The sequence below is a fragment of the Ascidiella aspersa genome, chromosome 1 (assembly GCF_963924565.1).
Source record: "Ascidiella aspersa chromosome 1, kaAscAspe10.2, whole genome shotgun sequence".
NCBI lineage: Eukaryota > Metazoa > Chordata > Ascidiacea > Phlebobranchia > Ascidiidae > Ascidiella > Ascidiella aspersa.
The window spans coordinates 31,689,845-31,761,220 of record NC_139447.1 but is presented as its reverse complement, the minus strand read 5'-3'; the positions used below and the strand labels follow the sequence as shown (position 1 = coordinate 31,761,220).

At 37.4% G+C, this 71,376-nt stretch overlaps 6 protein-coding genes and 1 non-coding gene across 7 annotated transcripts in view; 5 read left to right on the top strand and 2 right to left on the bottom strand.

The window, feature by feature from the left end:
- Window positions 1-235, bottom strand: part of LOC146169800 (protein phosphatase PTC7 homolog) — a 7,198-nt gene extending 6,963 nt beyond the window's left edge. Inside the window, exon 1 of the mRNA XM_083383077.1 lies at window positions 1-235. This exon is cut by the window's left edge and continues 17 nt beyond it. Within this exon, the coding sequence (XP_083239203.1) occupies window positions 1-194 (194 nt within the window). The 5' untranslated portion in view covers window positions 195-235.
- Window positions 236-5,011: 4,776 nt separating this feature from the next.
- On the top strand, window positions 5,012-10,599 carry LOC146169799 (lysosomal phospholipase A and acyltransferase-like). The gene is made up of 8 exons (XM_083389131.1): window positions 5,012-5,478; window positions 5,849-6,000; window positions 6,612-6,816; window positions 7,166-7,262; window positions 7,745-7,868; window positions 8,503-8,650; window positions 9,087-9,278; window positions 10,097-10,599. The coding sequence occupies exons 1-8, from the start codon at window positions 5,379-5,381 to the stop codon at window positions 10,357-10,359; spliced, it is 1,281 nt and encodes a 426-aa protein (XP_083245257.1). The 5' UTR covers window positions 5,012-5,378; the 3' UTR covers window positions 10,360-10,599.
- A 5,428-nt stretch (window positions 10,600-16,027) lies between these two features.
- Window positions 16,028-43,111, top strand: LOC146169798 (uncharacterized). Its single transcript, XM_083387366.1, has 30 exons — window positions 16,028-16,179; window positions 16,815-16,864; window positions 17,875-18,216; window positions 19,768-19,896; window positions 20,682-20,722; window positions 21,944-22,076; window positions 24,288-24,388; window positions 25,499-25,567; window positions 26,478-26,610; window positions 27,067-27,142; window positions 27,547-27,745; window positions 28,286-28,433; window positions 29,677-29,978; window positions 30,630-30,756; window positions 31,445-31,614; window positions 32,977-33,517; window positions 35,238-35,678; window positions 36,706-36,745; window positions 37,238-37,372; window positions 37,810-37,941; window positions 38,341-38,447; window positions 39,212-39,324; window positions 39,442-39,516; window positions 39,959-40,027; window positions 40,127-40,223; window positions 40,476-40,546; window positions 40,880-40,982; window positions 41,333-41,421; window positions 41,700-41,839; window positions 42,463-43,111. The coding sequence occupies exons 1-30, from the start codon at window positions 16,055-16,057 to the stop codon at window positions 42,596-42,598; spliced, it is 4,434 nt and encodes a 1,477-aa protein (XP_083243492.1). The 5' UTR covers window positions 16,028-16,054; the 3' UTR covers window positions 42,599-43,111.
- A 62-nt stretch (window positions 43,112-43,173) lies between these two features.
- LOC146169797 (tyrosine-protein kinase SYK-like) lies at window positions 43,174-45,599 on the bottom strand. The gene has a single exon (XM_083383004.1). It carries the CDS (start codon window positions 45,597-45,599, stop codon window positions 43,779-43,781), a length of 1,821 nt encoding a protein of 606 aa, XP_083239130.1. The 3' UTR covers window positions 43,174-43,778.
- Window positions 45,600-46,722: 1,123 nt separating this feature from the next.
- LOC146169796 (group XIIA secretory phospholipase A2-like) lies at window positions 46,723-47,884 on the top strand (the record flags this gene model as incomplete). Its single annotated transcript, XM_083387354.1, has 3 exons — window positions 46,723-46,818; window positions 46,888-47,068; window positions 47,404-47,884. Coding segments are annotated over 3 exons (399 nt in total), but the record flags the coding sequence as incomplete, so codon positions are not given.
- A 453-nt stretch (window positions 47,885-48,337) lies between these two features.
- LOC146169795 (uncharacterized) lies at window positions 48,338-56,258 on the top strand. The gene is made up of 15 exons (XM_083387341.1): window positions 48,338-48,455; window positions 48,646-48,772; window positions 49,197-49,393; window positions 49,950-50,041; window positions 50,201-50,248; window positions 50,325-50,396; window positions 50,732-50,884; window positions 51,312-51,482; window positions 52,071-52,242; window positions 52,677-52,821; window positions 53,271-53,394; window positions 54,154-54,220; window positions 54,451-54,566; window positions 55,085-55,286; window positions 55,865-56,258. Exons 1-15 carry the CDS (start codon window positions 48,338-48,340, stop codon window positions 56,194-56,196), a joined length of 2,136 nt encoding a protein of 711 aa, XP_083243467.1. The 3' UTR covers window positions 56,197-56,258.
- A 607-nt stretch (window positions 56,259-56,865) lies between these two features.
- On the top strand, window positions 56,866-56,940 carry Trnav-gac (transfer RNA valine (anticodon GAC)). The gene has a single exon. It is a non-coding gene; the product is annotated as a tRNA-Val (tRNA).
- Window positions 56,941-71,376: the final 14,436 nt, after the last annotated feature.

Sequence of the window (71,376 nt, the reverse complement as noted above, 5' to 3'; positions counted from 1 at the left end):
TGTCTCTGTATTGCTCTTCTTGGCAGCACAGACACAATGGGGATGTGCTCAAGGTCACCAGGATAAACAGAGTTCACAAGTGCTCTTGCAACGACTCGCCCATAGGTTACAACGGAGAACATCCTCGACAATAGCACCGGAGGGTGCCAAGTCGACAAAATTCGACCAAGCTTATTTTGAAAGTTGACAGACATAAACCCTAAGATGGCACCAAGACTACACCATTATGAAAACTTAGTCTGAAAAAGACTAGGTTTTTAACAAAACAATCACTAGTTTCACACATAAGTTAAAATACTTTTATTTGCGACATTAAGGAGACATAAAAAGGCCTTCATAATGTTATACTTACAATAGTAAAAAACTTCGTAGTTTACTGTACATACTCTCATCTTAAATAGTGTGTGGGTTTGACTTCTGTCTAACAAAAGTTGACACTATTCCGCTCAGAAAGCCACTAGGCAAGTTTACTATTTCTTGCGGCTTTGTTACTGTTGATGGTGATATGTGCTATTTTGTAAGAAACCTTAATAAGCGCCTAGTTATTAGGTTTGTGGAGCCAGATTGGAAACTTTGGATATTGCATGGGGGATACATTAATGCAGCTTAAATATGAACCACTTTGGAAAGTATGTCAAGCGCACCCGCGAGATGTTTTCAATCTTTTAAAAGTGCACCCCAAAAAAATCTGAACTGCACCCAAAATATGTAAAACGCTTGTGCGCAATACGTTTACAGTGCAATGTATGCAATACAGAATGCATCCTAAAATTATACCCGAGGTGCACTTTTTTGCCCTTTGTTGCACCCGGTCACACAAATTTTTCGGCTGTGCACCCGCAAGATCTTGCCGAGATCTGTCATACTTTCCAGCAGTGAATATGAGTAGCTGGAATAAAAATTTCGCTGAAATAACATTATTTCTAAAGTTTGCACAGCTGAAAATTAGGTACCACACTAAAAACAGTTATATTCAAGTTTTCACTGGTGTCAGGTTTGCCAGCAAGATTTTATAGAAAACCATAGATCACAAATATCAAGAACTCTGGATTTCGCAGAATAAACCCGAAACACATATTTAATATTTTATCCTGTTTTTTTTTTTAAATAGGTGAATAACTCACCATATCAGTATTTTTTAAATACTGACAAGCTTATAAAAAGTGCAAACTTTATAAAAACCCTTAGCTAAAAAAATAAAGAGTTTTTGTGAAGAACCTCAAACGGCCAGCCTAAATTACCTTAAAAAATATAAATGTAGAGTGCCAGGCTACATTGAAGTTTAGAACAAGTTTTGGCGCTGGTCTAGAATCCTACCACAGTTATGAAATCAAGACACAAAATTTGAGTTAGGGTGCGAGTTAGCGTTTGGGTGTGGGTGGGTGAAACTTGACCCACCCTAACCCAAATAATGTTTGTTGTGGTAGGATTCTAGACCAGCGCCCAAGTTTTTTCAGACAAATGCAATTTAAATTTAACAAAAAACAAATGCTGGGCGCTGGTCTACAATCCCATATCACTTTCGTTTATATTGCTAACATTATTTGTGTTAGGGTGCGAGTCAGCGTTTGGGTTGGTCAAGTATTACTACTACATTTATTCTCCCATATTTTTTACTTCCGAGCTATTTAAATTTTGACAACTCATTACGTTACTGTTAAACAAATGTGGAAGGATTCTAGACCAGCGCCAAGTGTAGTCACTAGCTCAAAAATCCCAACTGTCTTTATTTTATTTTTGCTTTGTCTCTATTGTTGTTTTAAGGAAAAATAAATAAATTCAAATAACCAACGCTGGCAACCCTGCGAGTGGTGCAAATCTATCTGCAATTATCAGCTTATCTTACCACGCTTTCCAAACATCCAGGCGAAACAGCTTTCGCAAGCACAAAGCAAAACCAAAGTCACCTCTGTGGAGAGATAGAAATCATATGAACATGAATCAATACGTTTATTTGGCATGGGACATGAGCAAAACTGAAAGCCCGATTGATCTACTAATTGTTCATAAAGCCACTATTTTCAATATTAAGCGTTTTGATAGTCTCCATTTAGTTCTTTCAAGGCAATAGCTTTCTGGGATGTTGGTCTGGCAGTGGTTTGCACCAATTATCATTTCTTGTTTCTGCTAATTATTTTTTATCCAAATACTAATTATTTTAGAACCGCATACCATCGTTAAGCTACGAAATAATTCCAAACAACCATGTAACATCAAAACCAAAACGAAAACGTTTAAGGAATGCTCAAAGCTTATAACAACCTAAAAATATGTAAAATAAACTTTAAAAATGTACTTAATTCAAATAAATGCTTAATGGACTAAATTTAGATTCCCACAAGACATTTGTATGCAAATAAGTTACTTAATTTGTTCGTCAATGACAGAGTGAATAGCTAAATAAATTAGATTGTTAGTAAAACGCCTTTTCAGACCAAAGCGATTGTTAATAGGCCTGTAGTAGCCAACATATACGTTAACGTATTACAGTATTTTATATTACCGGTATCCCATGTAGTTCTATCATAAAACATACGTTCGTCAGAGCCTTTAAAAATATATAAAAAAATGTGTAAGATGACCTTCGGATAACCGAGGTGAAGTACCTGGGCCATTACTTGCGACATTTTAGTTTGTTCTCATAAATGAACTTGGTCGCAACCAATGCACATGTTGACAAAATATTATGATTCGGAAAAGTTTTTTATAGGCTAGTTTATAAATCGTTGTTTTGATTTGTGTAAAGTGTTTGTAATAAAATAGCCTATATTTCATATTGTGGTATGCAATATAAAAAAAAATAAAAAAGTATAAATGATTTTGCCGAGTAGGCCTCACTGTGTTTGCTTGGAATCGCGTGACATCGCTGGGTGCGTTGCAACACATTACAAAGACTTTGCGATGAAAAATGTTGAGAACCACTGGCGTAAGAAGTCAGCTTTGGCGCAGCACGCGAACAATTTTATCTCGACCTGCGGCCGACTACCATAAATATAAAAACGTTTTGTTTTCAACTCTGTACAGACACAGACAGGAGTTGAAAGATAACAACCGAGTGCGTCGCTGCTCTTATCGTCTTTATTTTGAACGTAGTTTAGCGCATTTTTATCACTTTTTTGTGTCGTTTTCTACTTTGCGTGGTGTGTTGCATTTCCTGATGAAGGCATCCTGGTTAGGTAGCCAAATTGTCGATAAACAAATTAATACCAGAAGAATTTATTTTCAGTATGCTTGCAATGACGTTCATCGTAATCGTCAAGTTGTTTTCTTATTGTTTTCAGGCCAAGTTTGCTTACTTACACCTTTCATACTCCCTCCATTCTTTAAGTCAAAAGTCATTCAACAAATACAGTGTTACAATGTAAACAAGAGAGCTAAAGTAAGCAAAGACTCATTTCAATATCTAGGAGACTTGTCAGCCTTATTTTTGTTTTTCACTTTTTCTTTTTTTTTGCTTTGTCAGGTTAGTTTTGCATTTTGTCTTCGCAATTTACATAAGAAAGTATAAAAACGTCTTTTTGGGCCGAGTAAATCATGTAACTAGCATTTACCAGGTCTCCAGAAAACAAGTAAAAATCTAACGACTCTAAGTGTTGAACGTTGAAACCGTTTAACTGACGGCAAATATAAAGGTCGAGCAAAACTGTGCAGGGGCAAAAAAGTGGACTTCTGAAAGACAATCTTGCAAAAAACGTAAAAAATCAAAAATCCGTTTTTAGGATGCGTCAAAAACTAATTTTCTCGGCGGCTCCTTACGACTTCAGATACGCCATGGCCTCTGATCCGGACTACTTTCGAAGGTGAACTTAATTTTCTACTTAAGTCTTTTTTGGGACAAATGACGTTTATTTTTTATTTTTTATGAAATTGGGTAATTTATCTCAAGTCTAAACAAAGAAACAATTCGATAAAAATGTATATAGATTATATTAAGTTTTTTAAGTTCACAACCTGTGGCGAAACTGTGGAACAGCACTTTTTGATTTATTTGGTTGAATTTTATGGATAACATTAAATTAGAGCCTGTTAAGTACATTCAGCTTTCTGTCTTACATCTTCTTATTTGCACACTTTGTTTGTGAAGGACCATATCACATACTTGAGCAGTCATGAATTTTCGCGTGCTGCGCCCAAAATCGATCTATACAGAACTATAGCCTATTCGGAATTTGGCCACTGATCTATGGGCCTTTAAAAGAATGACTTTGTTTTTTTTACAAATCAGTGTAAGAAACATTTGTTCTTTAAGGAAACAGTGTCAACAATATTCATATTTGGTTTTCAAATATTTACTTATAAAAATAAAAAAAAAATGTATAAAGTGATGATTTTACTGTGGTGGCATAATTTATGGAGACATTTCTTCTAGAAATAGTCACTAAGCTTGATAATAAATTGCAAAGCCAAAAAGGTCGAGTGAATCGACAGCATCTTCATTAAGACGTGGAACATTTAACTAAAGATGATACAAGCTCGTATCGAAACGTCTTAATCAAGATGCTGTCGATTTACTCGACCTTTTTGGCTTTGCAATTTATTATCAAGCTACATTTCAGATCCGTGCATAGTGTACCCAAGTATGTTGGTAGTCACTAAGCGTTTTAGACATTTGACGTTGCCTTGGTCTAACTAAAATATGGCGAGGTGTTAATGGAGAGGAACTTGTATTACGGTAACCTTACCTACCATATGAATCTAAAAGAAACGTGTTATCTTTAAATGGACGCCACACTGTGTTATTCCTTTCATTACAGTTTTACGACCAACGTATTACATTTTCTTAATATGTGTCAAACAGGAAAACAAAAAAGGCAAAGTTAGTTGGGTTTTGAAGTGTGTTTAGAAGATATAATCAATTTATGTGACAGTAGGATAGATCAGATTTTACTGAGACTGAGTTGAAATCTAGTTCGTAAATTGCATCTCCGTATATAGTTGTTGCTTCTCCTCAAACAGATTGGTAGGTTATACAGTAATGGTAATAAGTACTGTCCAGTATTTGTGTTTTCACTAGTTCGTTTGAGGCTCGCTGGTATTTGTTTTCGCAAGTGACTTTTTATTTTAACAAGTCTGCCAATTAGCCTACTAAATGAGTGTTTATCTTTGTTGCTTGCAAATCCAACATTCACGTGTATCGTGTAGCCTTTGTATTAATCAAAGCTATAACAGTTGTATTAGGGCTAGGCTATAGCCTAAAAAGTTTGCAACACAATGGTTTAAGTTAGGATAGAGAGAAAGCCTGTATCGCGTTTTTTCACCTGTTTCAGTTTGCGATAGAAATCTTTGGTTGTAAGGGTACGCACTGTTTTTTAATTTTATTGCATTTTACACTAAAATTAGGATGTGGTTATAATCCCAATTAAAGGCTAGCTTAAACCATGATGTACAGGGATTTGTTGTGTTTAAGTGTTGTTAGTTTAAGTTTGGTTTGTTTCCAATTTGAACCCGTCACTGGAAAACCTGGTCATGGACGAAAAGGTGTGTTCTGATTTATTTTACTAAAATTTAGTATAAAATACATTTCAGAGCTAATCTGTGCCAATCCCACCAAACGAGCTTGTCGAAATACCAATGCCGCTTGGTAAACTTAAAGTTTGCCTAAATACAAAGTAAAAATACACGTGCACTTGTAAAATACATGTGTGAACTAATATACCTAGTTGAAAGACCGTAGTGTTACAAAAATACCGTGTGAAGACGTTAAAATCGGCCTACCTAAGGTGTGATTTAAAAAAGAAAATTTTTGAAAGCTAGACAGATTTCTTTCGAAATTTGTGACATTTTAGTCACGAAAACCGAATCAACCTCTTTACAAACGCCCTTGAAATTCCAAAGCCTGTTGTTTTAGTTTCAGCTCGTCGCGAAATTGCAGGCCCACCTGTTATCATCATACCTGGTGTCGGTGCTAGTATAATCGATGTCAAAGTGGACCGTTCCGCCGACGATGGAAGCGGGTGTCCACGAACCCGCAGCTGGTTCCGCGCTTGGCTTAACGTAAAGGTTTGTGTTGTATTTCTAACTTTTGTGCTAAGTGCCAGGTGCCTTAATATTTGGAAACTTGGATTCAGGCCCGCACGAATAAAGAGTAAAAACAAACGAACAACTTGTTTGCCTTTCCTAGAGTGCTGTTTAGTACTTTAGTGTTTTAATTAAAGTATGCTGAATTCGACGGACGGGTGATAAAACGGCTAAAATAAAGTGTTTTTTTTAAATCAATAGGAATCTCCTTATATATAAACTGACTAAGCAATACTTTACTGATAGATCACCAAAAAAATATTTCGGGTCGTGAGAAATTTTTGCTTTTTAAACAAACCACTTGTCTTGAGAAATACAATTTATATAACCTAGGTGCTATTTTATGCCACGTGGCGAAAACGGTAAACTAGGGTTACCAGAACCTATAAATGACAATGGAGAAAAATCGTCCCAAAAACGAATTTTATTACTATCTGTATATAGCGTATACGATTACCATTATCAAGGGTCTGTAAAAAATGTTCTCATTTCTGTAACCTGAACAGCGAGGTTTAAGCTGCGCGACGAAGTCGAACTTCGTTTTTCGGCTAGAATTATCGCAAAATATTGGTTCTAAACAAATACACCGACAGGAAATGTTTCCGCACCGGCTTCCCTGTCTCATCAACGAGTTTCGCTTGAAGTTCGACCGCCGAACCAACCAAAGCACAGATGTCGAAGGTGTCCAGAGCAGAGTTGTCGGCTTTGGAAGCTCACGGTCGGTGGAGTACATGGACGACAGCTGGCTGGCCTATCTGTTCTTCAACATTGGGTCAAATGCCGAGCAGCTGATCAAGCGTAAGAATATTTGTCATTTGTACAAGTGGTTTGACATTCCTGTCTATGATTTCGCTGACTGTGGTTTTTGCTGACACTTGAGTGTTTATGGTTATATGAGTCACACGTAGTTCTTATTTTTTCACTTGTGTACTGATACCCTGACGCATATTAAACTTTGTTATAAGTATATGATCGAATAAAAAAACTTATTGAAGAGCAAAGCTGTGTTTGGATATTTTCAGTCCCGACGTGAGTTACGTAATATTTTTCTCTTAAAGTTGCATAATATGTGCACCGTGGGGGGTTTAAGGCAAGTGAGGAGAATGCGATCGTGTTTTGAATTGATCTGTTTTTCGTATACCCTTAGGTCTACTTTCGTTGGGCTATGAACGCGACGTTTCTATACGAGGAGCTCCTTACGACTTTAGATACGCCATGGCCTCCGATCCCGACTACTTTCGAAGGTGAAAACTTAATTCGCTACTCAAGCCTTTGGGACGAATAACGTTTTGGGACGAATAACGACGAATAACGTGCACATATAACAATTTTCTTGCTATAGATGTTTCATTTTGTATTAGTTTTTATTGAGTTATTGCTCATAATAGGACAAGTTTAGGAATTTTACTTTTAAATTTTTATGACAAGGACTTGATTTGGAATTGACTTGTTTTAATTATGATTTGTAGTGGGACGTATTTCAAAAGACTCTTTGGTATCTCAAAAGTAACCACAGGTGGACAATTTAAATAATGCACAAATATTACTTGACTTTTTGATCCTCCTGAATGTTTCTCAAAAACGATCGTTATTTATCGCGTACTGAAATTCTATCCTCCATATAGTTGCTCTCCTGAGTCCCGCGTTCGCTCCGAAGGGAATTGAACGCGAAGGTCCTCAGCGACCAGCAAGAAAAGTTGTGCCGAGTTCGCCGTTTGTTTTTCAGGTTAAAATCGCTGGTAGAAGACACGTACCGGATAAACGGAAATTCCAAGGTGGCTTTGATCTCGCACAGCCTTGGTGGTCTCTATTCCGTTTGGTTTCTCAACAGGCAAACTCAGGACTGGAAAGTGGGCATTTAAATATAACTGGTGTTTTCAAATTGTGCCTCCTTAGACTTTACTTATTGAGGCGCCGTGATTCTACCGTGCCATGATCACAAAAATTATCATAATAATGCCATGATTAAAAAAGTACCATAATATTGTTATGATTAAAAAAGTACCCTGATATTGCCATGATTAAAAAAGTACCATGATATTGCCATGATTAAAAAAGTACCTCAATAATAAAATATTTAAGACGAACAGGGTGCAGTATCGCATTTGCCAAATTTATATTCAATTCTTTATGTTTATGTCCTCTCCCCCTCATTTATACCCGTTTTTTAGTCTTAAATAATTCTAAACAAAGAAATAACAATTGAATTAAAACTATAATTTAGGAGTAAGATTCAGGAATTGATGCATAAACTGCCATGATGGACAGCAGTATTTCGTTAATGTAATTACTTGCTTTATTTTAGTTTCTTTTTTTGTTTTTACCCTGTTTTGTTAATTATGCTCAGTTGGTTTAACTTTGGTGTTTTCTTATGACTTTAATTTGCAATGTAATAATGGAAAATTATGCACTGCACTAAACTCAGGCGGTCTCCTACGCTTTTGTAGCAAAGTAAAACATTTTATTTTCGTCGTGCATTCGAAGGACAAGTACATTCACTCCTGTATTACGGTTTCTGCTCCTTGGGGAGGCTCAACCATGTCACTCAAGTCCCTTACGACTGGTTACGACCTCGGTAGCAGCTTCATCGACCCCCGAGTGGTTAAGAAGGCACAGGTCACGTTTGAATCAAGTACGAACTGCACTTGTTTATAAAGAAAGATACACGCATTATAGCGTTAGAAGGTTGCGTTATTTTTTCCAACGTTTGACTTGTTGCATTCAATTTAACATATTGCATTTAAAAACGCATATGTAAAAATTGAAAATGGTTTGCACAACATTGAATCATCGCCTTATTATTCCTTAATTGGTATTAAATCTAACCAATCGTAAAATTAAACTTATAATACGAGAGAAACAGGTGCAAGTCAACAATGATGTGAATCTTCATTCGAATTAAGAGACTGATGATGACAGATTGGAGAAATATATTTCTCTATTAATGACTAGAACTTATAAATGGCTGTTTTTGACTCAGACAAGAAAAAGAAGTAAAGTATATTGGTGTGTTATACGTTTTAATTGCGGCATTTTTTTTATAACTTTCGGCATTTTTGTGTATGCAGCCTACTTAATGCTACCCATGGAGCAGCTGTGGGGTCGAACCCCGCTGGTTTATGCTGACGAGAAAAACTACACTTCGAGTCCGTCCAGTATGAATGAGATGCTTCGCGACATCGGTGGCAACGTGGCACTTTACGAGAAAGTTCTGGAAGAAAACAAACTTTCCAGAGAATTGGTCATGCCGGCAAACACGGGTAAAACAACGTTTAAATAAACTGTAGTAAAACTAATATACTATTAGTAGAGCACCAAGCACCAAACTAATTCACTATATGAGCACTTCCTATAAATTTTAACGTCAAAAATTAATCACTTCCTACCAGCTTTACCTTGATTAGCTTAAGTTTAATTGATTTTCTTATCGACTTGTTCGTGATTGTGGGCAGAAAACTTAATGTATTTATTAGCAATAAACGAGACGTGAAAGTCATTGTCGTCATTAAAATGTGTATAAGGGCGAGGAGATTTCTTCATTTTTACATATTCAGTTTGCATTGTATTTAATAGTTTACCAGACCTCAAAACGAGTATATTTTGTAGGATAAATATTTTTTTATGAATATTCGCACTAAAATTAAGCGTTGGTTTCTTTGTGATCACGCCTGATGCTTGTACAAAAGACTATATTTAGTATATATGATAGTGTTATATGATATTTATTGTAACGGTGACACCAACTTGCGGCTAAAGTGCAATATAACCATTTAAATTTAGCGCAGAGACCAAAATAACTTCCGTTTACCGTAATATCAATGGATTATTCATTTTCAACTATGTATAGCGATTGTACAATTTGTTCTGAAAAAGGCACATGCACCATGCGAGATTCGCTCACTGTTTTGCCTGTTTTATTATGCTTAACATTTAACAAAAATGGACAAAGTTAGCGTGATAGCAAATACGATAGTACAATATCATGACTTAATAGCCGGACGCCATGTTGCTAAAACTCGCCATGTTGCTAAAAGTTGATCAATCCCGCAAAAATTAAACAACGTCTATATTGGCTCAGGGGTGCCATTTTTCTGCCTTCACGGCAGCGGGATTCCGACTGAACATCAGCTTCACCTTTCCGGCAGAAACTTAACAAGCCAGAGACCCAGGAAAACGTTTGTCGATGGCGACGGGACAGTAACCCTCGCTAGTCTATCGGCTTGTGCGGAATGGCGGGAAAACCTAAATCACGTGGTCGTACCCAACACTGGTCACGTGACCCTCTGGCAAAGCCAAGCGGGGACCGATCAGATATTAAGGGTGCTCTTCCGGGGTCGATAATGAATTGGGGCGAATGTACTGATTTTGACCAATGTGTGTGCTGTGCACTCCACGCATGATGTGCCTGTGTTTTTACTGGTTTTAAACTGTAGTCGACGTAACCTTTTTGGCGTTCTTCAAATATCGAATCAGGATCTCCTATGATTGGCACGATTGTCGTTATTTTTTCTTACCTCACTTTTCTAAAAAATGTCAAGCATACGTATACGGAATGTATTTCCTATTAAAAGTAGGCCAATTCTGTTGCAATTTTAAATATCTGTGGGTCTTCGCTGTAGTCATATTATTTTTTTGCATGTTTATTTTTACCATTTACACTTGTAAATCATATATGCCTTTCGTTGAAAAACGATACTTTCAGTAAAAATATTCATATCTTGCAGCAAATTGTTCTTCTTTTATTATTGGTTAATTTAGTTCTTACCGCTCGGTGGCGGTGTGGAGCTGTTTATTTACACTATTTTAGGCACATTTATCGCAGTTATATTAGACGCGATAGTGGTGTTTATTTTCTCTAGAAAGTGTAAGACTAAGTATAAAATTATTTTCTTGCTGGCCTTTTCCCAAACACAGTAGAATACCAAAATTATGAATTGTAATACGAAATTCTGCAGAACCTTTTTAGTTGCATTTAAAAAAAAGACGGAACCCAGAGAAAAAAACATAATAACGTGCACTTGTTTTGTCGGAATGGCAGCCAAATCAAAACTAGACTGCAGCAATATTAAGTGTAAGCACCGATATTCAAACAATTCACTGCGATAAAGTGCCTCTGAATGACTTTGCGTACAGTACATCCATATATAGACGGCAATTCGTTCGCGTCAGGTTAAAATTGCATTTCAATAGCCGATTCAAACCACGCTTAAAGTCTTTCTTTAACAAGACGAGTTGAATGGGAACCTTCGCCAAATCAGGATAACGGAAAAACGTCACACTGTTAAAGTTAAGGTGTCTTATTTGTGCACCGAAAGCAGCTAGGTGGGCTTTAAATCTTCCTGGGTCATGTGATACATCGAGGGTGTTATAGTAGTATTACAACTCGACGTGATTGAAACCGCTGTGGCGTAAAGCTATATTTGGACGTACTAAGCCTTTAAAACAACGTATCAGTAAATTTTTCATAGGACACAAAACAAATTTATTGCGCTGAAGTGCCTTATTAAATTGCCACTGGGTCTCCACTAATAATTTTTTTAGGAATCTAACCAGGAAGTCGAACCGTTTGACTTTTTCGGTTCGGGTTTGAGGATTTTCCGGAATCCGGTTCAGTTCCGGTTTCGGTTTGAATAAGTTTATTTTCCGAAACGGTTTATAAGTTCCGGTTCGGATACAAAATCAGTTAAGTTCAACATAAAATGTGTAACAATAATTGTAAAAAAATAGTAATTTAATTTCTAATTATATTTGAAATAGGTTTCGTGACGCAATAAAAACAAGCAGCTCTTTATTGAAATAACTGAAAAATTAATAGGCAGCTTTTGATTTAGTAAATATTTTTTTTTTCATAAAATTTCGAACATGGCATAACCTGACTCTATCAAATACAAGTTGTGACGTCAGGCTGGAGTGAACGGCATTTTGACAAGTTCTGGTTCTGGTTCGGGTTCAGGTTCTTTTTAAATATTAGGTCTAGTTCCGGTTTGGCTCCTAAAATCTTACAAAAAAAGGTTGATGTTCAGGAAAAAATGGCCTAAAACCAGTTAATAAGGTTTCGATTTGGGTTCGGTTCGTTTAGAATGGCCGTGATGACATCCCTAAATCTATACGTCCTAATGACTGAGGCTTCGCGTATTTCCCTGACACCATATTGTTTGCTACAGTTGACCCGCGTATTTTCTTTGTTCAGCCTGGAAATTAATGTTGTTTTGAAAGACCATTATTATGATTCATAATAAAAATTAACACGTTAAAAAAAATTACCTTAAATTGCCATGTCATTTGCTAATAATAAATGGAAGTTGTTTACTCGATGTTGTTTTAATAAGTTTACCACTATAAATTGAAAATGTTTAGTAATGTTATTAAATACTTAACCGTATTTTTTTGGGTAAAACATAATTACGACACAAACTTTCTTATCATGTATAACTATCAAATTTCAACACTGTTTGTTCGGTTAGCTATACGTTTTAATATCAAGGGGGTAAGCAGAGATTTTACGCGAACGAAAGTAATAACGATAACTTGTTTACCAGCAAAAAAGCACAACAACAACAACAACAACAACAACGGCCCCATAAAGCACCGAACAATATTGCGTGCCAGTCATGACTCGGCTATACAAAGCGCCAGCGCCAGGCATTTGTTTGCAGGAAGTGACGTAGCATGCGCATCGGCACAAGCAAATGACGACACGAAAAAAAATTGGGGCGCCCGCGTCCAGCAAAAAAACGTCCCGTTCAGAAAAACACACTTGTGAGAAAAACAGGGCGGCTCGGAGTCGGCGACAAGCGTCACAAATGCATCACACGGCGTGACAAGGCGACATGCAGCCTTGCTGTACAGTCTTTGGTGCCTCAAAGCATGTATTGGACGCGGTGCTGCTGTGTTGGTATAGGGGAGACTACTATGTGTCACTAATAGACAGTCCAGCACTGGCAACTGAAAGTCTGCAGTGGCTACACGTCGCCTTTGGAAAAGTAAAACCGCCGGTCGCCCCTTTTATTTTAGTGCTAACGTTTTTCACCCAAATAGAAAGGATATAGCTGTCCAATAGAAACGATACAGCTGCCTGGGTGAACAACACACAGCCCATTCGAAAGTTTCCCCCAGTAATCTTAGTTAGATAAACCGCATGATTCGTGTGCTTTCACTTTCAGTAGGGTTCGCGAGAAGATTTGGGCAGTCTGGTTAAGGAAGTAAGGGTTCGTTGTTTGAATGTTGTTTCGAATATACTTCAGTTTAATGGTACAAGCAAGTCGACTTCTTTTAATATAAATGAATACCACTGACGATTTTGTTTGTGAGTGTAAAGTTAGACGCGGAGGTAAAAATAAAGCATTTGTCTCACTACATAAAAACAAGCAATCATTAACTAGAAGGGAAAGAAGGTCCCTCATATTAAATCATTTGCATATTAACATTTAACATCACGAAGGATTATAAGCAGGACAAAGAATGGACAGAAACAAGCTGATAAGCTAAAATACGTTATTGATGTTAACAGCCACGTGAGTTTTACTTAACTGAAATGTGCTTGAGGCGCAACCAATTGTAACGGGCTCGATAATGTGGTCTTCAGATTGGCTTGCAGTTTTACCAAATGAAAGTTAAGACCAAAGTCACTTAATCGTGATTATAAAGATGCCTTTTTGCGAAAATTGTCACATAAGATAGGTCGAAAAAAAATAGCCAAGCACATTTAAGTATAATTGGCGTGATTACTATAGTTAAGTTTTCTATGAAAACTTTTTTCCTTCGGTTACGAAAGTTGGCCTTCTTCCGTGTGTGGATTGGCAAAGTGATAAATATTGGTGTGCTAAGAAAAAGTGGTCTTCCTAAAATATATGTGTTACTATGTTAGAATGATCAGCAACCAAATACAGTATTAGAAATTCAAACAACCGTAACGAGATTTCATTATTGTGTTTTTTCGTAAATATTGTAAGTTTTAGTAAATATTAACTTATAATAGTCGTATCGTTGAATGTTGATATATATTTGGGTATAACTACTTGTATAAGTAAAGTATCATTTAAATACAAAAAAGTGTAGTCGGTCAAAAAATATCTGCTTTACGTGTATTGTCTGACATTTGAGGTATACGTTGTAGCACCAAGGCTTTTATATAATCACGTAGATAGATTTATCATTATTTTACAAATCCATTATTTGCCAGTCGTATCCTCTTTGTTTTGTTCTTTGATTACTGTGGTTCAAATTCCATACAGTTCGCGATTGCCTTTTTTGTTCATTAGATACAACATAAAACGGACACAAGTCGATTTATAACAAACACATGAGTGTTTGGGTTTGTAGTTACGTGACGTCACTATTCAGCACAAGCTTTATTTCTTACAATTTATACAAAAATAACCTTCAACTTAAATACCCGCAATCTTTGTAAAATCGAGCATAGACTGATAAACAAACAAGTTTAAATGTTCTGTTTTTTTATAAATGTCTTGTTAATTTAACGCATTTTAAAGCTGTTCAAACCTACGTGTCTGCTGTTTTCCCCAGCTCTAACAAAGCACTGGAGCATATTTGGTGATCTTGATAACTCCATTATTTTTACAAGAATAAAAACGTTAACGAGTTTATTATGATGACGTATGTCGTAAACACGACGTCGCTGTACAGTGCACATCAAGGTTTATAAATTGCCACGAAATTAGAAAGTCTATGACAAATTTATACGTACGCTAATGTTTGTCGAGCGAAATAACCCGAAGAAGTCAAACTTTAAGCGTAGGAGTGAATTGGCTGGCTTAATTTTCTAGGATTTCCGCCCTTTCCTAAAAATAACAACAGAAGGGAACTTAGTCGTCAAAACAAAATACACCGGTCTACCGTCTCATACAGTGCGCAAATTAGGCCATGTGGTTCTTCAAAACAAAAGCCATGTGGTTCTTTAAAACAAAACTTGGATTTAGCTTGTAACGAATTTCTTTTTAATATTTCTTTAGCGAAACTTTTAATCGATTTGTTTTATTTTTCGGGCCAGTTTCGATTGTTATCCTAAAACGATTGTTACACTCTACCGAAAGTGCGAAGTAAGCAGCAATCTAAAAATAGAAAAGCGCCGCATAGGGTAGGGCCCGACTTTACTTTAGAGAGTAAACTTGTTTACGGTGCTTTGAAGTTGATTCCTGTAACTCACGGTCGCCGCCGTTCGTTGGTCTGAGCGAGCTCTAAAAATACCTCACCTGTTTACCGGTTACACGCAGTGTATTCGCTCCCGCGAACCCATTACAGCACGCCAGTGTGTGGCTGGCAGATCAGCAACAACAGCAACAGCATTAGAAGCTCGTCTCGCCTGGTATACGCTGTCAGTGGGCGGATGTGACGTAACTTGAAAGGTCCTTTTAAAATCGCCAGGGCGCTGTAGTGAATTTGTTGAGCGCAATACGCAGACGCTAGACAGGCAAGCGGACATGAAGGTCGCGGAGGCCACGTTTTTGCCTTTACAGGTGCGCCTCTTTAGATTTCAACCTTAAGGTGTTGTATGTCGTAGTTTATTGATAACAATTTCGCTTCGCGTACCTCTGTACAATGACTGCTGATTAATAGACGTATGTTAAAGACAAACGATTGTTCAGCCAGAACTGTCACAATATATTTTCAGCAGTGCGCAATTACTGACAATCGAATGCGTGGGTTATGATAGAGACTGTTTATTATGCCGTAACACGTGTGTACAAGCAGATGCACAAGTTTAGAGACTTAAATAAAGTAAAGACAGGATGTTTAAGTGACACTGCTAGATTTACTTCATATACCGAAGTTTAGTGGCTTACAGTAATGAAGTAAATAAGATAGATTCAGGCTAAACTGCAGTTGTGTTTTTCCTTGGCACAAGTGTATTCGATCTTACTAAATTTAAGTGCTGCCACTGTTAAACTAACTAACCATACATCTCCGTTTCAACAGGCTTGGAGTAATCGTGAGGACCAAAGGAAGTGGTTAAACAAGGTCTTGAAACAAAGTAGAACTCTGTGGAAGTTAGAGTAAGCGCTGCGACCTGGCAAAAATGTCGGTCCTGTGCGATTTGGATTACGTCTGTGACATCGTTGACAACTTTGTTTGCGACGACCGGGCGACTGCGCCCAGTCAGTTTTGGAAGCAAATTCACAACAACCCGGAAGCACAGCAAGTGTGAGTGTTGTTTATGTGCTACTAGGGCCTGTGCAGCCCCTTTGAATGACAGAGCTTTATTTGCAAGTTAAAGATACACTACAGGCGAATGCTTGATTGCCTTGGTTCGTTCTGATAGCCACTTGGCTTTGTCAATCTTTAAAATTCCTATCGAATCGAATACCTCTTGAGAATAAATAAATCTTACCGATAATGGCTTTAGTAAATCTATAATTTGAAGTTGTAAAGTCTATTATGTAATAACAACATTTAAGCAGATTTCACAACTTCAGGTAAACACCCGAAGATCATTTTGACAACCGATTTAAGCTAATTACGTCCGTTAAGATAGTGTAACAAAAAACGGGGTTTATGAACGATGAAGATACGGTAAGAATCAAAATTAAAATACTAATTACACCTCAAACTTTATTGTTACATTTTCTGTTTATGCTAAAAAATCAAAAGTGAGAATTTTATAATTCATTGTCAATTCGTTGTAAGTGACTATGCTGGTTCCGGTTATGTTTCGTGACACCATAAGGAGAATCAAAACATTTCGACGAAATAGTCAAATGGCATTTTGCCAAGCACGTAATTGTGGCGCATAACCACTGAGTGTGTGAAACGTTTCTAACTCCCTTTATATATTTTAGATACGTCCAATGTCTGGTGTTCAAGTACATTTCGTTTACGCTTGGATTCGGTAAGTTGAAACATCACTGATATAACCTTTACAGATTGTTAATGGGCTATTGAAATAAAACAATTAAATTTTTACTAATTTTCTGGAATATTTTCGAAAATATTTTGAACATCACAAAAAAATCAAAACAAATGATGTACAATTGCCAAGAACGCCCAGACAACTTTAGAATATGCTGAATCATAGCAAATCAATCGTATGCCATATATTTTTTACTGTCGCACTTTGGACCGGCCGTTTTTAGTCATGATAACAATGCAATGGAGCTTCTTGGGAATTTCTCTTTCGTCGTATTGGGCCACTTCCCGCTTTGTACTAGAACGCTTATTTGGGCAAGTTTTATTCAGACAACGGAAACGAGCAAATAGACCAAATATATTTGTATCGCGTGCAACAGGAAAAATAAATTACTGAAATATGATTTGTCACGATTCTATATCAAACCCATGTTGTTTGCATCACTTCTCGCCCCAAGATGCTACACTATTGCCGTACAGGTTGGACAGGGTTAACAGCGAAATTCGCCATCTGCTTTGTTCACGATGTTTTCACGAAAATTTAAAGTAAATTTTAAAACAACACAAGACAAAGTCAATAAAAACGCAAGACATAAGTAAACTAATTCGAATGCCTCTTATCCTATTGCTACTAGGTCTTCATTAAAAATCCAGCATTTGTTTGTTCATGCGAACCAAGTTTATAAGAAATCGCGGCAGTTCCATTGCAAATAAACCACAATACCTAAAAAGTAAGACAAGATCCAGCAAGCAAATTTCCCAGCAACCTATCTTACACCATTCAGTTTCCAATTTCTGACCGCGCTTTACGCAGGTCACCAGCCGCGAAAAGTAAACAAATTTTAATAACAAATTTTAATGGCAAAAGTCAACGCATTTTAATGGCTCTCATCGTATTGCTACAAAAAAAATCCGCCATGCAATTTCTGTAGACTTTGTTACACCATTCAGTTTCCAATTTCTGACCTCGCGCGGCGCCGCCGCTGTACGCAGGTCACAAGCCGCTTCGCGAGGCGATGCGCATGATCAAGAACGTGTCGAGCTTTCCGGGCCAAAACACCGCGCGTCAGTCGATCGACATTTCCGGGCAAGCTCCGGCGGGAAATCGAGGCCCGATTCCCCGCCATTCGTCGCTGCTAACTCTCGGGGTGTCGCCGCCGAAGCGCACGCGCTCCAACACGGTGCCGAACCGGCGGCCGAGCGTCGAAGCGAGCGGCAAGTCGTCGCCGCGCGGATCCCTCGACAAGCAGCCCGGGCACTCGCCGCACGACAAGAATAGAAGGAAGACCAGTGACACGCAAGCGGAGGCCGGCAGTCTGCTCATGCTGAATTCAGGTATTTTCGTGGTTTACGCGGAAATGCTGGATTAACTTTTTTCAACATGGGGAGGCGTCTAGGGATGCCCTATGATAATTTTAACTCGAAACTGTTAACCAATTTCAACCGAAGTGGTTGTATGGGTAATTGGGTGCTTCTCAGATATTGGTTGGCTTCGTTGGCGATCTGATACCGATTATTTTGTCTAAAATACCGGATAACTTAATCAGAATAAAAGGTTAAGTTTCGGATAATCCCTTTTCATGAATTTACACCTTTTACCAAACCATAAATCTTGAAGTTAAAACTCTTTAAAAAGTAAATTTGCTATTATCAAACTACTGCTTTGCGCTTCGGTTGACATTTCGGTTTTTTTAGTAATGCACAACAACCTTTCAACTGGCCAAACGACATTTATAAATTTAAAAGGAATTAATGAGGGTGACTGTAATATAGGTCCAGGTTTACATTCATTTTTATTTAAATGAAGATAGCTTTAGCACGAATGCTATTGCTGCAATCTATTATTGACTTTTTTGGTTCTGATTTGTTGACTGATAGTACGAAGCAATCGTAAATCGCTGCCAAATGGCCTTTATAAAGGAACAAAGCAGTTTGTCTGCACTGGTTACGACTGCTGCGTTTTAACGCTTCTAAATTTGTTAGATAAGGTTAATAGTTTCCTGAGGCGTGCGAAATAAGGGTGTGATAAGTTGCGCCAGTTGATGAGTTGATGTGTGTTGTTACGCTACTATTATTTACTATGGGCAACACGTGCTGATTAATGGGTTGTTGTCGATGACAATTCTATTATTGGGTCTACAATTTGCCACGCTCATTCGGCGTGCAACGTTTGAACAATAACAACAACAACAAACTCACAATAGCAAATGATGCCTTCATTAGTTGACCCTTAACTCTATTTGAAGAGGGATTATTGCTTAACTCGTGGTGAACATGTAACGCCATTTTTCTTTATATTCTTGGAACATTTGTTAGGGAACATTTTAATATCGTTTACCTTGACTTAAGTGCACTTGAGTCGCCGTTTTCAAGTGACTTGACTAGACCCAAGTTATTTTGGTTAAATTACTTGACTTTACTTTAGTCTTTTGGACAAATGATTTGACATGGTCACATGTCATTTTAGTCAATTGACGTGGGTTGAAGAGGGTTTTCATTTACCATTTATTATAAAATTTCATTTTGCCTCTTTTTTTGCAAAACAATTGGATAGCTATATGTATTTTTTTGCTTTTTGTAATTGAGTTATTGCTCATATCCGGACGAGTTTTCCAATTTAAATAGTTCAATGTTTTATTTTTTTGCTAGTGATTTGACTTGGAGTTGACTGGCTAGTTTTGTTAAGACTTGACTTGGACTTATTTCTGTTAAGACTTTGACTTTGAAATAGTATGTTTAACTTATAGGGTTGACAATAAGGCTATATTGATTAAAAGACAACAAAGTATTGATAAGACAAAAGTGTCGGTTTATATCTAAAAAAAAATAAATATTTATTGGGACTTTTGACTGCTTTTTTTAACGTACACATTTCCCGATTTTCAGCCGAAGATCGTCGTGTGATGCAAAAGCTTCGTGACCTGATGTACACAGTGTCCTTCATGCTTCACACCTGCGACATGAGAAGGTGGGACTTCAGCAACCTTCGAGAGGTCTTTCTCATCTGGAACAAAGGTAAGACTTATCCAAAAATAAAACACGGAAATTCCGAATGAACAAAGGTCCAATGAAATATAGTTGATGCGTTATGCAAAAAAATATCCTTATTTCCCCAATTTGTTTTATATAGAATTAATATGCGGGGAAAATTATACGGGGGAAATATCGCTTACATAAATGCAAAAGCGAAAATGTTGAAATAAAGCATTTTTCCATTTTTCGTTAATGTTTTGTTTCGGAGATTCGCTTGACTTAATAATAAGCTACATCAAAAACCCCTGTGATATAAGTGTAACTATAAATCAATAGATATTTCTTAATAAATCCTATTCACTCCGCTACTACCATTTACATCAAGCTAAACCTTTATTTAAAAATAAATTAAGAATGCCGTTATTCTAATCTAAAACAACGGATACACATCTCTAAATAGTGCAGCGACACTTATTTTTTCCGAATAAACAATTGTTAGGATTCAATTGAACCTTGCTCACTATAATTTTAGTAAAGCTTGTTTCAAGCTACCATAACATATTAAGAATACAACAATACACAGAAGGAATACACATCGCCAAAATGAAACCCCACTTATGTTTTTCAAGTAAACAATCGTGGGGATTTGCATCTTAATAGCGTGGCCAACTCTTAACCCGGTCCTTGCTTGAAATAGCACTTCGACTTTCTATTGGTATCGAATGCAAATTTTTCGTCTATAAATAGATTCAACCCGGCGGCCCAATTAGGCAAGCGCATGTAAGTTATAGTGAACTGAGATCTAATTAGGTTTTATTCTATTTCAGCGCGTGGATGGGACCAGGACCCGAAGCACTTCGAAGCTACGGTAAAAACAAGCATTCTGTGGTGCTTTGCATTAAGGCGCCAATAACTCATTAGGCCTATCTTATATGTGTTTCACCTGTGACAGCCTTTGCATACAGTGAAGCCTATGAAGCCTATATATATATATATATATATATATTGTGTTATGGTTACTGGTTAATATTTCCTGGTAATAGATTTTCGAACGAACGTCTGTATTGCTTACAAAATGTATGTGGTGGCCTAAAATCAACCAAAAAACGAACTAGTAAAGTCGTTGTAGTTGATTGTTCTGCTGATGATTTTTACCGCTAACTTTTGCATACAGTTTTGTGACTCCGTAATCAAAAATCAATAATAAAAAGGGTTTTGACTTTAAGCATTAGAAAACTTAGCGTCAAAAATAAGTTGACGCACATCGTGTCGAAGAATATGTGATGTACATCGGTTATATTTGCGATTATGACGGATTAGTAAACAATGTGCCTTGTCAAACTCTTAACGCATATGTAAATGTAAATCAGTATGATGACTATATTACGTAATTGTAATTAGATGCCTTAAAGTCTAATTGCCTACCTAATAGCCCAGTGGTCGGCAACCTTTTTCTAGTCGCGGGCCAATATCAAACTCCGCAAAATCTTGCGGCCCGTATTAAATTTCTACTAACAGTTTTGTTATAATAACGTGTGACTCTTGACAATTTTATTATAATAAGTGTCATTCGAAGTTAATTCAAAATTTTATTCCAAAAGGCGCACAAAATTCGTTTGTTTAGTTTAAGTTGGCAACACTTTCAGTTTAAAGGAGGCGTGGCGCATAAGACATATAAAAAAATTCACACAATGCTTGTATTTTTGTTGTATGTAGCCTATATCATAAACGATGGAATGCATCAGCGAAGAAAAGGCGAAAAAAATTGGGGAAACTTGTATTTAGAGAGTTTCGATGCGCACGGAGCTTTTGGGCTGAGAAGATTTACCCAAAATATACACTTCAAAAAAAAAAAGATTCGCGCGCAACATTGTTAAAATAAATAGGTGTTGGCCTAATTACCAATTTGCAAAGGAGGTCGCGGGCCGGATGAACTACATAGGCGGGCCGTGTAGAAACCATTGAATAACTGACATTTGTTGTGTGGATTTTTTGGAACCAATCTTTTCAAATAACCTACCAGATATTTTCGAATCCAAACTTCAAACATCTCGTTCGACGTTATATAAAATACTTTCTCCTGCTCTAGGTGATGAAGAAGTTCTCGTGTCCTCCGAAAGAGCGGGAGCCGGATCAGAAGTGGAAGCGGATGTTCAGTGAAAATCTCAATTACTACTTGGAAGCTTGCACCCAAAACAGAAAGACGTTAGACGACAAGAAAGGTTGGTTTGGCTTACTTCAGTGGTTCTCAACCGGGGTGCCCTTTCTAATCCTCAAGAGTGCCGCGACATATTTGGAAATTTTTAAGAATCTGATTTTTACTCAACTCTTACAACTTTTTATGTAAGATTAGAGTGGAATAAATCCAATTATAACTTCCTACGTTGTGTAGAGTTGTTGCGTGTTGTTCCAGTTCCATTTGTTGTGAAATTCTAATGAATTACCTACGGAAAAATCTTAAAGGGGTGCCGCAATCTATTTCCTATTTCTGAGGGGTGCCGCTAGGAAAGGCTGAGAAACACTGGCTTACTTGAACAAACTAGATTAAAATCGTTTAAATAGATTTTAAATTTGTAAACCAGCTTAAAATGATTTTTACTTTGAATAGCTGTATATTATGTGCCTTCTTACCAACCAAAAAAGTTGATGCTTACGCAAATTTTTTTCCTTAATTCGCCAATTGTTTTACATAGAATTATACCAGGAAATGTCGCTTATATAAAAGCAAAAGAGAAAATGTTTGAAATAAAACAGTATTAAATATAAGGGTAAATCCAGTTATTGTTTTATCCACGTTATACAATTCCGTGGTGTTTTCTATAGTACAAAATTATTACAACATAATATGCAAACAACAAAAAAGTCGCATCTAGTATTTGGTCACTACAGTTAAAATCAAGTATTTGGTCACTACAGTTATTGCTGAAATCGATTTTTTACCGATTCCAATGTTGACATTACACGCGTTTCAGCGTCGTACAGCATTGCATCACGACTGACGTGTTGAATGATGCCCATATGCTGTGGGCATTGCAACACATGTCGGAGTCAATTGAGTGGGCGTCTACTACTATGTATGACGTGGTTATGAGATAATTCTTTATTTTTTTAGCAAAATACTGTAGAAGCATGCGCAATGCCTCTCAAAGTAAAATGGATAATGCAAAGTGGCAATCTCGCGTAACTTTAGGTTGCCGGAATCTTGTTGATTGGATGTAAGGCTAAAACAACGCTTCGCGGTGCAGTGATTTGGCACTTTTGGCTGTCGGAAAACCTAGTTAGGATTAATTGGGGGAAATACTTGCAGGATACATAATTTTTGGTGGAAAAAATCATTAAACCGAATCAGTATTTTATTAATATATTTGATATATTCATTTTGGGCGATATCACTCACTTTTAAATTTGATATACCCTACAACTGATTCTTTTGCAACTTTTTTTAAGGAATCTGTTTTTTAACACATTCAAATGACGCTTTGCATTAACTATGGCACATTTACAGTCATAGGATGTTGATTTTGGCCACTGTCGTTTTTCGCATAATGATCGCACTATAAAAAACTGTGGGTTTTCCTTTTACATAATACGCGCAGAAACCGATTTTCGCTGTCGGGGGCAGTTTCTCCTTCGGGCGCAAAAGTGACAGCAAAAAGTGACTTTCGGGCGCAAAAGTGACAGCATTGGTGCCGGGCGAACTTTGCCGGATGCTTTTGGTGCATCTAAGCCCGGTGACCTAAAAACTTCTAGGCACAGCACCGGACGTGTACGCGTGACGTGGCGTGCGTCACTCTGGCCGATTACGCGGCGTCGAGGTTCCGCTTACGCAAAAAAGTGTGCTGACGTTTTCGTACCTTCGTACATCGACGGTGTTTGATATAGATCGACATGAACAGGCTGTTTACAAAGCAGCAGCTGTTTTTTTAATTTGCAGAAAAAATGCGTATCACACGTTTGTTTAAAATTTAAAGTAAAAGATATTTCGCCTACGCGATATTATACCAGGTTTTAAACCCACTATTTTTAACTTTTGAGTTTTACACCTTTATAGAGGCCTAAACGCGTCGACGGTACATGAAACATGCCGTTAATGGCTTCGCATTCCATAAGTATAGGCCCTTTTATTTCTCGAGCACCAAGTTGCGTAATTCAACTTTCATGGACGAAATGATGCAGCAAAACTGTTACTAAACGCGCATGTTATTTGAGCCCCTAAATAGCAATCGTGTAAACCGTTCTTTGAACCTCATTTAGTGGTCACATTCATTTCCGAGCAATCGTGCGTTTCACGTTCGTTTTTTTCCAAGTAGAGCAACTCCAATCCGCGAATCTTTCGTTTCTGAAAATAAAACTAATTTCGCAGACAAATTCGACGGCAACTATATGACGAAACACACGACTCTTCTTAATCGATATTTTCTTCTTCTTTCCAGTTGGCGAGAGCACAAAGTACTGGGTTCTGTGCCAGGAGATGTTCCAAAACAGCCGCCACGTTCGCCTGATTGCCGATGCGCTGTGCGAGCAAATCGACAAGGTAAGACTTCGAAAATCTTTTTATAGGTAAGGATTGCAGCAAGTCCCAAAATAGCCCCAATGGTGATGGTACTGTAAAAGTTGAACTAATACATATTGTATAGGGAAGGCAACCAAGGTAACTTGATTTTTTAGTGGCTCGTTTTGATGGTAAAGCTGTTTACAATAGCCTACCTTTTCTTGGCGTTACTCACTTCCGTCTCTTTCGTTCCAAAAAACAACTGTAAACATCCAATGTGGACCGGCTAAGAAATAGAAAACATTCTGTAGGCCATTTATAGAAAATTTCTAATTTCGACCCTGCAATGCGTCACAAGTTGACAACAACGCCTGGCTTATGCAACATCAGCAATTAAGCCCAGTCTTCAATCGATCGACGATGTGCCGGCCGGCGTGGTCACGTATTGACCCCAAAATCGAACATTCCGAAGCTTGTTTTTCGAGCGCGGTCCCTGGCTCCATTTGTGGTTTGCACGCGATCGTGTTGCCTAACGTTGTCACGACCGCTCCGAACCAGCCCAAAACAACATCGCGGCCAAATTTTAATTTGGATCTGGCCTCAGTTTTGTGAACTACGTCACTGTTGCGCCTGTTGCCTTTGCTGGCACTGCAATTTGTTATGCTTGCCTGTTTTACACACTTCCTCTCACGATTTGGACTGATGGTTGCATATATGTAGATACTTAGCCAAGGGCCACCATATGTTCACGTTTGTGTGGGTTTGTCACTTTTTTTAATAGGAAAATTATTGATCCTCCTAGAATACTGAAAAATACGCAAGTATACTCGTTTTTGCATTTTGCGTTTTTTTTTCTTGCCTTTTGAAGAATTTTTTTGTGTCTTCTAGGTAAAAGGCCTTAGTTAAGTCAAATAACTTTTTGGAGACAGTATAAGTTCTTCATTTTTTTATTGGAAAAGCACCACAGATTTAATGACTAAGTCTGCCAAATAAATTTGCCTTGTGATTGCTATTTTTTCCTTACTATATATGAATTATAGCCTAGTTATCCAAAAAGATCCGATACATTTACTGTTTCGAACGCGCAACAATGGTATAGGTGCTAAAGTAGTGGCTTTGTCTTTTAAAGAAATGTAATGTTTTTTGATACAGGTTTACGCGCTGGGAGAGGAAAGCAAGATATTGCCGTTACTGCACATCATTTGTGACACAGTCATATCGGTAAGGCTCTTTTGTAAGGAAATCACCTTTCAACAATTTACCAAATGAACCAAAATATATTTTTTTGAAAAAACGTTATTGAGACACTAATTTTTAGTAAAACTGACTTTTCCTTATTTTTTAATATTTTGTTTTAAATAGCAAAACTTAAAGTCGTACAGGTATACTGTGTAAGATTCTACTTGTTACATATCCTCTAATCGTTTACCATTGAAAAGTTAGAGGATAGATAGATGTTTGGGACACTTCGTTATAAAAAAAAAAAATTGTTGCAATATACTTAAATTGTATTTGTTCGTGAGTTGGTAAATTGACCGCTCATTGCCGCTTGTCGGCAATAATAACAAAAGCCATATAAAACACCACAAAGCTATATAAAACACTGTCATAAATGCACATCTTATTAATTTGGCCTGAAAATTGTAGTGAAGTGCAACAGAGATGGTTATAACGGCCTTTTCAGTTCAAAACGTGTTTCACAGACTGACATCAACACAACTAAATATTTTCTTTAGTGAAGATCCAATAAAGAGGGTTGCTTACTGTTTTATAACTATTATGGCCTCATTTCGGTTTCGGGCGTTCTAGACGAAACCTGGCATGTATCATGCGGTTGGTCGACGTATTAAGCCTGTCATGTCACGAATTTAATCGCATCGTCATCTATAATTAAGCGGTTTGGCAAATCATTTTCTATTAGAATCACTTGAAAACGCACGGCTAGCACGTTGTCGTTTGATCTAATATCGCACCTAATTTCGTCCAACTGTTTTTACTCCCCTTGCCTTTATTCCTTTCACGAAAGTCCCTATAAATTTCGGTGCTTACCAATTTGAGTAAAACCACTTTTTATGAATTCTGCGTCTAATGAAACGATAATTTACAACCGTGTATTTTCGATACTTCACAGGTCCCGTTTGTTCCAGTGGAATCGCTTGAGAAAGTCTACGCATCCTTGCAGATGTTTTACCTGTGGGCCAAACCGGTTTCAGCTGCTGTTAAGGAAGTGCTGGACCTTATCCAGACCGAGATGAAATCACCGGGTAATTAAGTTTCGTTTGTCTGAAACTAATTTCGTTTTGATTTAGACATAACATTGAAACGTTAATAGCCTAAATACCCAATATGTATGTTCTGAGCGCATGCATATACTTCTGTGTGCGTTATTGAAGGTGAGTTTATTACGAATGAGTTTATTACAGGTGCATTTAGATTTAAATATTTTAAGCCAAATATTGCGTTTGTTCATTTTTTTCCCACTTAACCTGCGTTTTTCCGACATGGATAGAACAAGAAAAAAACAACGTTAAATTATTCTTTGGTACTAGTCGTTTTCGTCCGAATTTAAATCTTAAAACCAGGTGACACTGTTTAAAATTTATTACAATTTGTCGTTAAGGGTTACACCTGATTCGCAATATTAAATTAGGATTCATACAGCAAATTGGATATAACGTTAGAATCAAACCTACCGTTTATTCAAACCTTTCTGTTCTAAGGTTATTTTGCACGCTCGATATTCTGTCAGGAGCAGGACTTCGATTTGTCACGTACCTCCGAGGCCAACTTAGCAACGTAAGTTTTAAAACCCTACCTAATATTAAGCAGATGGTTCAAACGTTATTCAACGTAAATGGTTGCCTAAGTTGTGTTATGTTTTCTATTTGCGTTTGAGCGGCAAATTCTAGCATAAAAATTTCCAGAACTTTTGATTTGAGTTTTGATTAATTTAGTTCTGTGCACGTACTTTTTAATCTTTGTAAGAGTAAAGTAGAATTTAGAATCTGCAATTAAATTGTGATAACACAACAGGTTTGACTACCTCACAGGCACAGGTAATATGTTAAAGCAGTTTTTAAATAACTTTCAAAATACGTTAAGTGACCCCCTTTTTTTGTAGTTTATCTCCTTTTGTAGTTTAATATTCACATATTAAAATGTACGTCTATGAGTAATTTTCTCCATATACGCAGAAACAGCAGTCCTATGAACGTGATGATCGACTCCGACATGGAGCTCTACGATGCTGTGGCAGACATAGTGGAGACGATAGCCTTCGAGAGCGACGTCAAGAACAAGCAGGCCTCGGACTATCACCGGATCCTCGTCGAACAAATGTTTCACGCAGTGTTCGGGCCTGAGAGCTGTGACCTTAAGGCGCTGCGTTGCGCCCTAAAGGTATTTGATTGTTGCAAATCGCTGTCAAACGTATTCTGGACGTTTGCACCTTCGACGCCTGCGTTTAGTCACGTATATCAATCTCAGATTTCCATGCGTCGATTCCATACCTGCATTGCTGTGTCATGTATCACAGATGATATGACTGTTCGTTTGTCACACTTCTATTCAAAGTAAAAAAATGAACAAGAAACCCGGTAACCAATAAACACTCGGTTTGACATGAAAGAAAAACAGCTGTCCCTGCAACGAATTTATTGTTTTTTTTTATTTAGTTGTTTAAGTTTTACATACCGGTTTGCACCTCGAGTGTTAGCTAAGATACCAGGGTTGGTATACCAGTCGAAGCTTAAGAGCCAATTTATTTACCCTAACCTACTGGATTAACTTAAGATACCACGCAATAAATATATAATATACAAATAAATATCGCATAAAATCGGGTAAAGAGCCGCATAGTGCTTGCGATCCATGAGTTGGCCACCACTATAGTCTATCCCATGTTTTACTTTTTGTACATTTTCTGATGTCCTTTTGCAGTCGTGTCCCGCGTCCAGCCTAGCCAACGTGTGTACCGAAGCGCTGGGGGTCATGGAACAGTCTATCACCATGGAAACGCACTCCGGGGCGCAGGATTTTGTCCGGTCGCAGCTGGAGTCGCTGGCTGCGCAGCTGGTAGAAGAAACAGGTCGGTTACCTTAATATAATGCCGAATTGCTAACTTTACATTTATTTGAGTATTGTTACACTCTCAGTCCTCGAAAAGTTGGACCATTAAATATGGACCTTTTTCGGGCTGTTCGTATTGCAATAAGGGCACAATAGGTCGCGATAACTGTATTCGGCGTTTGTTATTTCACTTTTTTTTTAAATAGAGTTTACTTTTTTAAGATTTTTGCTGTAGTAGTTTATTCGCGAAAATGTATCATTGTGTCAACACGAACTTCTAGCATTAAAATACACGGGCCCGCCACAAAACCAAAAACTATTGTTTTGATTTCCCAAAACGTCTTCCATTGTTTTTACCTTGCGTTAACTTTAGAAGTATTCTATGGTACCAGGAACAACAAATCACATCAAAATGGTGAACATGAAACATGCTTTCTACGGACTAACGTAGTTTTTTTCATGTTGTTTCACCACTAATATTTTCTCGCGACTAACAACATATGAAATTATGTAATGCGAAACCCGCAACTGTTAAAAGAAAAAAAATCCGTTTGTCTCAGCCGTTAAAATCTAACAAACAACTTTTTTGTTTTTTGTTTTACCAGCTGCATATTATAATTGTTTGTTTTGAATATTAAAATTTTTTTTTAAATATTTTTTATTTGCTTTTAGTTTTTATACTTCACTGCTTGGTCCATAACAAATTATTTTTCATTAACCCTCAAAACGTACCATATCGGTAAGTCAGGACTTAACTCGCTTAACTCGCATTATTCTTAAGTCGCAATATTCTGTGGTAACAGTAGGATCTAGGATTTTTGTTTGGGAGGGGCATGAGCTTTTTTCATAGATGACGACACAGAGTTACGTCATAACGTTGCGCCACAATTTACGTCGCAGAGTTACACGTAAGCGTGACGTCAAAAAAAGTAACCTTAAGAACACCACACAGTTATTTTTTGAAGTTTTACGTTAGAGTGCTGTTACTAACAGAGTCTAAAGAAGGTGTTATCAATCCGCACATTAAAAACATGCCTTAATATTGTTTAAGTTGCCAACACCTTCATTTTCGAGGGTGCGGTGAGACGCAGGACGACTTAGGGATGAAACATTTTATAACAATGGGCTAAGGCACACTCAAAAAAGTAATGGACATTTGCGCGAAGAGCCAACGCGCATGCTTCATGTTGTTTCACCACTAATCGTTTCACGCTACCAACAAAACATAAATTAATTAATGCGAAACCTAACAAAACGCTTAGACGCAAAACTCTCGGACGAAGCGAACGCCAACAACTGTGAAGAAGACGACGATCGTCCGACGAGCGTCTTCCTCGACCAACGGAACCAAGGGATGGTGACTTCCTCCTCCGCCGGATCCCTGAGGAGCATCGACAGCGGGGGAGCGGGATCTGTCGTCAATCCTCCTCGAAATCAATCCTACCTGAGCCGCACCACGTCGGGGACTTCCCTCAAGAGCGCCACGTTCGCACCTGCCCAGGGGAATCCCGAGCAACGAGAGGAATTCGAGTGCTACGCGGCGACGACGATGCAAAACTCTCCGGTAAGGGCATAAGTGGATTAATTTGGCAATTGTCCGGTGGGCACTTGATTTTTTCTAATCCCAATGTAAGGCGTATGGAATGAATAGGAAAGTTCATACTAAATATAGAGGTAGCAATTTGTGTACGTTTCTAACATTCATTTTCGACATAGTGATGTAGCACTGGTTCAATGCATATATGCTGCTGAGGCAGACACCTGTGTTAGGCCACTTAATTCTGAATTGATAGTCATTCTACGTCTCACTAACAAAATGGTTGCTTATATGTCCTAATTAGATCATTACGTTAATACCAAACATTAAGAATTATTTAACAATAAATAGACTGTTTAGTAAAAACATATATAAAAGTTGATAATAATTTGCGGAATATTATATGTTTTACCGTATAAAAATAGGGATCCTTCCTGTCTGTACAAAAACAAACAACTTATCTCAAAAAATATATATAAAACTTTGCTACGAGACATATTATCAATCAAACAACAGCGCCTTAGGTAATTATATTTCTTCTCCAACGTTTCGGCAACCTATTCAAGTCGCCTTCAGGTGAATGACATCCAACGTTCGAAGTTCAATATCTCTCACACTGTTGGTTAATTTGATTTACAAATACCACTCTTCCATTATAGTATGACAATTACTTTGCAGTTGACGGTGAAATCCTACGAACACAACAACTTGACCGAGACGCTTTACCAGGTGGTGAGAGGAACGGCCAAAGAATACTTCGTCGAGAAGCGCAAAAGCGGAAGCTTCACGTCGACAAGAAAGTCATGTAAGTCGCCCCCTAATATGCGCTTACCAATTAGACGGGGACTGAATAACGCTGTTTCTGCCTTTTTGTATGCAAATGTTAACAGTTTCATAACGCACGCAAATTGCTCTTTATTTGCACTTTTTTGAACGTAGTGTCGGACCTTGTTTGACAAAGACTATACTATTATATTCACGGAAGATTTAAAAAGGGGTATCCTTAGTTGTTGCTTTTGTAGATTGTGGGAAAAAAGAAATTACCTAAGGTATTGATTTGAATGACTTGGGTTAAAATGAAGTGTTTTCATTCAATATTACTCTATAAAAGTGAGCTATTTATCTCAAGTTTTCTACTTAAAACACTTATATTGCTACATGTTTTTTAAGTTTTTTAGTTAACTTGTTGTTCATAATCGGACGAGTTTACCAATTTTAATAGTTTATTGTTGTATTTTGATAACAGTGATTTGACTTGGAGATGACTTTCTCCATTAATGACTTGACTGGTACTTGACTTGGGCAACTGATGACTTGGGCTGGGACTTGACTTGTTATTTTTTTAAAGTACTTTACTTGGACTAAATTATTTCACAAATGACTTGTCTGGGACTTGAGTCATTTCAAATAGGATTGTTTACAACACTGGTGACAATACACTGTTTACAATATTGCACAACCCTATACGTTGCAATGTTCCCTTCATTCGCCAGACATCTCGAGTCGTCAGCGCATGAGCGACCCACGTGACAGCGGTCTGATCGAGGACCTCGCCGAGCAGGTGGAGGCGCACGTGAGCAAGAGCAAGAAAACTTCGCGCGCACTCCGCGACTCACCTGCATTCGACAACCAAAGCAACTCGGAGAAGGCGGGCCAGAGCAGCGTGAGTCGTGGATTTGTTTGTATGGTTGCGGTTTGGTAGTTTTGGGGTTAAAATGCCTTGGAGAAAATAACTCTGGTTCAACTCGCTTGGAATTCTAAATCTAGTATAATTGGGTGTTTGAATGTGACAAAACTTGGAAATAAAAACTTTGCTTGAAATTTGAGATATAGTATAATTTTGGGTAAAACTCCAGTCATTTTGCGTAGACAATCGAGATTTAGTTGAAAGTCGAGACCTGAGTCAAAACCGGTTGAAGCATACATTTTGGGGGTTCAAACTGACTGGAAATTAAAATATAGTTCGATTACGTTTAACAGTTGTGTGCTATGCAATTTCGGTTAATAATATGGTAAATTTTCTCACTTGAAAGGCGAGGTCTCAGTCAAAACTAGTTTAAAGTCATTTTTGGGGGGGCGAAAAATGATTGAAAGTGGAAAATTTTTTAAATGTTGAGTTTTGGGGTCGTTTCGGTTAAACGTCGAGTCAATTTCGATAAAAATGAGAGATCTGTATAAGTTGAAAGTTAACATCTGAGACATACTTTAACACCTTTTTAGTTAAACTGATTGAATGTCAAAATCTGGATCGATTTCGTCCGTTAAAATGTCAAAGAATGTCACCATATGGTTCGCAGTTGTTTAAAATCGTAATTTGGTTCCAAATGAGTTGAGAATCGAGATTTGGGTCAAAACTAGGTAAAATTAGAGATTGTAGTTGAATTACCCGATATATGGGTCGAAGTTGATTAGAAATCCAACGAAACGCAAATTACCGCCTAATACGTGATTCGCGGTGAAAAAGTACATTTTCTTAGTCGATGTAAGGCCTTGTGCCGTTTTGTGACTGGGCGGATATGCCCGTATCCTACTTTTGGAGGAGCGCTCACGATTTTTCCACTTCTCAACGCACGCTTTTATTGTGTAACACGCTATACTGGTGTCTATAAGAATTAGGACTTGTTTGTTATTTCGTTGAATCAAATTTACTATAAATAGCTATCCTAATAAGGTAAAAAAATGGAAGACGTTTTAGATTATCAAGCGGTTCCTTGCGATTTCCAATCATACGAGAACTTAATATGTTTATCACATATAATTTAAGTGATTATTTTCATACTTTCTAGAACAAATTAGTGACAAAAGTCGTTTATAAAAAATTTTACCTATAAAAATGTACGCTCCAGAAGCGTTTTCGCTACGATTTCTTACATTTGCCGAAGAGGGTCGTTAGGAACCTTCTTTTCCAAAATATCGACAGTTTTTTGTATTTATACTGCAAAGTAGTAGGGAAATTCCACTCGCATAAAAGCGACAAATTTTCCGTTTTGGGCGCAAAAACGATCTCCCAACACCTTTCTTTCAGAACGAGGGCGGCTCGGACGTGAGTCACGTGGAGAGCGAGAAGCTCTGGCGGGAATTCCTCGAGCGCGGATTCGACGAGAGCGGCGACGGGAGCGACATTGAACTCCTCCTGCGCGACATGGAGCTCGAAGAGACTCCCACCAAGAGCAGCGCCTTCTTAGAGTTCAAACCCTCGCCCGACCACACTCCACAGGCGGTGCGGACCACGCCCCTTTCGTTGGCGGATCACGCCCCCAAATCCCCACCAATGGAAAGCGACGTGGCCGAGGCGCTGGACACTTTGAGCGTGTCTTTAAACGAGCAAGACGAGATGATGGAGCCAGAGAGTCGGCGCTCCGGCCGCAGGAAAGACGCAAAAGGGAAGAAAAAGAACCGTTTTAAGACTATAAGGATGAAGGGGAAGAAGCTGGTGAGGGGCGCAGTGAGGAGGACCACCTCCATGAGATCCCTGGGTCCGGATCATGAGGAGAGGGACACGGGAGGAGAGGACTCTACCACGACATCACCGAGAGCCGATGAAGACGCCAAGAGCCTTATGTCCAGTGAGTAGCAATTTTAGAGAGGGTTGTACTGTTATTGGACAAATTGTACTTACTATCGACAAAGGAGTTTCAATATTTATCAAGGCTATGTTTTATTTGTTTTAAACGATTTTTCTTTCATTAAGTGAAGCAAATTGTATAATGCCTTGTCAAGTACAATTTGTCTTTCTACGGTTTAACCTGCTTTACACTTTTTTAAACTTTGTCTACACTTGTATTCTGATGATGATATGCGGCATTGCCAAAACGTTTATAACAGCGAAATGTCGATTTTATCGAATATAATGACTTTAATATTTTTATTGAAATTGTCCAAAGTGTTTTGTCAAAATTAAATTTGTCTATGGTAACACGTTGGAATATCGACAGTTTTAAAACATGCAAAAAGTATATTACTTTTCCTTTATTTTGCTTGAATTTATATATTGTTTGGGCGAACGCATTGAAGATGCTGCCCATTTTTGTATTGTAATGATATGCGAGTTTTTTTAGTTTATGTTTTGTTTCGGCATGTACGGCATGGTGGTGGTGGAGGCTTGCTCAGTTGGTGGACCGAACTTTAGCTGGTCGTTTTATGGATATAGCTTATTGTGATACATTTAGACCAAGCTTAAATAGATTAAACGCCAAAACAACATTGCTGATAGAATACGAAGCAACATAATAGCTCACGATTTCCCTGTTTTCCGAGAAGGATCTAAAACAATGCTAGTAGGTTTAGTTCGCATAGCATGAGCATTAACAGAATTAGTTTTGATGTTTCCTATGCAATTCGTGTCATGGATTTGGTTATTGACATAATTGGCGGATATGTTGTCCCCATTGTAATTAAAAAACACCATCGTCCATCGGGTTAATTTTGTTTTCTATTATTGGAAGGAAACAGTTTATGTTTTTCGGCATGAACAATGATGTACCACAAAGGATCGGCCTGGCATGCATTTAACTTGCACGTGTAGATTTAACTAGTAATATGTAAATTTATCAGAAGGCAAGGGGTTTTATTAATAATAGTCCGCAACCGCTCTACTTTTTATCGTTTAAAACAAAACATTTAAGACACATTTCAAACTATTTAAAAGGTACTTTCGTTCTGAACGTATGATCGGTGGTTTCCATAACTTAAAGTTTAATACTCTTTGTGAAAAAATAAACACGCGTGGTTTGTATTTAACGTGCATGTTGTTTTATTTCGAGTTTTTTTAGACCATTTAAGTTGCCAAAGGCCAATTGTAAAGCGGAAATCCGACAAAAAACAATGCTAGAGAGGATGAAACACAAACTTATGTTCACAACCAAAGGGACTTATACAAGCGCGAGTTTTACAAACAGCATGCGACTGCGTTTTTTTACCCCTCGTTGGAGACGTTATTTGTTTGACATGAAATTTGCATCCGCACGATTTAAAGTTTACAACAAAATGTCAGCGCACTGAAATGTTCATAATTGCATCTCAGAAAAAGTTATGCCCGTATCAAGTATAAATTAAAAAAAAAACTTTGTTTGGGCCCCAGTCCTAAAGGTGAATATTCAACATTCAGTCACATTAACCTCTTAGCGTCGAGCTTTCTTGTCTCAAATTCTGACGATTTAACCACAAGACAAACCTATCATTAAACTTCGCCCTATAATGGAGCGCAATACCCCGAAAAAATATCAAAAACCCGTCTCACGCGCCTCTATTGTTTCGCGCCCCTTTTCATCCGGGCAACAACAGCAGCCTCCAGTAGCTCATCGTCGACCCCGCCCAGCGCCGCCGCCGCTTTTTTCGAAGCCGTAAGCATGCCTCGCTGGCGGACCGTCTCCGACCCGCTCAAGAGCAAAAAGAACCGGGCCAGCGCACGCGGCAGCAAGTACGTCCATCTGAGCAGCCTCTTCCACCACCGTAACGCCGACCAGGCTGACGCGACCGCCTCCACCGCCGCAGTAGCCGAGCCTCACCAGCTCAGTATGTCGCAGTCTTTTCTCTACCCCGCAGCCGTTAGCCAGCAGTCGGGCGGAAGCGATGGCGACCCATCGGGCGCGCCAAAGTCGATCGACGGGCCCATGAGCCTCTCAGTCCCGCGGAAGTTCGTCTTCAGCTTGTCAAGCTCCGCCGACGGCGCGCATCCCGAATCGACGCCAAAGAGGAAGCGGCTTTTCGGCAGAGTGAACAGCGAGGGTGAGACTGAGTGACTGTGTGCGCATGTTCGAAACAAAAATGTGACCAAATTAGTTTTATCTGAGCTACATTCGGACAAAAATTAAATACGGCGAGGTATTTGTAGAATGACCGAATAATATACTTGATAAATAGACTTTATGTATAGATAATGCGTACGGCCATGTTATTAAATCTTAATCAGCTAACATTTAAAAGCAAATATAATCAATATGGTTGAACGCCAAGGGTTTACTTTATACTTTTGCCAACTTTTACTCTGCTTCGCGCGATGCCTTGTCCCCTTAAAATCGACTTTAGTTGTACATTTGCGCACAACTCCTTACGTAATAACAGGTTCAAATTGCGTTAGTTTAAGATCCTATTTTTGACCTGGCCCGCCACAACATTTTATGTTTTTCATGTGTCCCGCGGTAACAAAATAAACGCATCGCTTCCAATTCCCAATAAAAAAAATTTAACAAAAATTTCATTTTATTTAAAAAAAATCGATTTTTGTAACTGCTCTCTGTAACAAGGGTGGGCAAATATTTTTGACAGAGACGCTTAAAACACAGGAAATGATTTGGAGGGCCGGGCTCAAAAAGGGGGATCTGAAAAACTCATAATATAAAATGTAAAAAAAGTAAGATGTAAATATATTTGCTTTGACTTTTGTTACGTTTATTAATAGGCGAGGATACCTTATAAGTGAAATTTATTTAATATTATGTTGTACAATAAAGTGAATAAAGGCTTACTTTTGCACAAATCAATCAAGCATTTTAATGGAAAAAAAGCCACGGGCCAAATGAAATTGCCTGGTGGGACGTAATTTGCCCAGGTCTGGTCAGTAGTTTACTAGACTCCGAGAGTACAGTGGACGTGTATTTTGTAGCCCTGGTGTATGTGACTCTATGCGTGTAATTGCGATAAATTTGCAGTAAATAAAAATTAGCCTATAGTTTCGCTTTTTTCCTCTGCATTTAAGTTTGTTACGAGCGTGATATTGTAGTATATCTCTAACGACTAATTTTGTTCCAAACAGGTGCAAAGAGCCTTCGTGATGACGAAGAAGCAAGAAATAGGTACGAGTTAGATATATTCAAATTACAATCCCACTTGTTGGTTAAACAGCCGTAAGTGTAATATAAAAAGTTATAACTTGGTCAATGTTAAGAAAAACCAAATAGGTTATTATTGAGAGTATAGCCTAACTCTGTGGTACCCAACCTTTTTTGGCTCGCGGCCCCTTACAGAAATTATATTGACTTCACGACACCCTTACTAGTATTTTCGCAAAAAGTGGTTTACTATCAAATCACAATAAACGAGATAAAACAGCACACATTAAATCGGCGCAAAGCAGAAAAAAACCTTCTCGATTTATTGCAATATAACCATACACTAAAACTGTTGCGAGAAACTTAGTAATAGAGCAAAATCTTTTCATGAATCCTAAAGATTTAAAAATATTTCTCGGCACCCTTAAACATTAGGTTGGGAACCAAGCACTGGCTTGAATAACACTGCTAAATATCGGTATTTTCTAAGTTGTCATTCTGTTGTTGGCCGAGCAGAATGGACTCTGGCATTGTGCTCGACAAGCCAAGCGACCGGCCACGCTACCGACGGGTGGCTTCACTTGGTCAAGGCACCAACTGGGAGGAGAATGGCGTTGCCGGTGTGAAGATTTCTAGAAAGCTGGCGGTCAGGTAATGCTTAGGATTTGTTGTCTTTAAGCGCTTTCCCGCATTGAGTACATTTTCTTAAAACAGCCGAGACATAAAATATAGTTTACAAATTCTCACAAAAGAATATTATAACAGCCCAGCTGGTATTGTCACCCCTTTATTTTTATTTTATGCTTCAATAAAAAGTCTGTGTGTCATTGAAAAGCACTTAGTTCCAAACCTGTAACAGTAACACTTTTAATTTTCAGAATGAATCAAAAGTCATATGTTGCCTACTGTTGTTAGTGCGATGAATATAATAAAATATTAATCGGGATTCATTTGACATTATCATACATTTCTTGAAATTTAATAGTTCTGGTTAAACATGCTCATAACATTATAACAAAACTAAAGACATTTTTCTTTCTGTTACAACCATTGTCAGTTGTTTCGACGCCATTTTTTGTCGTATACAGAAAGAACCGCAAGAGTCGCAGCTCGTTGAGTTACCTTCCGGAGCGCAGTTTACGAAAGAAAGTGCTCAAGGTTACGTTTGTAGGCAACGATAAGACCGTTGGAAATCTGGCGAGAGCTTACTACGAACTTAGGTATGTGGAATAAGTTTTTAACCCTAAATCATCTCCGATTTGAAATGAAGACTCTGGCTCCTAATGATTTTAAAACTTCTTGATAGTATATGATACTTGTAAGGTGATGCTTATGATATAAAATAACATATTCTAATAGTTTTGCTGCTAATGTTATGATGTACCTTGCTAGTACACTGTAAATTGAAATACAAGCCTAGAGGTGGAAATTGTTGAGCGTTGGGTTGTTCGTTTTTTTCAACATCATTTAAAAGGTGGAAATAACCAAACTTTTACAAAATTCTACCCTCAGAGTTCGGAATTTCCACCCTATAATCGGACTCCAATTTACAATGTATGATGTTGTTGATTTGAAACTGGTGTGACAACTTGATATTAATGAATTTGATATTTTATCAGACGGCGTCAACTAACTCGCGCCCCTCTACTCAATCATGTCGACCTAAGAATATTCTACATTCCAATCGGCGAAAACTCGTACGAAGATGAACGGGTCGACTACCCAGGTATATACTACAGTGGATTCCCAATCCCGTTTTGAATTTATATTTGCGTTGAAGTGTTCACATACCTACAAATGGCTGATTATAACCTTCAACCATTATGCTCAAAAAAGATATGTTTAACGATTACACATTTTTTATGTAAGGGTTTAACCGTTTACCCACGTTTAACTACAACTGACCAGCATTGCCCTAAAATATTAACCTGTTTCCCACTTAAAGTGTTCTCTAAACACTGCCAAAGTTGAAATCAAGCTTCTCGCATGTGAAAGCATCTGTGTCGGCTTTAAGGGTGTTTTGATTAGAGCGGAATCTACGGACACAAGTGAAAAATGACTTTAATTCTTTAGTAATCCAATGGCTTATAAACAATATAAAGGACCGGAAAACTTACAACAGTAGTAGCTCTGTTATTTGTGTCGTAATTGAATATTAAAAACATTAAGCGCTGAAACTTTGTTTAAAGAGAAGTAAAACTGGGTATTTGAAAATACTTAAATATGCTGTTTGCTGAGAGCAAGGTAATAACAACTTCAGGGCAATGTAATATGTTACAAGTATGTTGCCTTGAAGAAGATTGCCCGAATAGGTGGTCGAAACGTCTGTACCTTAATAAAATTTGCCAGAAGAACAATTCTACAATTAAAATAATATTTTAATTTCACTGTATTATTTTCCTAATTAAGCAAATCACTCTAAATATACATATCCTTTCGTATAATATTTCAGCCAAGCTTACGCAAGTAAAACTGAGTTTTATTCCACAGCCGAGCCTAGCTCGTTCGATCTTCAGATCGGCGAGATGATGTCCAACGCTGACCCCTGGTATCAGTCGACAGTCATGATGACCTTCAACAACCTAATGCGAATCTGCCCCAAGGTATACAAAGATCCATCTAGTTGTACTATTAGGTTTAAATGTACGATGTAGTTTAAACACATAGATAGGTTCGTTTTTATATGTTTTTTAACACAGTGTGCTCTTTTTTTGTCCTAGAATGTCGAAAGTGACGATGAGGCAGCTGGGAAGAACGAAACACCAACACCTAACGCAGCCATGAAACCAGCAACGGTAAGCTGTAAGCTATAAGGCAATGCTATGTACTTATATAACAAGATTTTATTTGCGGTTAGTTTTGCGCATTTTTATGTTGGTTTAAACTCGTATGACACTAACTTACAACCCTAAACCTACTTAAGTTATTTACTAGGACATGTCTGACTTTTTAAACTTGTGGTACAAATTTATAAGCTAAAAAGCGAGGTTATACACTTACACACCACGATAAATCCATAATTTGCGGTTAGTTTTCTGTATTATTATCTTGGTTTAAACTCTTGTGACGCCAACTTTAAACAAAAACTCAATTAAAAAAATCCCTAAACCTACGTAAGTCATATACTAGAACCTGTCAGATTTTTAAACTTGTGGTACAGATTTCACCATAATGGATGTTGAAGGCGGTTTGTGATGGTAAATTATCTAAAACTGAACGCTGTTGTATTGCTCGCAGATTTTCGCGAACAGCTTAACCAAGTTTTCCCGGTTTGCTGTCACCACATACCACGTGCCTTTGTTCAAGGTACGTACCATTTCAAGATCAGTTAATAACTGATACAGTGATAGTCGATACTAGACATATGCTTTTTCTTTACTGGATCAATTGAAATTTGCTTTGTAGGCGAATATGCGGACGAGCTCTGACGATTTGAAAAACGTTGTTTTCTGTTGCGGAGTTGAAATCGGTTCCGTGGCTTACAAGAATGCCATCATGGAAGGTTAGTTTATCTGCGAAAAGTTAAACCTGGAGTCTGCTTATTTTCTTAGCCCTAACTATTGCGGTTTTACTATTGCGGTTTTATTAGCGTAACAAATACGACCACTGTAAAATTAAAACGAGATCAGCAACTTAAAGCTTGTAATTATTATAGTGAAAAAATTACCTGATTTGTTTCGATATCGCGAAACCACTGCGAGTACTGCTAAACTGCAGCGGGTATTAGTCTCTAATATTGTATTTTTTATTTCAGGGCGCTTCGGAAAGTTGGCTGATCCAAGTGACGGACCTCCTGAGATTTTTACCTCGTTTGAATACGCAAAGGTAAAAGAGAATTAGCTATATGTTAAGGGTTAGGGCTAAACACGGGTTACAAATACTGAATTGCTTTCAACCATAACTTATAATTTAATTAAGGTGAGCGCAGTTATCATATCTCGAGTGTATGTATTAAAATAGCCTGCCTCGATTTTTATATCAACATTTATTTTTAAGTATATATATAGGCTATACTATAATAAAAATATAAATACCTACAAAACAGGCTCTGGTAAAAGCCACTTTATGTGAGGTAAAGTGAACCTTGAATAAATGGTAAACGACCCCAATGACAAAACCACTATTTCATTGACCGTATAATAATATATTTATTTACAGTTCGGAATAAACGGTTCGTTTAAGTCGAGCACGAAGCTAGAAGCGAAGTTTTATCGTTCTGTTTCGCTTGTTCCTGTTGGTCTCACAAACAGCAACAACAAAGGTAACATATTTCGACCTAACAAATGCGATATGCAGTAAAGATATTTTTGTTAAACTTTAGTCATGCAAAGTTTACCAGCTTTTTTAACGCTAAAAATACCTAGGCCTACGAACTGGCCTAAAAATTTTATAAACTTATATAGGTTTAGGTATTCGATTTATTGTGGTAACATATTTAAACCTCGAATCAGTAGCATAGGTATTTCCATTGGTGGCAAAAAAAACTTTCAAAATTACGACCCAACTTTAATAAGTTGTCCATTGCAACTATGTTACACTACTGCTAGTTTTGTGGATAAATTTTGTTTTATCTATATTGAACTAAGCCTTACATTTCTTCCTTATTTATAGAGCAAGCGGTTTATGCGGGTGCGGACTCTATTGAAGCGACGTTGGTTGCCAACGACAAGTTTGCAAAGTCTGTCAAAAAGTTACGAAGGGTAAGACTTCGATTTTGCATCGAAAATAGTAGGCTACATGATTTTGCAATTTGCCTCTCTATGGGCTACTATTTTTCCCACACTAACAATGGGGACGATGGGTTAGTCAAGAAACGTAGGCCTACTGCACTACTTGGTTCTACGTTATTGAGTGCGGGTGTCTCAGGTAGAGAACTAGTATAGTCATATTGTGGGCTATTGCCAAAAAACGTGGCCTTCTTTCAAGTTTTCATATAATTTGAACTTATTGTAACGTTTATGCGTTTGCTTTAACTCAGGGTCAGTCGGAAGACGATTGCTTCGAATCGCTGGGGAACAAGCTATACATGAGCGCTGCCAAAATGGAAATAGAAAGGCCCCAGCAGGGAACCTTCACCGTTTGGATCGATCAAACTCTGATGTATACCAATATAAAAAGGTGGACTACTTTAATCAATCTTATTTTTGCTGAATGCATGTAAAGTAGCCTATTGCTTTGTCATGTTAGGCTGGTAAATACTGTACGGGCCTATTATTTACCATCATTTGCCTATATATCTTACAAATCTAACGATTAGGGCTGTCCGATACTTGGAATTTTAATCCGATACTGATATTTTAAATAAAAAGTATCGCCCCGGTAACATAGACGTCATTACCATGCTTAGACAATCAAAAGTTGATTGAATTAAAACATTCAAAGATAGTAGCCTATTAATTAGGTTATTAGGCCAAAAGAAGTTAATCAGTTGTTGACTTTTCATGTTGAAATTGCTGCATTTGGTGGCAAATCGTGTTTAAAATATCTATTTCATTTAGCTTCGGATTGGCACCGATACCAGCCTAGTATCGGACGAGAACCGATTCCGCACTTGGCATCAGGTATCGGCTCCGATAATATCGGACATAGCTATCAACAATCATTATTGGAACGGCGTAAACAATTAGCAATAGTTTTTGGGGAGTGAGCTATGTTATACTTTAAAGTGAAAAGTGTTTTTGGCAACACCTTTTTCTTTTGTATAGTTTCCAAAACTCTTAATGTTTGCCTTCTGTTTGTAGCATCGAGGTTAGCCGCTGCTTGGCCCCCGAGCACGAACGAAGTCACGCTCCCAAACGAAGGCACAACAGGGGCCCGCCTCGCTTCGTTTCCCTACCTCTCAAGACGTTCTGGCCAACTAGCAATCCCTCCTCTTAAATACGAGCAAAAACGCTGTTTTTTGAATACGACTTTGCGATAAAGTTGAGCGTTTTGCCAAAATAAAAACACTCTTCTGTTTATCCTACTTCTAATAATACCCGACGTAGCGCAATGGCAGAGTTTTAATATTTCCTAAGCTGTTTGTTTCCTACATTATTTTGCACTGGGCCACTGCGCAATAAATATAAGTACTTTTTATGTACTACCACTGAAAAAGCTTCCGAATCACTGTCTTTTAGGAATTTCATAGCTTTTAATCTCATTTTAATTTTTCTCAACAGCAGCTGGAGATTTAGCAAACTTTAACACTCTAACCCTCAATGTTTTGGGACCAGTATTTGTCCGCCTTTCCTTTGCGTTGTTTTAAGTTCGCCCTTTTTCTAGTGCCATGCGACATTGTTTTCTCCTTCAGTATGGACGAAGGTGTCGTCAAGAGTTAACGTCATTTTTTATTGCAGTGTTTGCGCGTTATTGTTGCACTTTTTCTCCTTTCAATCGTAGTTCCTTGCAGTCCATGTGCTTTCATTTTAAATAAAATGATTTTCGCGTCAAGTTTGAAGGCAGGGAATTTATTCATTTTTGCAATACATCATTTTGAATGTCAAAGCAGCATTAGGTAGATAAAATATCCAGTAACTCTCAGTTATACGGTTATAAATTTGAAATTCCTAACTCACGGCATGAGCTGCATTCAAATGATACCAAATAGAAAGAATAAACGCAGAACTTTAAAACGCACAAATTTGTACAAGGAATATTAACACATCATCAAATTTGAAGACATCATTTTCTACAATATTGCTTAGCGACAGAAACAATTATGGACAGCTTGCTTGGGTGCATAGACAAAAAACTATAATATTGTATGACTTGCAACAATAGTAAGAGCTAGTATATGAACTTAAAACATAGCAAAAAAGGTGAATGCATATACCATTTGAAGAAAGTCCTGGTGCAGGATATTAACTAAAAGTCAAGTAATATAAGTGTACTACCATAGTTGAAAAGTGCTGAGGGAGATAAAAATGCATAAAATTATATTAAAAACTAAAGAATATGTAATTGCATGAAATATATACAGATTGCCACAGAAAGGAAACAATTCACAGAATTACTTTAAAAATCAACATTTTTTTTTTAAATAATTACCGGTTGACTAATCTGTAAAAAACAATTATCAGTTTTCATTTTCATACATAGATTGAAGAATTGGCAGAATTTCACTAAAGCTTGGCCTTTGCTCTGGTTTTTCAGACCAGCATTGCAACATCAAGGCATAAGCGCCTGGCGAACATCCAATCGGACACTCTAATCTCTTTCCCCTTTCAAGCATGCCCACAATCTCATGCCCTTTCAGGCTCTGGTAAGGTCTGCTACCATATGACAAAACTTCCCAGAGAGTTACACCAAAACTCCAAACATCTCCCTTACTCGAGAATTTGTAGTAGTGCAATGCCTCTAAAGAATACCACCTAAGTGGCCAAGATCCTGGCTTGGCTGCCCTGTAGTAGTTTTCTGAGTCATGCAGAACCCTGGACATGCCAAAGTCTGAAATCTTTACAAACTTTTCAGTAACCAGAAGCACATTACGGGCGGCCAAATCTCTGTGCACCACATTTTTGCTTTCTAGAAAGGCCATTCCATCACAGACTTGGACCATCAATGCAAGAAGTTGCTCCTCTGGAAAAGAGTCCCTGTTTTCATATTTTACAAAGGCCCTTAAAGATCCCAGCGGGGCAAGTTCCAAAATGATTTTCAAGTCGCCAGAAGGCGTGGGGTCATCGCACACAGCAAGCACTCGCACAATGAAAGGATGATCAAGCTTTTGCATCACAGAAACTTCCCGGAGCAGTTCTTCCCGGTTTGCTTGAACGTCGCTGCCAGACATTGTCTTCACTGCACAAGGAATTATCTGACTTTGTAGTTCACACTCTCCCTGTCGAACACAGCCAAAATGCCCACGCCCAATGACTTTACCCATTTTAACCAGATCGCTTTTGATGTATAGGTCTGGAGCAACTATCTTGTTTTCCTTAAAAGAAGTCAAGTTGCAATAAGGACTCTGAAATCCGAATGAATCCTTTGGCATAGATTTTCGATTGAACCTGGAAAGAATAGAAGTGAAATTTCTTTGACTTGTAGGAGTTTTTGGACTTCTTGGAGATGTTTTCTCTGCATCTTCTGCAGAATCCGACCACGGAACCTCTAGGCTATTGGGAGGAATCATTAGTTTCAGTCTCTCTGCTAACCTGGCTACAACTCCAGGAGACCCAAAGGTAAGTCCAGCAGGTTTGGGAGTGGGTTTAGGCTTTGTCCAGCTGGGGTAAGTTGCATATTGTGAACAGGCCTTTTGTAAAACACAAAGTAATCCATCATTTCTGAACTGCTTGTAGAATTCCACTAACTCAACAAGTGACGGAAACAGCTGAGCTTTTCCATCAATGTTATACTTTTGAGAATTAGTGTCATAGATAATCTTGTAACGGTGCACTTTTGCACAATGGACTATGCTCAGCACAAAAAGGCTATCCTCTTTTTCTCTTACCAAATAAATTCCATCCTGATGTAGCACTCTGTAGGCACAAGAAAGTCGCATGGCATCTTCTTCCCTCGTAATTTTTCCGTGGAACCATTCCTGGTCTTCATAAACTGAAGAAGTAGATGACCGCGGTGGTCTAACGTTCAAATATGTGCTTACTCCAACAGGGTACAGAAGCCTTGACTTCAGGCCCCCAGCTTTCTTCATGTAGTGTTCGCACACTAAAACCGGTGTTTCGAATGTTGATAGTTTGTTGACACCATAGAGATTAGCAGGTGGCCACAATTTGATGCTGTAGTGTAAGGTTTTTCCGAGGTGATTAACGGATATGGCATAACCATCTTGTAAATTTATACTTTTTCGAAGAAGAAAGGAGCCGTCTGGTTTTTCCGACAAAACTTGACGTGCTTCGTCCCTTCCGATAGTTCCGTGATAATAAACTACGCCACTAAAATCCATTACCCCCTAAAAGTTAAAAAACCCACAAGAACAAAAACGGAACATCTTTGTTTACCAAGGTACACTGGGATTTTCCCTAAATGTTGAAATGTTAACGCCGCATTTTTTTTTCTTTTACTTAAAAAATGGAAGATAAGAAAATGAGCAAAACCCTACTCTAGCAGCTTTTGGAATGATATAGAATTTGTTAATAAAACTAGAGAAAGAAAAGAATAAAACTGTAGTTGTTAAGCCACACATTTATTGTAGCATGCAAAAGTAAAAAAATTAATAAAAGCAAACTTTAGGCGGAATCCATGGCCGCAAAAATTATAAGTAGAAAAAAAAAACATCATTCGCATAATGAAAAGTTGATTATTGCAAACTGCAAAATTATAAATTTACGCGCGGTAAAGATGGTCAGTTGTTCACGGTTTGTTTGTAAACAAGGACACGTGCCGTTAAACTAGTTCGTTGTAGTAATTTAGGCTCTCGATACTAATGTTCCGTATTGTTTTGTAGTTAATTCTTAGGTTTATCTTTTCGAAAAAAATAATATATGTTGTATTGCTGTTAGTATTAAACAGTAGCATAACATTTTAAATTAATAAATTTGACTTAGGAGGAGTATTGGTGCAATTCCCCAGAAACTTAATTTGTGACTTATTGTTTTCAGTATTAATGCTTAATTCTGTTTAGTGAACAGATATGTGCATAACACTATGAAGTAATATATCTGTAATTAATCAGTAAATGAAGCGTTATTGAGTTGAAGTTGTAAAAATGGTAAAAATATTATTTATATTACTTTTATTTCTTAGACCGTATTTGGGTTTCACTGATCATTATGTTTTTCAACTTCAAACGTTGGTTTGTATTTGCTATATTCCCATTTTTGTCTTCATGTTTTGGACAAGCGGATCTTGATATTGACCCAAAAATGATAGCGACAGGAATGAAGGCCTTAGTCGGTGTATTTGATTCACTTCAAATGTCTCTCGACAATCCACAATGCATTTATGCTTGTCCGTTAGGTAAGCAATTAAAACAGAAAATATCTGTATGTTAAAGCATAAACAATAATTTGAAGACACTTTTGATAAACATATTTTTTTTCAAACATAGATAACCCCCTTTACCTTGACCTAATTGGGTTAAACCTATTTTTCTAGGACGAAAAAAGATTGCTAACCGTAGTCATTCACCTTCAAGTAATGGATGTGGATCTCTTGGAGTTGAAGTAATTTTTTTAAATGATTTTTTTATTTGAGGCCTGTTTTGTAATGTTATGATAAACATATTGCTGCAGGTTGATTTGAGTCACATGTCCTTGCTGAGTTTGTGCTGTGACAGTCACGACTTGTGTTACGACACTTGTAGTTCAAGCAAAAATAAATGCGACAAAGATTTCAGGCAATGTTTAAAAAATACTTGTTCATCGCTCCCAAAAAAGAAAAAGTCAAGCAAAGATGTTGTATTTACAATAGATGGTTGGTCCTTTTATTTACTGATTTTTGCTAAATAGTAATTTTTTTTAATCTTTTGTGTGCAAACTTAACCGCAAACCCTTTTAAATGCATTTTTGTTAGTACATAGAAAATGTTGCCAATAATGCAGGCAACAGGGTAACATAAACTTATTTAAACAACTTTGTTCTATTAGCTGATGAGTCATTTCAATGTCATAGAAAAGTTAGTCATCTATTCAATTTCAATGTATCACTATCTGAATGTCACACTTTGCCATGCGTTGTATGAAATGTTGTCAGTTGATCTATATACAGTATGTTGACTCAATTTTACTTTACTTTCTCTGAATTTTTCAGCTTGTATGATCACAGCTGATGTTATATATGGTGGAGTTACTGTGCTTGGCTGCAAATCTTTCATTGATGCACAAAAGAAAGCTTGCTCTTGCGTATTGAAAAGAGCCACCGATGATTTATAATGTTTTTGTTAAGGGGCAATATTCCGAAACAATTTCTTACAGGTCACTTTTATCGATACTATTTAAACAAACAGTATAATATGGCAAGAGATTTTTCTGTGATATACCAAACTGACTTATTGCTTTACAAGTCAATAAAATTTTTCTTGTTTATTTCTTTCAAAAATACAAATTGTTATTCAATATCCTGTATACTGGTGTAATACACTAATATAGGAAACTTAAAATATGCCAACTCTCACCAATAAATGGATGAGATGCTTTTGATTTAAAACAATTTAACAAATAATAGTTGTGTCAGGGATTTTGCTAATATAAAATATTTCGCTCAATCCCTGATGGGTTTGTCAAAACTTCAACATTCTTCCAAAACAGGGCACTCTTCTCATTTTTACCTCAGTGCGTTTGTTCGCAATCTGTTTACTTCTTCAATCATTTTTAAAAAAACATGGATTTGTTAATTATTATTCATTAAGTCACACAGTGAATTTATATATACTGCACAATTGCTTGACAATTTTAAGTAAATTTATGTGTTCAATCTTTTTAAAAAACAATAATTTTACTGCTTTCCTAGTGATGCTATATGTTCAAACAATCAACAATATAATTAAGAAAGTTTGTTTATGTGAATAAAAATGTTGAGGTTCCTAGGAAAATATGTTTTTGCGATACTATGTGTCTTTGTGTCTAACTTAAAGAACTATATTAACTGCACTTTTTCTTGTTATGTGACATTCTGTTTGTTTTTTAGGTTAAAATAGATAAAAAGGTAGTTTTTTTTTTGTTAAACACACAACTGCTATATGACGATGGCAACATTCAGTGAAGGGGGAGTCCCGCGTGAACTGCTGGCCACTTTCAACAAACTTGAGGCAGAAGTTGCGGAGAAGAAGAGCATTGTTGAAAAGGAAAAGGAGCAGATTAAAGGTACTATATTATAAAAGTCACGTCAAAGGGCATTTTTCTACAGAATAAAACATCATATAGCAACATCTGGTGGGATTTTAATGCAGTTTATTTTAACAAAAAATAATACCAATTGATTTGATTAAAATAGTTTTTTTTTAGTTTTTACTAATTTTTAAAAGTTACATGATAGATATTTTGCTGTAACTAGATTTAGAAAAGGACATACTCGAGAGGGGTGAAGCAACTGCTAAGCTCCGTAGTGAAAATGTTGAACTAGAACTTGCCATCAAACACACTATGTCCATATTTGAGCACCAAAAAGTTCAAATAAAAACGTAAGTTTGCCAAAGGTACTACAAAACGACTAACATGAAACTAAATGCATGATGCGCGTTACAATACATCAGATTTCGCTAAGTACAGTTAAATTCAACATATGCTTAGTCTTGAAGATACTGGTGAACTACTACGCGCACAAGCAAAGTTAAAAGAAGAGTTATTTGTCTCTCAGAAAGAAAAGAATGCAAAAATTTTGTGAGTTTCTCTACAGTCTCTAGTGTTAGTGAAGGATTTTTAAACAGAACCTTTTGGTATTTAACAGAACTTTTTGAGTCCATATGTGCATACTGTTTTTCTAAATAATAAACATATCACTTTGTGCATAAAGTATTGCAGCAAATATCTCTTTGTTTAATTCTTTGTCACAAATTTATTTACTAATGTATATAAGCCTAATAAAAAATAGTTAATTTTGATTAGAAATGACTGTGAAAAGAAGTACAGCAAATTTAAAGAAATGGTTGAAGAGAGAATGAACCAGTACGACAGTATTCCACTTGTGGCCGACCTAAAGAAGCAGCATCATGTTGTAGCTACTCTTCAGACAAAGCTGGAAGCAGTAAAGTTGCAAAATTTAAAAGTTAGAAAAGAGATTGAAGAAAAAATAGCCAAGCGAGGTTGTTGTGACTGAAGAATTCTTTCAGCCTTTTCAATTTAAAATAGTTACGATAAAATTTTGTTCATGGTCGATAAACTTTACATATGAGTTTTTTATGTTTTGATAATTTCAGATCAGGCAACAAAATATCAGTCTATCACAGAGTGGGGAGTGGCAGTGTATCCTTTTTATGAACAAGCAGATTTAATTCTGCCTGGATATTCGACAATAGCACATTTGTTTTAGATTGTGCAGAATGTATACCAAACAACTCGAGTCTGATTCCCGATCCTGACAGCAGCCTAAAAAAATAAAGTAAAGTACAATCCCCAGCCATATAAACAGTTATATTGGGTCCCTGTGTCCTCAATATAAATATTTAACCTTTAATAACTATTTAAATGTTCAACTTAAAATATTGATAGCTATGTTTGGACACCACTAAGTGCACTTGGGAAAATATTGCTTTAAACTTCAATAGAAATATATTCATGCCATTGTAGTATTTTGGTTGCATTCTTTAACAACAATTCAATCTGCGTGAAGTGCTAAAAAGATGAAATTCTTGTACAAAGAAAAGGCAGTTGCACAGGCCAGATTTAACAGAGTGAAAGCTTTAGAAAAAGAAGTTGAAGAGTTGGAAGAGGTTAAAAGGCAAATGGAGAAGGTTTCTAGAATGTTGGCATGTTTTGTGTGTATTCATATATTTATATCCATTTGTGGTGTCAAAACATATTGCAACGGGCTGTTTTGAAACAAGAAAATAAAAAATACATTATATTATACAATACACATCTTATACGATGTGCCTATTTCTAATTTTTAGAAAAAAGAAGTTGCACAAAAGAGTCTAATCCAGCAGCAACCAGTTAAGGTGATTTATGACTGTATAGATATTTTGCTAATTGTTATTTACCCAGTTATCTAATAGTGTGTTGTGTGACATTAAGATGGATGGGCAAGCAAAGAGAACAGCAAGTTCCAAAACTGGAAGAAGCAGTTCATTTTTACAAAAGTGCTTGGTAAGATTGTCTTACCATATTATATATTTTTTTCCTAATCTGCAAATTTATTTAAACAAGTGTTTTAACAAAATGCTATTACTACTTTAACTAGTGACATTTTTTATTAAATTATGTATATTACTTATCCGCTAAAATTACAAAAAATTGCAACTTACTTTTTTCTCTTACTTTTTTAAAAAAAATATTCATGATGATTTTAAACCACAATTAAATCAATAATTAGTTGAACTTCAAAAAGTTGAGTTACTTTCTAAATATTTGACTTTGATATCTAAGTTTCTTACTCCAAAACGTTAAAAACTCGTTGGTGAGCAACTGTTAATTCTTTCAAGGTCCCAAGTTTTGACACAATCTTCAAGAAAAAGTTGGGTATCCATTCCAATATAAAGCAAGTCCCAGGTTCCAGTGGCAGTAGAATGATGAGTGGGGTAGCCAGTCTTAGTCTGCCAAACATACCTTCACTACTGGTCGGCAAATCTGTGACGGTGAGTATTTGTTTTCGTGAGGTTATGGCCAGGCTAATTGTCTACGCCAGTGGTCGTTAAATATGGCCACCGTGAATAATTATTCTGGTCTGTGGCATTTTTCCTTAATGCAGCTAAAATATATTGTTAATAAGTAGTTTATTACAATAATTTTTTTAGCAAACCGATGTTATACTATATATTTTGGAAAATGTGTTATCTGTTTCAGTTTTTACAGTTATTCACCCATTTATGGAAAATCTTGGTGACCCCTTAGATTTTTTAACTTTTTTTAAAAACAACCAAGTTGTCATGTGTCGCTAGTGGAATGAAAAGTATTGGGCGTGGCCTTTTCATTTATACTGTTTTGTTTTCAAATTATATTTTAAACAAGTTGATTAAACCAATTTTAGTTTTTGGGGATAGTCTTTGAATTTATTTCATGTAGCCCGTGCAGCATTTGCCAGATGAAATGCCCAGTAGTGTACAGCACGACAACGACCCATCGCCAGAACAAAGTGAAACTGCCGGCATGTCGCCCACGCCCAAAAAGATTGGGTCCAGCCTCTACCGAAGTAAATCGCTGACCTTACTGATGCCCATCATCAAACCTTTAAAGGTACATGACAAACTGGAATGTCCAAAATTGTAAAAAAATTATCTGAGTTTTTTTAGAAAGGCTTTGAAATACTGTTTGAAACTTGTATTCAGCACATTTTATGATAGTCAGTCGATTTTCTTGCACATTTCACATTAAATATACATTTTAAATTTCTTGAAAAAAAAACCTTCTGTTTTTCGATATTAGTTGGTCCGATAGACTTTTAATCATTCGAAATATGTTAGATTTACGTTTAAATCTTTCTTTTTTAATTATTAGTAGTCAAATCTTGCACATTTTTTGTATATTCTACTGTTAAAGAAAACTTGTACAAACCTGAATTTTCTGAAAGAAACCAAACATAGAATTAAAAAGTATAATGACACAAACTTAAAATCCCTTCCTTATTGCCTATGTTGTAATTCCAAGTCAAATTCTTGAAACAAATCAAATGAAACGAGATCAGCTTATATAGCACGTAAAGTAATTGGTATCACACGGGGACAGGGGACAAAATTAGGTAAATTGCGCGAAGCGCGTTCACTACTACTATAATTTCACTACACCTAAAAAATAACGTAAAATTTTACTACAACTATAATCCAGAAAGCTGAAAATCCGGTAAGGAACACCACTTCTATGCTCGGGCGTCCCCTTTCTGATTGGTTGAAATCGTCGTCAGCGAATGACCAATCACAAAGCAAGCATCCAGAACTGGAGGTCAAAGGTCAAGCGACACACCGAGATGATTTCTTGCTACCTAAGGCGCCGATATTAAGTAAGAAGTGTTTTATAAGTCATTGCTTTCTAGGTATTTTGCCGTGGGCTAAAGTGTATCTGCCGACTTCAGTATTTCACCTAATTCAGTTTATTGAGATTGGCCCTAAGCAATTTTTTTGTGTGTGTTTTTTTTACTTTAAGTTACAAAAATGTTAAGTGGAAAGCAATTGGACCGTTTAGGCAGTGGGTATAAATTGTTTTACAATAATGCTTAGTATTTGGATTGCCGAAAAAAGGTTTAAAAAAAATTTCCAAAAGGTCTTAGCAATTTAGGCCAAAAGCTTTTATTTAGCACGGATCTGTAATGCAGCTTGACAACGGTTAATAACCGGTGATTATACAAGTGCGTATTCAAATGTCCTAATTAAGATGATGTCAAATTACTTGACCTGCTTGAATTTGCCATTCAATTTAAAGGTTTTATTGTTTCAGGAAAAAGTCCCCAGAAAGCGGCTGCAGATAAAAAGGTGGAAAACATGGCATCATCAACAGAGATCCCGCTTATTCGCCAAGTTCAGCAGAAGAACTTGATGCAGCAAGTTATTGAGCAAAGCGAAAGCCAAAACGACATTCTAAAGTGAGCTGTCGGCATATTTTTATTTTATAAAGAAGTTTTGCAATTTAACGCTGACAGTAAATACAAATATATAGCACTAAATTGAGATTTGAACTTACAGCCAAGGGAAGTTTTATTTCGAGTTTGGAATAACTTACGATTCTGTTTTCTAATAATATACTGTCTTCGTTTTTTATGTTATAGAATCACTTACCAAAGTCACAACACAAAGTTTGTCCAATTGGGTTTTTTTAATAAAAAAAATTGCACATATTTTTTGTTAAATTAAAACTATAAATCTTAAGCTTAATTTTTGAAATATTTTTTGTTGTATCTAACCAGAATTGTTTTTTAATGTCTGTTGAGTTTCGTAAACAAACATTAATGCGACCAAAAACCCTAAAAACATAGTGATTTTTGCAAAAGCGCCATGTTTATAACGGATATCTAATTTTAACAAAAAAAAACAGCGCGTCAATGGAAATAGACACCGAAGACTGTGCGGACATCAACGAACAACCGCAAGATAAGGGCAGAAATATGCTGAGACTTTTTGACGGCCCCGAATTTCAAGTTCCAATGCCTTCTTCCGATGTATGTTTTAAATTGGTTTATTTCGTTTCATAATCGTAATGGTCTAATTCAGTGGTTGTTTTTATGGTCACTTGCCCGCTTTTAAAAACTATAGAAAGTTGTGACTTGTGTTAAATTATTACATAAGTGGCATTAAAAGAGGATTTTATTATTTGCAGCCATAATACACAATATACAATTGCACATTCAAACAATCGAAGGTCTTGATTATGCTCTCTTGTTATGTAGGGGTTAAAGATATGGCCTGTCACATTTTTGCCAAAATTACTCCTTAAAATTGTATTTATCCACGGTAAAAGCCACTCGTCTAACCATACGATTTTGTTTGTATTATATACGATCGAAATTTGCGACTTGTCATCCGTTTTTCGTTTTAAAACGGCAAATTCGGGACACAAAGTCCACTCCACACATTACCTCATTCTTCCCAAAATTACATACGTCTACTGAAAGGTTACAGCAGGATGTAAGTAAAATCTGTTAGGAAACTAAAATTCCTAACACTTGTTTAGTTTATATACTCTCCCGTATTTATGTTGCCCCGTTGGTTTACAACCCGGAAACAACGGGAAAAATACGTAATAAACCAAAATCACGTCGTGCTTATAACACAAACTGAGATTTATGTCTATGGCTTGTGTTTAATGTCGATTTTATACAAATTTTGCCAACAAGTGCAGTATTTCCTTAGCTTTTACTGTATTTCGCGCAGGGCAAATCTGTTTTATAAAACTGTTATTGTCATTGCCATTTTCGCAGGCCGAGGAAAATACTTCAACTGGGGAAAAAGTTTTACCAAGCACGCCTGGCCGAGAGAATACGGAGGGTATGTTAAGTACTCACTGTCTGTCTCTGGCATTTTTTATTCCTAAACTGTATCTCGGTGTTCATAGTATTTTCCCGATATGTGTTGTAATTTACAAACACATACTACTTTAGAAATGCCCCCAGAAGTCATAACATTAATTTTTGAGAAAAAGTAATGTGTTTAACTTACCAGACTTTCTGTAACGTTTGCATTTTCCTGCATGCTTAAAACGTATACTGTTTGTGCAGAAAAGGGCGCAACAGCCGAAACAAGCCCGGATGAATACGGCAACATGAATGGTGAGTTCGGGTCAACTATGTCACCGGGCGACTCCTTCGTCATGTCGACCAACTATTTATTTAAGGTCAGTTATAAAAATGTCCGATAATATCGGATCGGAGCCGATACCCGATGTCAAGTAGTAGTATCGCTACTCGTACGATACTTGGGTGATATCTCTGAAAACATACTAACTCCTTTTAAGCCACGTTTCGAGTTTTCTACTTTAAAGGCAAATTTCTGAGAAAATATAACATTCAGAAAGATAAACCAGTTTTAAAAAGGTATTACCAATTCACTTATTTTTTTGATTTATTTTGGTTATTTGAACGTAGTATTTATATTTTTCGGATCTCGGTTCTTTTTGCCCAAAATGTTTGGACGTATTTTACATTTTTACTATAATTGGTCCTATAAGTGACTATACTGTACTTGTTTTAAAAATATTTATTTTCTTTGACACACAAAAGGCATTAAGCAGTGTTGAAAAAGCGGACTACAAACCCTATCTGCGGAACACAAGTAAAGTTAGAACCACGCTGCCTATATACTCCATTTAACATAATATATATGTTATATATTCATCTCTTTGTTATTTTCTAGGGCGACCAAGAAGCCAATTCGTCGCCGGTTAAACCGCATAACGCGAGCGGGTTTCACGACGAAAGTGCTCACGGGCACCGTGATGCCGTCATGAAAACTCCCCAACACCCTCCGCCCGTGAGCGGGGGATTTTTCGGGGGTAGCCCTGCCTCATCTGTGGAATCACCCTCGTTCGAGGGATTCACGTTTGGAAATTTGCAAGGTAAGGATTATGATTTTACAAGGTAAAAGTATTTTTTCAAGTGTTGAGCTTCGTCAATTAAATCGACTTAATCGCCTGTTTTTTATTACACACTAATACTTAGCTGGCGTTGAATGTATGTGAATTAAAAGCTACCAATATAATTTCAACCTTTTTTAATTTTTTTAGTGTTTTTTCTTTAAAAAAAAATTAAAATAAAAGCTCGTGGACTGTATTTGTACATACTATTCCGTCAGCATTGTTAGTGTAGTCCAGGTCAGACCATTTTTATCAAAAAAAAATGTTAAACTCGTTCAATCAAAAGCAATAGTTTGATTGCCAACACCAAAACGTAGCATATTGCTAAATGTTTCACAGGCGAAAAACAAGGCTATTTTTTTTCAGCTGTTTAGAAACTGTCGCTTCAAAACGGTTACTTGCATTTCAGTGTTATTTACTTAATTCTTTATAACACTGGTACTGAGTGTGCCGATATGGTTAATCGGTAGAGCTTCATGAGATCTATATCTACTGGTGCAAACAATAAAATGTTCAACAAATAATGAAACTGTACAAAATTTACGTCCGTTATTTCGCAGACAGCAGCTCCCCGTCCACAAACGCCGCCTCGCCTTTCGCAATGAACGCCTTCGCCAGCAACAGTAGCAATAAACAGCGTCAAGCGTCGGCTTCCGGCAGCGGCCAATCGACCTCCATGTTCCCCTTTAATTTCGGCCCTGAGTCGCCGCCAGATCAAGGCTTGTCGGGATTTTCGTTCAGTTTTGGCGGAGCCTCTGACACCAGCCAATCAGCGCCTGCCGAAACGAGTCCGTTCTCGTTTAATCTAGGCGAAGGCGCCCCACAAGCTAGCTCGGGTCAATCGTCCAGCTCCGGGTCGCTTTTCTCTTCTATATTCGGTTGCGGAAAGTAAGCCTCGGCAACGATTTCAAGTTATTGGTCTTGGAAGTGGAAATTAGACAAGCTACAATTGGAGAACCTGACTTCAAAGTTTATTGTGTTTGATTTTTCTGCTTTTGAGATTTAAATAATTTTTAGGTATTTAGTGTTAGTTCGCTAAATTTGTTTTTGTTTCTCTTGTAAGTTAGCCGTTTTTATGTTTTTTTTTTCTTTAAAATTTTCAGACATTCTTGTATGTGTTATGCCGTGCGACCTGTGCTTTCTTTTCGCGACAACAACAATAGTTAACTTCTTCTAACTGCTTTGGAGTTATTTTTTTATGTTTGTTGTTTTATTTTAAATAAACAATTGCTACAAATCTGTTTAGGTGCGTTTTATCAATGTGCTTTAAATCAGCACCAAAGTGCCAAGTAAGGGTTAGTAAGGGTTAACGAAAATGCCAGGTGTACGTGTGTATGACGGACGGTGATGGCTTTTCGGTGTACTATTGATACGGAAGCCGTAATCGTTGGTCATAAAGCAACTTCCGAGGGGCTAGATCACAGATGTTATTAAACACATATGTTTGTGTGTGTCTTTCATTGATTGATACGGACTGATGATCCCCCAGAGTGAAGTTGCTTGTACTAACAAAATGTGCAAGTATTGTCGCATGGTTGTTTCTCGACTCGCTCCTCTCTGAGCCTGCATAGCTCAGTTGGTAGAGCGACGGTCCCGACTTGACCGGAGGTCGTGAGTTCGAACCTCACTGCAGGCCAGTTGTTTTTCTGGGTTGCTCTGCTTGCATCATAGATCGACAGATTCGGCGAGTCTGCGATGGCTTTTTGGTGTACTATTGATACGGAAGCCGTAATCGTTGGTCATAAAGCAACTTCCGAGGGGCTAGATAACAGATGTTATTAAACACATATGTTTGTGTGTGTCTTTCATTGTGTGTGACGGAGTAAGACATTGGTATGAGAAACCATTATATGCTCCGTAAAGACGCTTTTTTTCATCCTGTTTGATTTGCCACAAGTCAATCGTTTGTATTTTACGTCAGTAAGAAGCAGCGGTGTGTCGCAATAAAACTTTACCACAGAAACACCATCCTAAAAAGATTTTTAGTTTTGTATGGAGTAGAACTTCTAACAGAACAACGATAGAGTAATTTTACAATCGCCCTTAACACACGACACACTATATGTGAATGTCTCAATATTACTAATTTGTAAAGGATAGTGCGTATTTTAAGTGTAAAATGCTTGCCTTGTAAGCCCATTGGTAATACAAATATCTTATTTTCAAAATAACAAAAAGTTCCGCGGCACACTTTGACAATTTCTCGAGGCACACCAGTGTGTCGCGGCACACAGTTTACGAATCACTGGACTAGAATATAATAAGTATGTTATAAACTAAACCGTCCGATCAGCGCCCACGGAAGCGAGCCAGTTCTCATTTAATCTCGGTAGAGGCTCCCCACAAGCTAGCTCGGCTCAAATGGTCCAGCTCCGGGTCCACAAGATTTTAGTCTTTAACTTTTAGATATATCTTTGACACCAGTAATGAGTAAGTACAGTTTTTGTCCATCTAATATTTTGTGCTGCTTTTGACGTTCGACTTAAAAAATTAGTCATCAAGGCGATTGTCGCTAGGGGTCAGTAAAGAGCCAGCCCCCAATCTCAAACAATTCACGACTGAAATAAGTTTTTGTATCCAAAGGTTTAATTTTTTGGACGGGAAAAATAAAAAAAGGGAAAAAAAATTCCATAAATAAAGGAATAAAGTGTTCGCAAAAAGCGCGTAAAAATGCGTGAAAATTTGAATCTACTTAACGTAATCATAATAAAAAGGATTTAACTAAACGCTGTGCTGAATTCAATCGTTAAACTAGTGTATTATGTAATTTCAATAAGGCCGTTAAACTAATAACGTTCAATGAAAAGTTACAATCAATTTGTTTGAAGCGCAATGCACTCAGATATACCAAGTTTGGCGAAAACCATTGTTAGTAGTTTCAACGTATGCATGGGGTCTTTAAGCTAAAACATTTTCTCTAAATGCACATATAATAGGTGCATCGAAAATAAAAAAAAACTTTGCGCCAAGCGTAAAAAACGTTTTATTTGCGTAGCCTATTGATAAAAAAGCAAAAAAATATGGAAAAAGTATCTTGCCCATCTTGTAAAAGAGTTCGCGAACAGTATGGTTCTCAAGAAATGATAAGCGATAATGTTTTTTGTCTGGAGGTTAGTCAGCTAGGCTACACACCGAGAATCCACAGAGGACATTTGTGCGACCGAAAAATCTTAAATTTATTTAGTGAAAACAAATCAACTTAAGTACCTGCTTTTCAAATTCCCTTGGGCTAAACAGTTTGGATTATATTGTAAAAAACAAATATCGCATTGTCCGTCTGGACTATTAAGGTTGTTTGCTACATATTTGATTGGATATAGTCATTGCACAACAAGGAACAGTTTGGAAATTTATCGTAACATGAAAACATTGAGGCCGATTTAAACACAGAGTGGTGTGGTTATTTGACACCAGACAAAGTTTTTTCTCTTAAATAAAAAAAATGCTCGGCCTAAAGACTAAAATATATACTAAATATGACAACTATATGTTTAAATCGTTTGAATACACAATTTCTCTTTGAATAATTTGCCAAGAATTTTTCTAACCCTTAAACTGTGTTTAAACCAGGGGTCGGCAGCCTTTTTCTAGTCGCGGGCCAAAACCAAACTTAGAAAGGTCTCTGCGAGCCGCACAAAATGTTAGCTAAGAATTTTGTTATGAAAATGTTAAAACAACTGTGAATCAGGCGGGCCATGGGTATTTTGTGCACTTGATAACGTGTTTAATTACATTTACAGACGCAGTAAAGTGTTGGCGCAAAGCGCAAAAAAGCCTTTCCACGGCGCAACGGTAAATAATCTCTGATGTAGTTGAAAAAGCAGCATTAAAACGTAAACAAACCAGACGTAGAATGATCATTCGCGCGAAGCGCAAATTTTTCGCAATTACGTCCCGGTGGTTAAAGTAGTCAAAAAATATGTGAAATGGACTCTTGTCTATTTTTTCAAAGAGGCGGCGGGCCGTAGGTTGCCGACCCCTGGTTTAAACGTTCAAAACAAATTCCACAGCCGCTTCAGGCTTTAACGAGGGTCAAACTATGCGGACTTAAACATTGTTATGTTGGGTAACCGGCGACTATGTGGGGGGGCGTATATTTCTTCCTTGGCGTTTGTCAAACACCAATCGTTTGCACAATGACTTTCCGCGTTTATTTTTGGCATCCTAGTCACGGCAGGCGGGGAGTTCCGAGCTGGCGAAACTACACTTTCGCATTTTCTTCTCCCAGCCTATAAATTCCACTTTGGAATCCATCATGCTGTATATTCGAAAGATTAAACGTAAAAATTTGAGCAAACAGAGAGTTTGCTCGTAAGTCAGTATATTGCCGTCGTTGAAAGAGTTCAGAAAAGTCGTTGAGAGCGACTACAGTTTCACACCAAAGTAACGCGGCTTAAACCTAGGACTACCATACTGTATCTCCGTTTTTAAAAGCAATAGATCTCCGAGGAACTGAAAAATACTCAAATGCCATTTTTTTCGCAAAGTGTGTTTTTTCCTAATTTTTTAACAGATTTTTAAGAAAAATACCAACTATTTATTGTGTGAATGTATCCTTTTTCTTTGTTTAAGTGCCCTTTTAACTGTTACTTTTGCTGAATATGAGGTAAAAACTCATCAATCATTAAAGCTCTATTTTCATGTAGTAATAGGTTAGGTCGGCTCAAATGTACCTTTTTGGTACAGTTACCAACTTCTTGTTTTAATAAAAAACTAATCATTTGTTTTTATTTAATCAACATGTGTTGCACAACCACTAGAGGGTACCCGAGTAGCTTTCCAGCCTTGCTGTAGTTTTCCAGAGATGCCACTTCGGGAATGAAATAAGCGTTATTTTTTTGCAACTGCAAGTTATATTATCTCTTTTAAAATAACTAGATTTTAAAATCTGCAGTAGGTGCTGGAGCGTGGCTTTCGGGTGCAATTTATAGGTTTTGTTTAACATAAGTAAATTTAACTAAATTAATTTTTCTACAAAGCCAGATAGTATGCAGGGCCGTAAAAGAAAGTTTGAAAAAGCATATTGCCAACATGGTTTAGCGATTTTGCTGTTGGAAATCAAATAAGTCGATGAGAACTTGTGGTGCACATGTCGAACACCCGAAAAACATTTGTAAAAATAGAAATGACACGATTTCAAAGTGTGATGCATCAGCACGAACTCGGTAGATGTATATCAGGCAAACATCTTCCACCTTCGAACCGTCATCGACTGGCACACACTGCCCCTCTGGGCAAACACGTTCCTCCTATAAATTGGAGAACAGGCCTGTGCTTATTTCAGCGCCGCCAATGCTTTATTATCTCTGAAGGAACCGTGCATCACCGTAGGCTAAATAAGTTTCGCATTCTTTGCAATGTGCCGCCTGACTCTTTGGTAATGCTTGTTTTTGGCAAAATAAACTTGATCACATGTAGACGGAAATTTACCGAGCGATTACATAGGAACACTGGGGTATCTTAAAAGAAATTCCACTATACTCACGCGAAAGCGGAACTTAATGGTATTGTAACTGTTGGTTTGGACTCCTGTTTAAAACTAAATAAAGAAGAAAAACTACAGTCATCGCACGAAATTGAATTGTGTACACCAGCAATAAATGTATCGTGGAATATAGTGAATCATTGTCCTGTGACAATTACTAAATAGGCATGAACGGTTCTTTAATTGGGAAATCTAATCTTATTTTCCTTTTAGTTGGTATTTTTTACCATTTACTTTTTAACCAAAATTTTATAAAAATAGCTTTAGAACCGACATCCAAGTTTTTGTAACAACCTTTATTAAAACAAAAGGTTATCCAAAAAATTTGTATATTCAGTTACCTTGGCGTATAGTTGTAATTGACATTTTGTGAAAAGTCGGCCAAGATAATCGTGGATCTCCCGTGTGTTTTTCATGTTTACCAACGACGCCCAGTTTGCTTTCTTAACTGTTGTGCAATGAAAGTTGATTTTCTCCTCACATTAAACCAAACACGGGACTTTTGCAGAGATGAAAAACTTGGTTGCGTAATTATTGAACCTTCTTACAAACTCAAGTTCTATACCAGTAAAAAGAATTTAAAAGAAACAGTGAAATGTTAGACATAATTGAATAACAACAAAACGATCACAATAACTGCGTAGCCTACAGTAACGCATCCTTGTTCAGTTCGCAACCGTTTAAATTCGCTTCCATATTTTGTATACGTTGTACAATTGTACCTTGAATGTTAATTAGGCTGAGAGTACAACAAGCTAATACTTGTAATCTATGACCTTTAATAATTATGGCTAATCCTGACAACTTCTCAAGAAGGCAATTAAATAGCTTTCCAAAAGTTAATTATGTAATACCCCAAGTCCGATCAGCGTGAGCCATCGGATGTACGATTATAGATTTAACGCAAGATTTCGCTTTACTTTGTCGGATTAGGCTATTTATGGGCTAATTAACTGTAAACACTAGCTTGTTCAAGTGCTACTAAATTACATGTTTCAAATCTAGTATAGCCTTTTCATTGTTAAATGTTCTTTTCTATTTACCAAGCAGGTGAATAGCAGTGTTGTACTGATTTAAATTAAGACTTGACTTAAATGTAAAAGTCATTGTTTTCAAATGACTTGACTTGACTAAGTCTTTTGGGCAAAAATTTGTGACTTGACTTACGTATTATACGAAATTGAATTGAATTATATTTAAGTGCTTTATGTAAATATATAGTTAGGTAGAATTATATTATTTATACAGCAATTATGTCATAATTAAATGTATAAAGGTTAAGTTCCTTTTTTGTCGATTTTTATGTTTGCTATATGCAAAACATTGCTCAAAATGAAACGTGTTTACAAATTTTAAGGTACTTTAACATTTTGTTTTTTTTTATGCCGATTACGTGTTTTAGACCTGTTTTTATGGCAATAACTTGACTGGAACTTGAATTTAGTAATTAATTACTAGAACAAGGACTTTTTCTCTATTTGCTGTTAATGACTTTGTTTGGAACTTGAGTAGTTCTGCAAATGACTTAATTCTGACTCAAGCATTTTTAAAATAAAATTGTTAAAAAAACACGCTCGATAGCAATTTTAATTCAAATAAAAAAAAACACGACCGGTTAAACTTGATGCAGAAAAGCTGTTAGCGCCGAACGGCGTAAGTGCAGGAGGCAGAACTGACGTGTTATTGTGCAATATGGCGGACAATGAGCGAAAAAACCTACACAAAGCTGATAGTGGGTCGTTTTGGTCCTGATGGCGGGACCGATTGTTGCTCTTGTGTCAGTGCAGGGCAAACACAAACTTTCCCGGACGCGCTCTGTGCACACAATTAGCCGAGTCGCTCTTCGACAAACGCACTTCGCCAGGCTATAAGTTAGCCCCGGGCGAATTCAGGGAAAGTGACGTAATGTGCATCGAGCGCTAATAGTAAGCGCACGCTCCTTAAAGGTGGATGCTTGCTTGCTTGCTGGCAACTCCAATACTGTTGCGAATTGTTGGACTTCGGTTTGGACAATTTTATCCCAACGATGAATATGAATATTTTTATCCCAACGATGAATATGAATATTTTTATCCCAACCGTGAATACCCAACAATGTCCCCAAATTGGTATTGGTTTGGTATTAACATTTCCAAGTCGCAATTTTTTGTTTTTTTTTATTTGTGCCTTGTTGGAATTTGGTTTAAACAGTTAACTGATAATTGTCTGCATCAGTATTGTTGTGAAATATTGTTTTTTTAATTAAATCACACGTAAAAAGTTGCCGACAACGTTTTCGAAATAGTATTGCTTGGAAATTTTCTCTTTAAAAGAAGCAGTGGGTATATGTTGCTCATTAATAGTTAAAAAATTTAATGAAAAACATCCTTATCTTTGCGTTTCAATACCTAAGGCCGCTGCGTTGCGTTTCAATTCATAAGGACATACATAAGGCCACCAAGAAGCCCCCGCGGTTAAGTATTTATATCCACATAACGATAACCACCATCTAGTCGTGTTTGGCATAGCAGGTTCCCCACTCAAGCTAGTTGCCGGGCGACAGATTTACACCCAGAAGTGTTTCCGTAATGTCGCGGCCGGAATCCGGTATTTTCCACTTTGCGTCCCGTGATACAAACAGGTACTGATATTCGGCCTAAACCTTTTTACCACGTGTACAACCCGAATCAAGCAGCCGATCATACATGGGGGATTAATATTGTCAGCCTGAGTGCTGGGGAGGTTAGTTGTTAAGTCTTTGTGATTGAATTCTTGAGCGTTTTATCATGACCACATGCTGTTTCCTTATAAAAGCTGCCATAGACCTTCCTTCGATAGCTAGCCCACGGCTGTTTCGGTTCATGTTTTGTTTTAGACCAAAAAACGCGCAGCTTTTTTTTCAATCCAAAGATATTTCCTTTTGCATGAAAAACCGATGAAAGTTTTAATTTTATTTTGATTAATATTGTAAATATTGTAGGAGCAAATTAAATTTGCCAAGACAGCAATAAATAGCCTGGAACACCTAATTTATTCATAATGAGCAGTAAGAATCGGTTGGAAAAATGCTATTTTAGGAAACACCTACAAATCCATCTGACTCAGTACAGTGTGCGTTTCTGTGACTCTTTCATTAACCTCTGCGCGCCATACGTAATCGACTGTAAAAGGTACCACTGTTGGTCGCAGTATTTCCAGAAATCGGCGAACGTTCGTCGCGGTAAACAAGATTCGCCCGGACGTTAACGCTGCTGACGCAATTAGGCGATATCGCGAATAGGCCAATATATGCGTAAAAGCGAGTCCTGCGCAGTCGTCAAAACACGGCAGCGGCCAGCAGCTTTAATAAAAAGACCGAGCGTGAAAAAAAGAGAAAAAAATCGCATGGCAACCGTTTCGCAATACCTATATTCGAACAGCAAAGTCTGCGTCACGGCAATGAAATGCAACGTACAAAAGACTGTATAGAAGAAAAAAAAAACGCTCTCGACATCACGGGACTCGCTCACGAATGGAGATAGAAAAAAAAGGAAAAAGGGAGAGGCGGATTGGGCGTTGCTAAACTGCTGGTTTCTTCCTCACGGCGGCACAGTTTCACGACCACGACGCTACGGATCGGATCCTCGAAAGTTTCTCCGCCTTTTCAGATATTTTTAAGCAGTGATTAAGAAAAGTTTTTCGACGAATTCTATTCAGAAAGTTACCTGTCCAGCATTTTCGTTTTAAGTACTTACGTGAAAAAAAAACAAAGCAGACTCAATGGCTTTCTTGAAGAACATCGTCTTTTTGGCTTGTCTTCTTTTCGGTGAGTCCAACTTTTAACAATTTAAAATAATGCCTTTTATTGGTATTTATGTTGTAAATATGTGAACTATTTATGTAAACAAGAACCTAAAGGCAACCTTTCAATGAAGATATTTATTTCAGATGTTCACATTTAAGCAAAAGGATGTTGTTTTAAAACTACAAAAATTAATAATTTATTTTTTTGAACGTATCGGATAAATCATTTAAATAAGATATTATAAATAAAAGATGGTAATCATTTTCGAAATAACATGACAAACCTTATTCAAATCCAGCTTTACGGCAGTGATCTGGAAATGTTGTGTAAGCGGGATGAAATTTGTAACCATTCAATCAAAATTGTTTTATTATAAACGGAAAATTTTCGTTAATTCTTGTGAAAATTAGGTTTGAAATCAGAAAAAAAAACACCCCAGAAAAAAAAAATTACTAAGCGTATTTAATTTTAAACAAAATGAATTTAAAATGTCTACCGTAAGATCACGATCGACTATTCTGGCTAAGGTGGAACCGTTAGTCTTACAATTAACAAAACACTGCGTATACTACAATTCACGAGTCACACATCTTACATAACATGTCATATCATGCTTTAAATTGGTTTGTACATCAGCGTTTCTAGCGATGTTGTGTCAAATTTGACATTTTAAATTCCAAAATTGAATGTATAAACAATAAACATGACATGTCTAATTGTTGGCGGTAGGTTTATTCCTGTATGTTACGCTGTATGTTTTTACAACTAAAATTCAACGCCAGTCTGATCAATTTAACGTTTCAATCTTCCATTTAAATCAGTTTAATTTTTTGAATTTTTTGGGCGAAAACAGGTCCCAGGCCCCAGTTGTTATTTCTGTGTGATGTCATAGACGCCTGTATTGTGGCGAGGCGTGCCAGCAGCAGGAGAAGCGGGGCGCGCGCGATTTTGGTCAGATATCAAATTATCGATCGCAGCCTTCGGTTTCAATTTGAATTATCGAATCATATCGGGGCACGGCGAGCGACATGGAGTGCCTTTTCATTTTTGCCGTCGCGATTTGTCCGTGTCTTTTCGAGTGTTTATCCACTCGTTAACGGACAAACAGATTACTATCGAGCCGCGATCAAATGGGGCTTCAAATTATGGCGGGCAAACACCACCGCCGGACAACATTGTGCACAGCAATACGTTTTTTCGGGCTGTTTGTGTTTTCGGCATTTCCGGCATTTTCAGCCGTGTACCATCAAAGAACATAAACGCTTTGGCTTCGTTGAAACAACAAGTATAGTCTGCAATTAGCACCGACTATGATCCGTCCTTTCCAACAAGTTAACGACCGGGTGCGAAAAACAAGCAATAAATAAACACACGTCACTGTCCTGGGAAATGACAGTCAACACGTTGGCGCCCGACTTGGACCTCGTAAAGGGAAAGGCGCGAATGGCGTTTTTCTTGTACACCCTCAAATAAGGATCGTTAAGTATTTCTGAAACTCCCTAACCGAGTCTAACGTCATCAGGCATTGATTCGTTTAAACGTATATATGTATTGAGTTTAATTATTATACGTGTAGTATTAATACCAGACGTAGTAGTCATTGTTCATTTTTCTAATGTTTTTCACACAAAAATTAGATGTATTGGACGGACACGTGTAATATACTATAAAAGACTTAAGAGAAGTCTCCAACTGAAGTCGAAGGTTAATAGACAGTGTCTTAATCGCGTATAGATTGATTCGGAAACGTTAATCATTTCTACAAAAGGCTTAATTATAACCAACTATATTCTATCCTACTAACACATTGCTTATCGAAGTAGCTTCCTCAGCCTAATTCTTGCAGTTTCCTCGAAAGTTTTCTTCGTCTCATTCGGAAATTCTTTATAAGGCAATATGCGACAACCGCGTTTAGGCCCCGAGGCCAATGCGTGTATAACATAAACTTATCCGAAGTAGACCACGCCCGAATTATAACTCGCCCGCTATAACGAACCTTGTGTATTTCACTCAACGCGAACTCAAGGCGGTTGTTAAACGTGCAACGCATTGCGACCAATGGTAAGATTCTGCACCTGATAAAGCGGTGTCACCGGAAAATGCTTCCGTTTTTATCCGGTAAAACCGTTGCGTATACACGCCAGTCAAACCGCTCGGCACAATACCAAACAAACCAGGAGGTGAGGAGGTGGTAATGCAGAAGCAGTTTAAGCAAAGCGCAAACAATAAAAATCCATCCGTATCCCGAACGAACGTTAACTCCTTTCTTTTTTCAAACATGCAGGGCTACAATCTGACATTCGGATTCACTTTGTCCCATATTTTCACCCAATAAACCCCTTATTGCCACCTACCAATGTTGCCCCCGAGGCAAACACGTCGTCGTTCCCGGGTCCTTTCCCCTACCGCCTCTGTCGTTCCCAATGCATCAACCTTTGATAGGCAGCAGTAGCGGCAGCATGTGAGACAAGGTGCTGAATTATTCATGTTGGTCAAGACGCTTCAGGTGCCGCCTGCCTACATTGTAACTTGTAGCGGTGGCCCAGGTAGCACCGGGCGTTCTTCCTTCCACGAGTAACCTGTCGTGGGAAATTCTCCCAGTTTTTATCGACTCGGCAGACGTTTCCCAATAACGAGTAATTTCGTGAAGCGGCTCCGTCAATTTTTTGCAGGGTTTATCGAGTTGCTGTTTTTCTCCTTTTAATTAGTTTCCCTAACACGTAAACTTGTTATAGGCAGCCTTGGAAGTTATAAAGGCTTGGCCTGCTCATGTAACCGCCCACCATGTTGATTGACAATTATCTTCCAACTTTAAAATATTTTTTTGTTAGTTTTAACAGTTAAAGAAGAGTTCGATTCAATTATAACCCACCACCAACTAATGTTGTGTAAACAGAGGCAGACCTTGCACATTTTACAGCTTTAGACCTAATATGCAGCCTGAAATCTTGTAGAGTACAGTGGGCCCCGACTAATTAATCGCTAAAATCATTTGTAATGTTTCAATTTTCTGTATTAGTTTTAACTATACAGTAGAATCGGATTCCATAGTTTAGTCCATCGCATTTTGCCGGATTATTCGGGGGCGGTTTCTTGCAATGTTTTGTCAGTCGAATCAATATGCAACTTAGGAATAGCGCATCAATTTGTTGATGACGCTGCTGCAAATGGACATTGCGCGTCACGTATCTGCGCAAAAACGCTTCGCGGCGCTCAATTAGGCTAATTTACCGCACACTCAAGTCGGAGGTTAAGTGCTGGCAAATAAATCAAAAGCGAGCCTGATAAGTGGAGATCACTTGGACTAATGCACAGCCCGTACACAAGTACGTGTTCGCGATCCCGCAAACACGTAGCTGAAAGCCTCTATTCATGAAGCACCTTGCATGCTCGGGCTACTTAGCTTGCGATTTGCACTCAACGCGGTTAAAAGGCACGCCGCATTTCGCCAGCGGCGTGTGCTGCGATTTCTTTAAGACAGGCTGGATGGCATTAGGGCCCGTGCATTAAATCCAAGGCAGAAGTGTTTTCAAAATGAAGACTGGGAAATTCCTAGGGAAACAGCAAAGTATCCGCCTGTCCATTCCACTTTATATTACCGAAAATGGATGATCGTATAGGGCCCGTGTATTGAATCCAAACTATATGTGCGTTCAGAATTAATTTGGGAAATTCCTATAGGGGAACAGCAAAGTTTCCGACTGTCCGTTTACTATATTGTCGAAAATACGCTGCGTAATTCAATTTTTTTAAGGACAAAGTCACACAGTTTTTCGAAATATAAAAACAGTGATCAACGAGTAATATTACTTGTGCATGTACAACGCACCTAATTTGCACCATAAATACAGGCGTAAACGTTTAAGAAAAGAAGGACTGGAGAATAAGACCGAACTTTTTACACTAACGTAGAAATAAAAACAAATTTGAAAGAACATCCCAAATTAAAGTGACGATGATCAAATATTCCAATGGGCAGTAGTCCGAAATTCACTTAAGCACAATATCTGTGGGATTGATTTTCTAAGAAACGGTGACAATAAGGCTTGTAGTGCTAATGCAACGCCAGCCTTTAACTAAAAGCCACTTTATATGTAAATTAACAAAATTCACGTTTGTGGGAGAATTAACGTTTTGTGGGAAAAAAAATCCCAATTGCGTTCAGCGTTGTGCGTTGGGATCAAAGCGAACCAACAGCACCAGGCAAATTCACACAATCAGTTACTGTAAGCCAGGCGAACCCAAGGTCGTCGCAGTGCACTGTCTTCCGCGGTTTTACCAGGAATTCGTTGACCAGTCGCCTGTACCCATTGCGGTTTGCGATTGTTCCCACGACCGCTCGTTGCTTTGGCAAAACCGCAGCCTTTCAATTGCGACAGGTTAAAAGCGCAAGGAATGCGTCAAAATGATATGGCTTTTTCTCACTAACTTGAATTTCAGTTTATGTACGTTTTTCTTAAAGGTGCTTAGAACCACCGCCCTAGGGAATGACTTCTTGATTTTCCAACTAAGGAAATCATGAATCATTCTCTGGGCGGTTGTTTTTAATGTTGTATTATCGGTGTCTATTGAATATAATAAAAAATAAATTTCATTTTATTAAATCGTATTAAAACAAAAACAAAATCCTCTTTTCTGTGGAAAAGATGGAACCACATAAAATAATCGTTATTTCGTTCTTAAAAATATCAAATTACTCGATTTCATGAGTGTATAAAATCGTTTCCGTATGAAAAACTATTTTATTTTTAAAATTTTTTTTCTGTTAAAATAAAATACATATTTTGTTAATTTTTGTTTACAACACCCTAGAAAAAAACTAAATCAAACCAGTATGAAATCGATCCCGAAAATTAGTTTGTCGTTGTTACGACGTTATTCCAATAAATCGGCTTGACAGAAGCGCACCTGAATAGAATCTCGTTAATCCCAAAATTACGGTGTTGCATTCATGTGACTTCGAGTGGAGTGACAACCGAATTTAACGAAGCAATTCTGCGCCCATCTACGTTCGGATGCGACAGTAACAAAATATCGAGCGTTTTTTTTAACGAGGACGCCTATTTTGTCGACAGGGCTTTCGCTTTCCTCGGCCAAAAATAAAAAATAGAGTTAAACAGAATTGGCGCTATATGTGGACACTTTGATGTGCTTTTTTTGTTTTTTAATATTTTTAAGTCTCTTATTAGAAGCAAAAAATGTCTTGTCAACTGTACAAAGAGAGTAACACAGCACATAATCGTAATGTTATGCAAAATCGGCCAACGGGGTTAAACTTATCAGGGACAGCAAACAATACTTTTTAGTCTTAAGCAGTTGTCACTCATTTAGAAATTTCTAAACCCGTATAAGTAAGACAAAACTTCAAGCTAATCGCGATTAATATGATTATACATTGAAAGTATAGTTAGCTCGCTGTAGGCTTTTATACTGCCTATGATTAAATATGCACATCATCAAAAAGCTTATTTAAATTTTCTCGGTAGCCACATCAATGGGCTTGTCTAGTCATGACAGAAATGTTTTCGCCTAACGTTTTATTACGTAGGTATAGAAAAGCGAGGGACGAGGCTATCAACGGCCACAAAACAGCAGGTGATTGGTCGCACGATGACTAATCAAACAAATGTAGTCTGGCGCCGTGTTTTCCGTAGGCCGCGACAAATTCTGGGACCTGTAAAGCGAAAATTGGTCGCAAAATTACGCCACGTTATTGGATATGAACATAGCTAGATCGACAACATTTAAATACAACGTTTAATGTTGTTTAATCGACGCACACTGACAAGGGGAACGTGATCCATTTTTAGACCGACACGCCACACAGGTTAACTGCACGGAGCTTAACATTTACGACCGCTGTTTGGTGAAAAAGTTCAGCTTAAGGTGGCTAAATGTAAATTAGTGATTTAAACTCTTGACATCTCGCGGCGCTGCCAGGCAACACGGGACTCGAGTATAGCAACAATCACTTTGACAAATATCAGAGCAATAAGGTTTAAATTATATGGGAAGCTACAAATACACAAAGCACAACAAAGATAACTATAACGTTGTGCTTCTAAATTACACTATTAGCCACAATTCAAATCGTCTCTTCGTCCGTTGCTTAAGTGACCTGACAACGCCATAACATACCATTAGTTGCGAATGTCTATTTATTTGGGGAGAAACGACCGCTTCATTGTGAGCGCTATTTCCAGATTGTGAAGGCGATTTTTTAATATATGACAACAAATGAAACAACAAGGAAAAATATTTTAAAAGGATGCAATGAAACACCGTAAGTTTATGGAGATTTCTTATTTAGAATAGAACATAAAAAGAAACGACAGTAACTTCAAAATATTATTCTCGGGGGGAAAGAGGGGCTGGATATGCTTAAAAACATTCGTCACAAAACTTTATGTTTTTTTTAATCCTAAAATATACTTTTCAGAACGTAAAAACTCAATATGATCAGGTTAAACACTGGTCGCCAATTTAGCAAAGCGTGATCTGCCACGATAGGAACAATGTTTTATACTTGTTCCTTTTCCACTGACGCGGGGGATGGATCCCTGTACAGTTGTAAAGTAGACGTCCGTAAAGAACGACAAGCGACAATACACGCGTTTCTAATTAACCCGGGCGCTGTCAACCCTTATTTCCTGAGTGTAGACACGTCTGGCAGCAATCAATGCAATCTGGACTGCATGTCATTCGATGGGCAGGCATCTACTTTGCGTCCCTGGTAGGCAAAGGCCTGATTGTGTTTTCCGTTTGAGTGAGATATGGTTAGGTTGCCGGTGATCAAAAACCAACTCCTTGGATTCCATTTATAC

Excerpts from the sequence above, each read along its gene's own strand:
- LOC146169799 (XM_083389131.1), top strand. The coding sequence starts at position 5,379 with ATGATGTACAGGGATTTGTTGTGTTTAAGTGTTGTTAGTTTAAGTTTG. Across the intron at positions 8,651-9,086 it reads ACAGGTCACGTTTGAATCAA|CCTACTTAATGCTACCCATG; the intron begins GTACGAACTGCA and ends TTGTGTATGCAG. Across the intron at positions 9,279-10,096 it reads GGTCATGCCGGCAAACACGG|GGGTGCCATTTTTCTGCCTT; the intron begins GTAAAACAACGT and ends ATATTGGCTCAG.
- LOC146169798 (XM_083387366.1), top strand. The coding sequence starts at position 16,055 with ATGTCGGTCCTGTGCGATTTGGATTACGTCTGTGACATCGTTGACAAC. Across the intron at positions 19,897-20,681 it reads CTTTCTCATCTGGAACAAAG|CGCGTGGATGGGACCAGGAC; the intron begins GTAAGACTTATC and ends ATTCTATTTCAG. Across the intron at positions 26,611-27,066 it reads GACCGAGATGAAATCACCGG|GTTATTTTGCACGCTCGATA; the intron begins GTAATTAAGTTT and ends TTCTGTTCTAAG.
- LOC146169797 (XM_083383004.1), bottom strand. The coding sequence starts at position 45,599 with ATGGATTTTAGTGGCGTAGTTTATTATCACGGAACTATCGGAAGGGAC.
- LOC146169795 (XM_083387341.1), top strand. The coding sequence starts at position 48,338 with ATGGCAACATTCAGTGAAGGGGGAGTCCCGCGTGAACTGCTGGCCACT. Across the intron at positions 50,042-50,200 it reads TTAAAAGGCAAATGGAGAAG|AAAAAAGAAGTTGCACAAAA; the intron begins GTTTCTAGAATG and ends TCTAATTTTTAG. Across the intron at positions 54,567-55,084 it reads CGACCAACTATTTATTTAAG|GGCGACCAAGAAGCCAATTC; the intron begins GTCAGTTATAAA and ends GTTATTTTCTAG.